Genomic DNA, 72,089 nt, shown 5'->3' with positions numbered 1-72,089 from the left:
GGAGGCTCACAGTCTCCCCCTGCTGGGTGACAAACGATAAGCAGCATCTTCACAGCGGCTGTGGGAGACACAGGAGCAGCCATGCAGGTTAATGGTGGCAGAAGCCATTACATAAGGACACACGTGTGCGGGCACGCCAGCATCACACCCTGCCGAGCACTTGGCATACAGGGAGGATAGATAAAGGAATCATTCTGCAACTGGATAGTGTGGAACTACAACTCCCAGCACGCACGGACAGTAGGTGTGCTGGGAGTTGTCGTTTCACTGCAGCAAGGTGGGAAGAACCGTTACACAACCCATCAGCAGCCCTTGGCACACACAGGACAGGGCACATGTGGGCTCACAGGGGGTCTATACTGTGCCCGCACCATACATGCACGCATACATCAATGTCTCACCTACGGCCCCTTCCCCATTGGGGCTCCAGAGCGCAGCACCGCCGGGGCCACATTCCGCGCCGCTCTCCGTCTCCAGCTCTTTGCCGGGCCAAACCGGTTTCAGCTGAACACAACAACATATCAATCACACTAAGCCACGCCCACTCGGGCGGAGCTACCGGGCTTCTATCGTCCAGTAGGCGGGTGAGTGTGTCAATCATATTAAACCCACGCCCATTTCGTGGAGGATCCGCCCCCTGCTCCCAGCAGCCACCAGGAGTGGGAGGAATTGGCAGAGACTCAGAGAGAAGCAGAGTGAGAGGCGACGTCACCTTTCACCCAATTCTGCTCAGTGACTCCAGAGTCTGCAGCGGAAGGCGGTCATGTCCGTACTCACAGGAGGCAGGAGACCTTAGGGCACCTCCAGGGGCTACATCCTGGCGAGCACACGTGGTTGGTGGCTGTATGGACTGCATGCAGCTGGTGCCCATAGAAGTGCCAGCCACATTGGAAACAGTACCAGCAGTGATGCCCTCCACAGTGGCCTCAATGGCACGATATAGTAGCTGCTTTGCCCCCCACTGGTATTAGTGACAGCAGAAGTGCCCTCCTGCCAGCCATATTGGCACCAGGAAGCGGCGTTGTGCCCACTGGTAAGCTGCAGAGGTACAAATGGCCTCATTGGTAGGAGCAAAACTGGTGTAATGCCAGCGATAAGGAACCTGAAGTGGCTCAGTGCCCGCCACCGTGGTGCCAGTCATAGTAGCACTAGTGCCAGCTGTATGCCCACATGGCAACCCCGCTATCACCTGAAGTGGCTCAGTGTCCGCCACTGTGGTGCCAGTCATAGTAACAGTGTCAGCTGTATGCCCACATGCCAACCTCGTTATCACCTGAAGTGGCTCAGTGTCCACCACTGTGGTGCCAGTCATAGTAACATTAGTGCCAGCTGTATGCCCACATGGCAGCCTCGCTATCACCTGAAGCGGCTCAGCGTCCTCCACCATGATGCCAGTCATAATAGCACTAGTGCCAGCTGTATGCCCACCTGCGAACCATGCTATCATCTGAAGTGGCTCAGTGCCAGGAAGAGCGGCAATGGTACCAATGTCAGTGACAGCTGCACTGGTGCCAGTAAGGCCGAGGTCACATCATGTTTTGTAACTTTGCGACCTAAGTGTATTTATAGTGTGAAAATAAAATTATTTGTTTTAAAGCCGACAAAAATGTTACGTCTGTCTGCATCCCTTTAAGAAAGGAAAAAATGTTTTTTGTGCAAAGCCATATTAGAAAATCATTGTTTTTGGAAATAAAAAAGTAAAATGGCTGAAAAAACGGAAACATACAATATGTTCTCCATAGACTGCGGTGTTATATAGATGGATTTGTTTTTTCAGCAGTCTGTGATTTTTTTGCATCCTGTGAAAATGGATGTATGTGAACTACAGTGGTGTGAAAAAGTGTTTGCCCCTTCCTGATTTCCTTTTCTTTTGCATGTTTGTCACACTTAAGGCTGTGTGCACACGTAGCATATTTTTCACGTTTTTTTCGCGGTTTTTCGCTATAAAAACGCTATAAAACCGCGAAAAAACCACTCACATTAAGCATCCTATTTAATAGAATGCAATCCGCATTTTTTGTGCACATGCTGCATTTTTTTCCTGAGCGGAATCGCATTCCAGAAAAAAACGCAGCATGTTCATTAAATTTGCGGAATCGCGGGGATTCCGCACACCTAGGAATGCATTGATCTGCTTACTTCCCACATGGGGCTATGCCCACCATGCGGGAAGTAAGCAGATCATGTGCGGTTGGTACCCAGGGTGGAGGAGAGGAGACTCTCCTCCACGGACTGGGCACCATATAATTGTTAAAAAAAAAAAAATAATTAAAATAAAAAATTGTGATATACTCACCTTCTGATGGCCCCAGAGTCCTCCCGCCTCTCAGCGGTGCACGTGGCCGCTTCCGTTCCTATAGATGGTGTGTGTGAAGGACCTGCGATGACGTCGCGGTCACATGACCGCGATGACGTGGTCACGTGACCGCAACGTAATCGCAGGTCCTGCACACACACCATCTATAGGAACGGACGCCGCTGAGGAGATCGGCTTTTTGCGGAAGGTGAGTATAACCATTTTTTTTATTTTTTTTAAATTATTTTTAACATTCTATCTTTTACTATTGATGCTGCATAGGCAGCATCAATAGTAAAAAGTTGGTCACACTTGTCAAACACTATGTTTGACAAGTGTGACCAACCTGTCAATCAGTTTTCCAAGCGATGCTACAGATCGCTTGGAAAACGCTAGCATTCTGCAAGCTAATTATGCTTTCAAAACGCTAGTTTTCTGCGGGAATATGCATGCCAATTCTGCATGCGATATACCCGCGGCAGGAGTTGCAGAATTTCCGCGGCAATTCTGCAACATGTGCACTTAGCCTAAATGTTTCAGGTCACCAAACAAATGTAAATACAAAATGCAGTTTATAAATGAAGGTCTTTATTATTAAGGGAAAAAGAAATCCAAACCTACAGGGCCCTGTGTGAAAAAGTGATTGCCCCCTAAACCTAATAACTCCAACACTGTAAAACTGCACATTTTAGGGAGGCCTTTTTTGTGGCACACCTGAACAAAAAGCATTCTGTCTACTGGATGGATTATCTCTGTGGAGGAGAAGGGCTCACTAAAACGGATTTAGGCAAAATTGTGAACAATTTTTTAAACAAAAAGGGCCTTTGTGTACATAGAAAAAGTCTTAGATCTTTTAGTTCAGCACATAAATGGGAGCAAAAACAAAAGTGTTGCATTTATATTTTTGTTCAGTATACTGAAAGCGGTTATCCGACAGTACAAATTTTTTTTTCTTTGACATGGCTTGATTAAAGGGGATATCAGGGACTTTGTGAAAAGCAAAAAATAAAAATGTGCCATGGCACTAACAGGCAGGTAGTTGTTACCTATATGCCTGTTGTGCCCAGCACTGTTCATCGCTGGCACAGACCGCTCCTGCCGGGGATTCAGCTGCCTCTGCTGATGTCATGTTCACAGAGCGGGGGCTTCTTTTCCGCACTGCTCGGGGCGTGGCTTCCAACTTTATTCTGATTGACAGTCGCTCCCCCAGTTAGGCAGCAGGAATCTGGCTGTCAATCAGATGATGTTGAAGTCCCTCCCCGTCAACAGAGTGGAAAAAAAGCTGCAGTTCTGTCGAAAGGACGTCAGCAGAGGCAGCTGAATTCCCGGCAGGAGCGGTCTGTGCTGGCGATGAACGGAGCTGGGCACAACTGGCAGGTAGGCAGATTTTTGTTTTTTCACAAAGTCCTGGATATGCCTTTTAAAGATAAACAGAGACATACTCACCCTGGGGCACCATCATAATTGGTAATTGGAAAAAACACCACAAAAAAACAGGCAAAGGCGCTTACCTGTCCAGGCCTCAAATCAAATGCACTAACATGGTGCAGAGGGCCCAAGTAAAGATGGCGACTGCACAGGTGCGGTAATACCAAATGAAACAGCCAGCCTACAATCAGGGATTGGCCGCTTGGCACACCAGTGCAAATAAATAATCCGCAGCAGTGTTCACACAGAGTATGCACAGCCTATTAGTAACGCCCTGTGGTGGGCTGCCCAGTGCTAACTGTAATGTGTCCCGTGTGAACAGAGGCCACAATTTACAAAGCCATCAGGGCCCAACTGTACCTCAAAAAGTAAAAGTAAAAAAAGTGCACATTATTGGAGAAATATCCACTGGGGCATCAGAAGGGGAACATGTCTCTGGTTATTATTTTTAATCAAACCCATATTTCACTGTTGGACCACCCCCTTAAGAAAAAACTTTTTTTGTCTTTTTAGCGTGTTTTTTTGTGTATGAGGCATTCCTTCTGCGTGATTTCATTCAGTCAAAGTTAAAGCATTTTTTCCAGCAGACTGCACAGAGAATTCACCATTTGCCCTGTAGGTCTTTCCACGTTGAAATCAATAGGAAAACAAAGTGTATTTGAAGCATTTTTTTCATGCGAACTTTGTAGCAGAATTTTGCTACGAAGTCCATGCAAAGAAAACTGCATGTGGACATACCCAAACACATTAAAAAATGCAGAAGAATGAATATAAGCATTTATGAGGCTACGTTCACGTAGCGTTCCCCTCCACGTTCAGTGGTTCCTTCAGGGCTTATGTCCAAACCTCCTGCAAAATGGATTTAGGCATATGTGCCGATCAGGTCATTGACAGTAATGATGCAGACATACATGTCTGTTGGAGGTGGACAGCAAGACGTAGTTCACTAAGGCATATACGGCCAAAAGTTATATTACATTATATATTATATATCTCCTCAATAAACTTCATTTGGTTTAAAAATAAATGGTAAATGGATTGTCAACATTGACATTGTGTGTGTCTTTTTGCTGAGTTTCTCAGGCAGAAACTGAACTGAAACTCAAAGTTTTTCAGGAGCTTTGAGATTTGAAGGTGGGTTTGGAGAGTTTCTGTTGAGTTTCTGCTCCCAAAACTCCTCGAAAATCTGTGTGTGCTGTGAGATAGCACTACACGAGTGGGTTGGGGAATACTCGCTTGGCAACGGGATTAAAGCACTCAGGCACGGTTTCTCACAAAAACAGTTTATCCGGTTTATTAAACATCATAAACCACACCACGATCAGTTCATTATTTACATCAACGGAACATAATAAGCACTGACAGTCTGTTCCAATGGCAGATACTTCTCTGCCCGTAACCCCCTTTATCTGGAGTTACCTTACAGGAGCTCCTGCTCCACACACTGACTCCTCTCAGTCCTGGTTCCCAGATCAGATTGGTAGCAACGAACAATTCAAATATTAGAGGAAAAGACCAAATGCCCAAACATATTTACAACAGTAATAGATAATCATGGGCATAACAGATATGCAGAGTAATTACTAGAATATCAAGTCTAGAAAGAAATCACTAAGTTAGTCAACCCAAATTAAGCATATCTTACCCAGATAAGTATAGAAGGACACCACAGCACCTGCATCCACCTGTATCTGTCAGGGAGATTTATTTTGGGTTCCGGTTGAGCAAGGCCTTGAGTCGAGACCAAGAACCCCATCACCTGCTGAAGCTGCCGCACCACCTGAGTCCGCAACTCGGTAACCTTATCCTTGAGCGTCTGCATCAGGCGAGCTTAGGAGTTAGCCTGAGTCATGGGTTCACCGGAAAAAAGTACAAGTTGGTGATAATGTCACGACCCACAAGGGTTTGACCAGCAGACAGCACAACAAACACCAACAATGGGGATGGAAAAAGGGGGAGGAAGACCCTAACAATAGGGAACAAGGGAGGGAGCACCTCCTAACACAGCCTGTGCCTATCCCTAAACTCCCCTAACACCCTATGCAGGTCCTTTCCCCCGCCAACATCATGGGCCTCGTCCCTAGCTGTCACTTCACTATACCCTGGCTAGTGCACTGGCCGGCAAGGACGCTAGCCTAACCACTGCAGATGGTGCAAACACATGGGGTAGTGACAAGCACGAGACAAAGACAGGTAATAGGGAAACTTAGAATTCAAGCTTCTGCTGCAAGCTCCACACAGCAGAGGATTCGGAACCAGGACCTCAAGCAGCTGATACACGCTGACAACAGAGAGCTCCCAACTCATCGGCTGGTCTCCAGAGAAAAACTCTATCACCAAGAGTCAGCTGATGTGTCAGGTGACTATTTAAGGGATGGTGGGAGTGGTCACCACCCACATCAGCTGACCAGCAACACAGCAGCTGCCAGCAAGGAAACTGACATTAACCTTTGCTGACCTGAAAGGAAAAAAACTACATTTAAATTGTAGCAGAACCAGAGCTGCCACAAATCCAAAAATGAATCGTGACAATTGGCGCATGCAGGAAAAAATGGGCCTCAGTTTGTTGTAAAAAAAATTCCTATCAGCCCATTGAAAAATTAAAAACTTGGACTAAAACAACATTTTAGTGGTAAAAAATTATTCTTTCTTCACTGCTCAATGGTATAAAATTTTGTGAGGTACAAGTGGTGTCAATGTGATCAGTGTACCTCTAGATTAATTCACTGGGGAGTTTAGTTTGTAAAATGAGTTCACATATGGGGGGATTTTTGTTCTGGCACCTCAGGGGCTCCGCCAATGTGACGTGGCACCCTCAAACCATTTCAGCAAAATCTGAACTCAAATATGGCGCTTCTTCCCTTCCGAGCGTTGCCATGCGCCCAAACAGTAGTTTTCTCCCACATTTGAGGTACTGGTGTACTCAGGAAAAATTGCACAACAAATGGTGCAATTTCTCCTGTTACCCTTATGAAAATGCTAAATTTGGGTTTAAAAAACATTTCTGTGGGGAGAATATGAATTTTTTTATTTTCATTGTTCAATGTTATAAACTTCCGTTAAGCACCTGGTAGTTCAAAGTGCTCACCACACATCTAAATACATTCCTTCAGGGGTCTAGTTTCCAAAATGGCGTTCCTTGTGGGGGCTTTCCATTGTTTAGGCACATCATGGGCTCTCCAAATGGTATATGGCGTCCGCTAATGATTCCAGCACATTTCACATTCAAAAAGTCAAATGATGCTCCTTCCTTTCCGAGCAATGTCATGCACTCAATCAGTAGTTTTCTTCCACATATTAGGTATCGGCGTACTTGGGAGAAATAGCACAACAAATTTTACTGTGCAATTTCTCTTGTTATCCTTATTAAATTGCAAAATTTGGGTCTAAAAAACATTTTTGTAGGGAATTTTTTATTTTTTTTTTATTTTCACGGCTCAACATTTTAAACTTCTGTGAAGCACCTGGGGCTTCAATGTGGTCACCATACACCTAGATATGTTCCCTGAGGGGTCTTGTTTCCAAAATGGTGTCACTTGTGTGGAACTTTTACTGTTTAGGCACATCAGGGTCACTCCAAATGCAATATGGTGTCCGCTAATTGTTCCAGCAAATTTTGCTTTCAAAAAGTCAAATGGCGCTCCTTCCCTTCCAATCTCTGCCATGCACACAAACAGTGGTTTTCCCACACATATGGGGTATTGGCCTGCTCAGGAGTAATTGTGCAACAAATTTGGGATTCCATGTTTTCCTAATACACCTGTTAAAATAACAAAATTTGGGTCTAAAGTAATTTTTTTGTGTAAACATTTGTGAAAATTTTTTGTCACACACCAGGGGTCTTGAGACCGGGTACCCAAGTCACCTTGCCCTACCAGTCGAGAGGGCCCTCTCAGTCGGTTTTGAGCATCCTTCATCGCCATACCCTTGTTAGGCCTCCCCTGCCCCCAGCAGTCAGTACGGTGATGTGATTCCATTGTAGCCATATGTCCTGTCTGGACTGATTCTTTGTCCTCACGTCCGCTACCAGGTCTCCTGTCTAAGCTACTCTCTGAGTTAACAGAGGAGTCACCACCTCTAACCCTCTTTGCTTCAGACCACGAACTGCCAGTCTCCAGAGAAGCCCCTCCTCTCTCCATGTCTCGGGCTGGAAGCGGTCGCCATCCTCTTTCCCACTCCTGTAACTGTACCTTAATCTGCATTCTTTCCTGTTTCAGCTGCTCTACCTTTTGTAGGTACATCACCCAATATTCCAGGAGCATTCGTATATTTTTAAGGCTCTCCACTGAGCCCACAATGACGAAAGGAACCATCTCATCTTCACCAGCGACCTGGACCTTGCCATCGGCTGGAATCCTGACTCTCACCACACTGGAACGATTCACTAGTTCCTGCATCACCTTTCCAAGTCTCCCAATGACTCTCCTCATCAGATTTCTGGGCATCCGAACGATGTCTTCCACAAAGCTCAGTCGACTTTGAGCTTTCCTGGCACACTACAAACGTTGAGCAGCTTCCTTATTCCTCACCAGGATCATCTGTTTTGTGCGGAGGCATTGTAGATGCATATCCCTCGGGATAGCCACCAGCTTCACTGTAACTTCCCTAGTCGACAGTATGACCCACTGCTGGGTCTCCAGTGCCCAGTGCACTCTACATGCTTTTACTGCTTTTTTAAAGGCCTCATGCACACCCTCACTGGTACATGCATCTCGCACGTCTTAGGGTAACTCTATCACGCACTTGAAGAGCGAGGTCTCACTCTCTTCATGGTAGGATGGCTCCCGTTTGCCTCCGACATTTCCATCAAGACATCTGCCACGACTGGGTGATTGTCTTGTTCTACTTTTAGCACCAACTCTTCCTCTGCTTTACACTTTTCCAGACCCCTGGCCAAGATGGGCATTGACAGCTTCACCTCGTTACCACTCTGGCACTGCCGCTGTAAGTCTGCGACCACCATCTTCTCCTCTGGGAGAAGACCTCTTAATGGTTCTCTGAGCACTTCCACATCTTCCCTTAAGGCCTTATTCACACTGCCATGTTGACAGGTGACCCCTGAGCTCAGAGACTTCCTTCTCCAGCTCATCCACCCTGTGCTCAGCCGCTTGTCTCAGGGCCTTTTCTTGTTCGACATGGTCTTTTATAGCCCCTTTAAGCATCTTTAAAGCATCACTGTTCTTGTTCCTCGACTCCAAAGCCATGTTTTCCTCAGATTTCTGGTCTCTCAGATGCTTTAACTCGGCCTGTAAATCTGTCACCTTTTGCTTCTCATGAGACAACTCTTTGGCGAGATTCTGGACCTCCTGCGCTTCCTTCTCTCCGAGCTGAGCCTTGACTACCGGGAGCTCAGACTCCAGGTGACGCACCTGATCCAACTGTGTGGAGTTGGCTGCTTCCATACTTGACACCTTCAACCTCTCATTCGCCAGCTGTTGACAGACCTCCTCTAGTTGTCGGGTGACAGCGCTCAAATTCTCCTGCAGGCTCTCTAGTATGTCCTGGAGTGGTTCTTCAACTGCAATTTTAACTGTTGGTACCCTACCACCACTCTGGGACAATTTTATTCTTCCCATGTCCTCGACTACCCCAGTGCTGGGTTTTGTCAGTTGTAGAGCTCTCTCTTTATTAAGGACATCAACCTTGTTGACACCTGTCCCTGTCTCCTCTTTATCAATCTTCTCAGAGGATGCAGTTTGTTCAGCCCCTTTACGCCCTTTCCGTCTCTGGAGACGGGAGGAAGACTTGCCACTTGTACCCGAGTCAGCCTTACTGCACTCTTTTATGCTTTCGTCACCATCTGAATGGGAGTGAGTCACCACCACCCAATCGGTCATCCTGGAACCAGCAGTCCCCATTTCTAATGGTGTTGGACCCCATTCCAGGAGCTTCAACGTCTTCAACGGTCACACCTTTGGTCACCTCTGCCAAGTCCCAGAGTTGGTCAGATCCACAATTCCGTCTGGTCATATGTTCTGGTATGGCACCAGACTTCACCTTATGGAGCACTGTCATTCCACTGTGTCAGTGCTTCTGTCAGCACACTATTGTACTCAGCCCTAGCAGTTGCTACTGGCAATGACACGTCACAGTCACCCCCGGAGTCACACCCCACAGTATGGTGTACCCTCAAGTGTCTATCTTGGTGTCAGCTCAGCTCTTTTTTATTACCACATCATTATCAGTCACATTGTGGTACCCTTCAGGTGACGTCAGGTCAGTAAGTTGCAGTTTGAAGATTATGCAAAAAGTGTTATTCCTTTATTTGTGCGTACAGACATCACCAGGTACTTAATGACGTATATGGAATTGCGGACAATAAGGTTAACGTTTCAACCAGGGATGGCCTTTGTCAAAACCTCACTTGTAGTAAGGGTAAAAGAAAGTAGAGAGGAGGAAAGAATCAGTCCTATATGGGCAGTGCCTGTAGGAACGCAGAAGAGCTATGTCCGTTTCATTGGTGATGCCTGCACCTTCTTCATTTTACAGAGTGCACATCATTCTTTTTTTCAGGTCAGTAAGTTGGGCAGACGCATCCTTTCCTCCGGTCACCCTTACGTCTGACCCGTCAATTTTGGGAGGTATTAGTGCAGCGCCCCAGAGTCCTGGTCGTTGCAGTACTGTGGCTCCGCCACTAAGGGGAGCTATGGTACGTCTGATGGCACTGAAGGAGTTCATCTGACCAGGTATCACAGACACCAATACATTTCACAGCCGGGCCACCAGGGGGAGCTAAGGGTTCTATTCACTAGGCCACTCCCCACCATTGTGGGTAAACTGGGGGTCAGGCAGGAAGTTAGATCAGAAAGCTGACTGGGTTGGAACCAGGCAACACCTTGTGGCAGAGGGTGTTGTGGGAGAAGATTCAGTAGGGTCCCTGTCAGGGGTGGGATCCTGACAGAGGCTTGGCAACTTGAGCGAACGTAACGGGACCGTGCCTGCTCAGTATAGCGGCGGTACCCAAGAAGGGACTGGAAGCGAGATAGATTGTGCTGAGTGAGAAACGAGATCAAAGCAACAAGGAGAATACCAGTAGGAGTCGTGCTGTAAGACCGAGGCAACATCCTACTGAGGCGCACAACCGGCGGCCGGAACGCCGAGGGAGTATTACAATATTCAGCTTCAAGCAATACTCTAAACCACGGCAGGACAGTCAGTCTAAGGCGGGCTGTCTCACCTAAATCACCTATGCAGTCTTGGGGGGCAACTTGTGGAGAGGGGCGACTCTAGGGTCCCAGAAGAGCTCCGAGCCTACCCGTCATACGGGTGCCGTTCCAACCGTAACATCAGGGAGGGACGGAGGATTAGCAGAACATCATCTAATCGAGTTGTGAGGGAACTTAAGAAACGGACACAACAGTTGTGGGGACTTTCCGTAAGCACAGCAGGGAAGGACCACAACACATAGCGCTAGCAGGAAGGCGCAGATTTCCACCTGTTAAGAGAACTCTGGAGGTGCCATTGGACCGGCCGGACTTGCGCAGCCTGGTTATCCGGATTCCGGACTGAGGACCCAGAGATCTTCAGTAAAGAGGTAAAGAGACTGCAACTTGGTGTCCTCGTTATTTACTGCACCGCACCACTACAGCATCACCACCACCATCATCTACCCACATCTATTACTGTACGCCCCTCAGCAGGGTCACGGACCGGGTCTAGCCACCGTGACAACCCCAGAGCAGAGACTCAGAGGCCCGGTACCGGGTACCCCTCGGCCCTGCGGCAGTGGGGGCGCTACAACTTGGCGTCACGAACAGGATCTACTTAAGCCTGAAGAATCAGGTCATGTGTGCCTTGGAACTGTGATTTATTGTGCTTAGAACTGTACTTTATTGCAAAGACTGTGCTGTGCCACTTGCCGCCAAAATCCGCCGCCATTACAGCGCTGAGGAGAGCGCAGGAGAAGAAGAGGGGCGTGAAGTTGGCGTGAACGAGCTGAAGAGCGCGAAAGACAATGGCCGCCCAGTCTAAATATTTCTGCACTGTGAGGACGTGTCCGTCAGCAGCGGAGATCTGCCTCCTGATCCTCAATGGAGGGCGGAGATTGAGAAAACGACACCGCCCACGAAGGAGAGAGCGGGAAAAAGACCAGGAAGTGACCCACGTGGAGGACGCCATGGCCAGCAGCTCCGAACCCGACAGTGGGGTTGAAGTGGAAGTCTCCCCCAACTACCCGGATGAGCACAGCAGCCCGTTCTCCGTGGACAGCACCGAACTCCTGCGGGTCGAGATGGAGAGCTTGCTCGACCAGCTCCTTCAGCTGAACATGAAGGCCCAGGCTCCGCACCAGGCAGCGCCGGAAGAAGGTCCTCAGGCGCCGGATCCTGCACCGTTACTGGAGCGACCGCTGAGATCCTCGCTGACACCGCCGGAGGAACCCGCCGCGGAGGAGGAACCTGCATCGGCTGGTGAGTCCGCCGACCCCGTCCCGCTGGCCGAGGGTTTGCTAGTGGGTCCAGTAGCAGCACCACCTCTCCCGGGAACCCATAAACTCCAACGCCTGCTACCATGGGAGGAAGCCACGGGCATGGAACACCGTATGCGAGCCCCAATCGCCCCCACTCCCCTGCTGTGTGAGGTCCACGCGGAGCGCACAGTGTGCCGCTGGGTGAACCCCGGATCCAATCTTATGGGGTTCCCCGGGGTGGAGACCCAGGAGGGAGAGATGGTGCAGGCCCTAAGCTGGGAAGAATATCAGGTCCAGCTAGAGCAGCAGTGGAAGGAGAAGGAAAAAGAGTACCAGGCCAGGCTGGAGGCCTACCATCGGAAAGACTTGGCGGTCAAGGACCGGGCCCACAAAGACCCCACTGCTCACCAGGCCCTGCGCAGGCAGGGCATCATCACCACCTTCAATCTCGGTGGAGGCTGGGGCTTCATCAAAGAGCCGGGTCTGTATGCGGAGGTGTTTGTGAACCGGAGGGATGTTGAGTCGCACCTCAGGGAGAGCCACCCAAGCCGGGATCTCTATCCGGGGGATGAAGTCTCATACACCAGGCACTTTGGGGAAAAAGGGTGGTTTGCCCTGAATGTCCGCAAGGAGCCAAACCCTGCGATGCCTCCGATTAGGGTGCCAGTGAAGCTAACCCCTGTAGCAAAGGTGTCCCCTTGCGGTCAGCCCGTGGTCGTTGCCAGGACCACCGAAGACACCCCCACGTGCACTATGGTCAAGACCACGACATGCAGCATTGTCACCTCCACCACCCTCGTGGCCAAGGAGGCACCTCTCTCGGTGGGTGGTGCCCGTGCTGCTGCAGAGCTGAAGACTGTGGGTACACAGACCCCCAGATGGGACGACAGACCCCCTTATGCAGTACCGGGCGGCTCGCAATACCCAAAGGGATTGCCTCCGCCGGTGCTGCCTCCTGATTGGTTTGAATAAATGTCTCAGTATTCTGCACATCTAAATAGTTCCTTAACTGTTTGTTTGATTCCTGATTTTGCTAAACCCGTCCAGGGTTAACTCTACTGGTTTTACTTAACGAGAGACTCTTTGCGAAGATACCGCACCGGAGCCTTTGCTGAGTACGGACTGGTAGCTTGAGAAGATATGCTACCTCATGGAGACTTGGTCACCTTTTAAAGGGGACGTTCACCTGTTGCACTTAAAGGGTGATATTGCTTTAAGACAGCTAGTAATAATGTCTTGACAAAAGAAAATGATGAAGATGCTTATATGAAGAAGTTATGTGTATTTAACAAGTTAATTGTGAGAAATGTTTAATAATGTTGATAGAAACCTGGGGACAGACAGTGAACCCGTACGGGGTTAGTTAGTGAGTCCTCTTAGGAGCCATATAGAGATGGCTCATGGATCTAAAACTGAAAGTAATGTTATGTTCTATACTGTGTATAGTAGTTGAAAAGGCAGTAGGCCCGGGCTGAACGGGGCGGTCCTGTAACAGAAAGGAGAGGCAGAAGGTCTGGTGCCGTTAGGACAGGCGGTCCTGCAGATTTAAAGAAGGAGAATGAAAAGTTAAAATTGCCATATAATTTGATTATAAGAAGGTCTTTAGTGGATTCAGAGTGTACGTCCTTAAAGGCAAAGTTAAATTATTGTTCGAGCATTTGTACTAAGTAGAATACCCGGTTGGGTAAGAAAAGTTACTTATAGCATGTTGCTATGATATCTAATCATGTTTGTAACGTTCAAGTGTCCTCACCTCCCATAAAGGGAAGCTCTGTTCAAGTATACTTATTGTTATTGCACTCAACAAAAATTGTATGTCTTTTTGCTAACCTGTATTGTTGTTTTCTTCCCAGTCCAGGAGTACTGGATTTAACCGGGGGGGAGTGCAGCGCCCCAGAGTCCTGGTCGTTGCAGTACTGTGGCTCCGCCACTAAGGGCAGCTATGGTACGTCTGATGGCACTGAAGGAGTTCATCTGACCAGGTATCACAGACACCAATACATTTCACAGCCGGGCCACCAGGGGGAGCTAAGGGTTCTATTCACTAGGCCACTCCCCACCATTGTGGGTAAACTGGGGGTCAGGCAGGAAGTTAGATCAGAAAGCTGACTGGGTTGGAACCAGGCAACACCTTGTGGCAGAGGGTGTTGTGGGAGAAGATTCAGTAGGGTCCCTGTCAGGGGTGGGATCCTGACAGAGGCTTGGCAACTTGAGCGAACGTAACGGGACCGTGCCTGCTCAGTATAGCGGCGGTACCCAAGAAGGGACTGGAAGCGAGATAGATTGTGCTGAGTGAGAAACGAGATCAAAGCAATAAAGGAGAATACCAGTAGGAGTCGTGCTGTAAGACCGAGGCAACATCCTACTGAGGCGCACAACCGGCGGCCGGAACGCCGAGGGAGTATTACAATATTCAGCTTCAAGCAATACTCTAAACCACGGCAGGACAGTCAGTCTAAGGCGGGCTGTCTCACCTAAATCACCTATGCAGTCTTGGGGGGCAACTTGTGGAGAGGGGCGACTCTAGGGTCCCGGAAGAGCTCCGAGCCTACCCGTCATACGGGTGCCGTTCCAACCGTAACATCAGGGAGGGACGGAGGATTAGCAGAACATCATCTAATCGAGTTGTGAGGGAACTTAAGAAACGGACACAACAGTTGTGGGGACTTTCCGTAAGCACAGCAGGGAAGGACCACAACACATAGCGCTAGCAGGAAGGCGCAGATTTCCACCTGTTAAGAGAACTCTGGAGGTGCCATTGGACCGGCCGGACTTGCGCAGCCTGGTTATCCGGATTCCGGTCTGAGGACCCAGAGATCTTCAGTAAAGAGGTAAAGAGACTGCAACTTGGTGTCCTCGTTATTTACTGCACCGCACCACTACAGCATCACCACCACCATCATCTACCCACATCTATTACTGTACGCCCCTCAGCAGGGTCACGGACCGGGTCTAGCCACCGTGACAACCCCAGAGCAGAGACTCAGAGGCCCGGTACCGGGTACCCCTCGGCCCTGCGGCAGTGGGGGCGCTACATTAGCACCTTAAGGCACGCATCCCCATTAGCTGAGAGCCTTCCATTATCCTGCTGTAGAGGAGCTCCCCTCTCCCCCAAGTCTGAGAACAACCCAGAGTCCCGGGCTATTATCACCCGACAGTTTAAGTGTGAGCCTATGGCAACATCATGGATTACACTGTCCCTGGCCGTCTCGAGGACCACCCTGGCCACTGGCTAGTCCTTAGTGCGCCTATGGATGCAGGTGACCCTGACCTTCCTATTGGGTATTTCAAATCCCTCGGGTGCAACCCTCACTAGAGTCACCGGGTTCCCAGAATCGACCAGTCCGCACATTTCTTTCTCGTGCGTCCGCAGGGCACACCTCTGTAAACTCTTTCCAGGTGGATAGTTCATATAGCAGACTGGACACACATAGTGCACTTGCCCCTGGCAATAGTTCGTCTGCGGCACCCCTTTGGGATGCTCCGCCCCTTTTGGGAAACTACCATTCCCCGGGACTCCACCCCCTTTTGGGCAACTATCCCTGTTCGGGTTACCGCCCCTTTTGGGACTCCACCCCTTTTTGGGCAACTATCCCTGTTCGGGTTACCGCCCACTTTTAGGGACATCACCCCTTTTAAGGACACCACCCCCTGGTACTCTCAGGCACCAATTCGCACAGTCCACCAATATGTCACTGGCCCTTTAAGAGTCTGCACGATCTGGACCAATGTCCTCTCACGATACCTTAGCAGCTCCTGCTGGCACTACCACAGCTCCTGCAGCAGCCACAAACCGCCGGCACCTACGGATACGGATCACAAGCCGCTTCTGCTGCAACTGCAGCTCCTGTTGCTGCAGGACCTCTTACTGCACCTGCAGCTACTCCAAGGCTCCGCACCGCAGACTTCGTGGACCCGCCAATCCACAGCAAACTTCGTAACCCCGCCGAGTTACAGCAATCAACTCCACACGTGCTTCCTGGACCATTGCCCGCGATCACTAGCGGGTTCCACTTGGAACCGTCCAACACACAGGCCACCAGGTCCAAAGCCTCACCATGTGTGCTTCAGGAAGTTAGCACCTCCAACACATAGGCCTTCCAGGACCTTACACACGGACCAATCAAGTCCATACACTCTCTCACATGTGACCAGTACTCAGTCACATTATATATCTGTAACCACTCCCACCGGTGGGAGGTGTGTGTGGTTAGTCAGTCCCACCCAGCTCTCTGACTAACCCTGTAAGCCTCCCTTTAAGTAAACAAACACTTGTGGAACTACTGGTCCCAGAACAACCTTACTTCAGGCTTACAGCGCAGAGTATCTTCTCTGCGACACATACCGGCCATTTGCAATAATGCCGGACGTTGTCTCATCATCAGAGGTATGCCTGCGACTGCCATGCATCCCCATGGCCTCAATACGCCTTTTGTGCGTACTCTGAGGAGACCATGCAGCGCCCCCTACCTGTAACAGGGGTCACTGCCTCACTATATATATATATATATATATATATATCTACTATATAATTGTCTAAGGGTCACTTCCGTCTGTCCGTCTGTCTGTCACGGATATTCATTGGTCGCGGCCTCTGTCTGTCATTGAAATCCAAGTCGCTGATTGGTCGCGGCAAAACGGCCACGACCAATCAGCGTCGGGCACAGTCCGGCGGCAAATGGCCACTCCTTCTTCCCCGCAGTCAGTGCTCGCACCATAATCCCCTCCATTCAGCCCTCACACAGGGTTAATGGCAGCGGTAACGGCCCGCATTATGCTGCGGGTAACCCACTCCGTTACCGCTGCTATTAACCCTGTGTGACCAACTTTTGACTATTGATGCTGCCTATGCGGCATCCATAGTTAAAAGATCTAATGTTAAAAATAATTTAAAAAATAAAAAATCGTTATATACTCACCGTCCGTCGGCCCCTCGGATCCAGAACCAGCCTTTCCCGCTCCTCGCGACGCTCCGGTGACCGCTCCATGCATTGCGGTCTCGCGAGATGATGACGTAGCGGTCTCGCGAGACCGCTACGTCATCATCTCGCGAGACCGCAATGCACTCTTGGGACCGGAGCGCGGGAGGAGCTTCGGTAAACGCCTCGCTTGGATCCGGGGCCAACGGAATGTGAGTATATAACTATTTTTTATTTTAATTCTTTTTTTTAACGGATATGATGCCCACATTGCTATATACTGCGTGGGCTGTGCAATATACTACATGGGCTGTGCAATATAATACGTGGGCTGTGCAATATACTACGTGGGCTGTGCAATATACTATGTGGGCTGTGCAATATAATACGTGGGCTGTGCAATATACTACGTGGGCTGTGCAATATAATACGTGGGCTGTGCAATGTACTACATGGGCTGTACAATATAATACGTGGGCTGTGCAATATAATACGTGGGCTGTGCAATATATTACGTGGGCTGTGCAATATAATACGTGGGCTGTGCAATATACTATGTGGGCTGTGCAAAATAATATGTGGGCTGTGCAATGTACTACATGGGCTGTGCATTATAATACGTGGGCTGTGCAATATAATATGTGGGCTGTTCAATATACTACATGGGCTGTGCAATATCATATGTGGGCTGTGCAATATAATACGTGGGCTGTGCAATATACTATGTGGGCTGTGCAATGTACTATGTGGGCTGTGCAGTGGGCTGTGCAATATACTACGTGGGCTGTGCAATGTACTACATGGGCTGTGCAATGTACTGCGTGGGCTGTGCAATGTACTGCGTGGGCTATGCAATATACTACGTGGGCTGTGCAATATACTACGTGGGCTGTGCAATATACTATGTGGGCTGTGCAATATACTACGTGGGCTGTGCAATATACTACGTGGGCTATGCTATATACTACGTGGGCTGTGCAATGTACTACGTTGGCTGTGCAATGTACTACGTGGGCTGTGCAATGTACTACGTGGGCTGTGCAATATACTGCGTGGGCAGTGCCATATACTATGAGGGCTGTGCAATATACTACTTGGGCTGTGCAATATACTGCGTGGGCTGTGCTATATACTACGTGGGCTGTGCAATATACTACGTGGGCTGTGCAATATACTGCGTGGGCTGTGCAATATACTACGTGGGCTGTGCAATGTACTACATGGGCTGTGCAATGTACTGCGTGGGCTGTGCAATGTACTGCGTGGGCTATGCAATATACTACGTGGGCTGTGCAATATACTACGTGGGCTGTGCAATATACTATGTGGGCTGTGCAATATACTACGTGGGCTGTGCAATATACCACGTGGGCTATGCTATATACTACGTGGGCTGTGAAATATACTGCGTGGGCTGTGCTATATACTACGTGGGCTGTGCAATGTACTACATGGGCTGTGCAATATACTGCATGGGCTGTGCTATATGCTACATGGGCTGTGCAATATACTACGTGGGCTGTGTTATACACTACGTGGCCTGTGTTATACACTACGTGGGCTGTGTTATACACTACGTGGGCTGTGTTATATACTGCGTGCGTGGGCTGTTATATACTATGTGAGCTGTGTTATATGCTACGTAGGCTGTTATAAACTACGTGGCTGTGTTATATGCTATGTGGGCTGTTATCCACTCCGTGGGCTGTGCTATGTACTACGTAGCTGTGCTATATACTCTGTGGGCTGTGTTATATACTACGTGGCTGCGCTATATACTCCGTGGGCTGTGCTATATACTCCGTGGGCTGTGCTATATAGTACGTAGCTGTGCTATATACTATGTGGCTGTGCTATATACTACGTGGCTGTGCAATATACAACGTGGCTGCGCAATATACTACGTGGCTGTGCTATTTACTACGTGGGCTGTTATATACTACATGGCCGGCCGCGAACAATCAGTGACAGGCGCTGTCCGGCCGCGAATTGGCGCGGGATTTGAACCACGCTTCGCTAATTGGTCACGGCTGGCCGAATCCTGTGTATTCAATGTATTATTCTAAAGTCTTCATAAATAAACTACATGCATATTCTAGAATACCCGATGCTTTAGAATCGGGCTACCATCTAGTATATATATATACGGAAAGTATTTACATTTTTCTCTCTTTGTTTCATTGCAGCCATTTGGTAAATTAAAAAAGTTTTTTTTTCACATTAATGTACACTCTGCACCCCGTCTTGACTGAAAAAAAAGAAATGTAGAAATATTTTCAAATTTATTAAAAAAGAAAAGCTGAAATATCACATGGTCATAAGTATTCAGACGCTTTGCTCACACACTCATATTTAAGTCACATGCTGTCCTTTTCCTTGTGATCCTCCTTGAGATGGTTCTACTCCTTCATTGGAGTCCAGCTGTGTTTAATTAAATTGATAGTACTTGATTTGGAAAGGCACACACCTGTCTATATATGACCTCACAGCTCACAGTGCATGTCAGACCAAATGAGAATCATGAGGTCAAAGGAACTGGCCAAGGAGCTCAGAGACAGAATTGTGGCAAGGCACAGATCTGGCCAAGGTTACAAAAGAATTTCTGCAGTACTCAAGGTTCCTAAGAGCACAGTGGCCTCCATAATCCTTAAATGGAAGAAGTTTGTGACCACCAGAAGTCTTCTTAGACCTGGCCGTCCAGTCAAACTGAGCAATCGTGGGAGAAGAGCTTTGGGGAGAGATGTAAAGAAGAACCCCAAGATCACTGTGGCTGAGCTCCAGAGATGCAGTAGGGAGATGGGAGAAAGTTCCACAAAGTCAACTATCACTGCAGCCCTCCACCAGTCGGCCTTTATGGAAGAGATGCCCGACGGAAGCCTCTCCTCAGTGCAAGACATATGAAAGCCTGCATAGAGTTTGCTAAAAAAACACATGAAGGACTCCCAATCTATGAGAAATAAGATTCTCTAGTTTGATGAGATGAAGATAGACCTTTTTGGCAATAATTCTAAGTGGTATGTGTGGAGACAACCAGGCACTGCTCATCACCTGCCCAATATAATCCCAACAGTGAAACATGGTGGTGGCAGCATCATGCTATGGGGTGTTTTTCAGCTGCAGGGACAGGACGACTGTTTGTCATTGAAAAAAAGATGAATGAGGCCAAGTACAGAGATATCCTGGATGAAAACCTCTTCCAGAGTGCTCTGGACCTCAGACTCGGCAGAAGGTTCACCTTCCAACAAGACAATGACCGGAGTGGCTTCAGAACAACTCTGTGACCATTCTTGACTGGCCCAGCAAGAGCCCTGACCTAAACCCAATTGGGCATCTCTGGATAGAACTGAAAATGTATATAAAATAAAATATTATTTGTAATGGAAATAATGAAGAGAAAAAATTAAAACTGATATTTTTCCGTCAAAGCTCTCCCAAGAATGCAATAAGAAATGAATAAAATGTCTTATGTACCCCAAAATGGTATCAATGACAGCTACAGCGCACAAATCATGCCCTCACACATCAATTTTTTCAGGCTGCTAAAATAATCTGACCTAGGGAATGAAATTGCCAAGTTTTTATAATTGTATACTGAAATGGAAAAATAGAAAGGGCCTGGCTCTTGAAAGAAGGGAAGTAAAAAATGAAAGCAGAAAAACAAACATTTTCTTTGTCCTTAAGGGATGAATGACGGATAGCACACCTAGAAGAAAAGTGGAAGTGCGAATTCAGCCGAATAAAGACCCATGGGACTCAACATGTACATGACACTGCCGGATGTGAGACCCCTATGGCCTCCATGTAAGGGCAGTAAACATGCCTCTCAATTTGGGGGTTAATCTTGGTTGCTGGGGGAAAACTGCAGCTTCTGCTTATGATTGTCCTCACATGGATTGTTATACCAACCCGTAAATGAAGCATGTGCTGCGTCTTACCTGTGCATGAAGACTGTCTCGCAGTCACCCCCTGCTGGATGAGAAATAATAAGCAGCCTCCTTACAAGAGGTTCATTAATGCGTGCTGCATTATTATTATTATTTATTTATAGCGCACCATTGATTCCAATGTGCTGTACATGAGGAGGGGTTACATACCAAACACAAATATAAATTACGGTGAATATACTAACGGTGACAGACTGGTACAGAGGGGAGAGGACTCTGCCCTGGTGGGCTTACACTCTACAGGATAATGGGGAAGGAGACAGGAGGTTCGGGGGTTGCGGCAGCTCCGGTGGTGAGGTGGTATCAGGTTTACTGCAGGCTGTAACCTTTCTTGAAGAGATGGGTTTTTAAGTTCCGTCTGAAAGTTCTGAATGCGGTGGACAATCGGACATGTTGGGGCTCAGAATTCCAGAGGATGGGGGATACGCAGGAGAAGTCTTGGAGGTGATTGGGTGAGGAATGTATGATTGTGGAGAAGAGGAGGAGGTCTTGGGAGGACTGGAGACTACATGTTGGAAGATATTGAGAGATTATTCCAGAGATATATGGCAGAGACAGATTATGGATGGCTTTGTAGGTCAATTTTAGTAGTCTGAACTGGATACCTTGTGGTATTGGGAGCTAATGACGGGATTTGTAGAGGGAAAAAGAGAGGGAGTGAAATAATTGGGCAATAGAGTTATGGATGGACTAGAGTGGTGCGAGAGTGTTAGGAGAGAGGCCACAGAGGAGGATATTGCAGTAGTCTAGCCGGGAGATGATGAGAGCATGTACTAACTAAAAGATGGCTACTAGAATTTTTTTTGTGTTGGAGGCATCAGGAGGTGGTGACATACATACCTGTACAAGTCAGCTGCATCGGTTCCGGACATGATGACTCCTCAAAAACATGCAAATCATTACATATGTCTTGAAATAAATATACAGTATGACTGGTTTTAGTGGGAGATTCAGCAAGTTCTGGACAATATGGGATTATTTAAATATCGTTCAAAAAGTTTACATTTTTGTGACTTTAGTAACTTGTTGTAAAGACATGTGACATGGCCCCTTTTTCAGAGGAAAATGCTTCTGCCTGATTATCATGTTGGTCTGCTACATTCCCTGCAGCCTATGCAGAGCAAATCCACAGCAGAAGGCTTGAGTCAGCCTCAAATTTTGGCCTCAGACTTTAATGCCGTGTGAACAGAGCTGAAGGGTTTGTAATGTAATGTAGAAATATATGCACAGCTTGGTGGCTCAGTGGTTAAGACTGTAGCTTTGAAGTCGGCCAACTTCTGCAAGGAGTTTGTATGTTCTCCCCGTGTTTGTGTGGGTTTCCTCCAAAGACATACTGATAGGGAATATAGGTTGTGAGCCCTAATGGGGACAGTGATGATAATGTCTGTAAAGTGCTGTTGGAATATGTTGGTGCTGTAAAAACAAACATAAGTGTTTCACAGTTATGGAACAGTATTTGAGACACCGACATTTCGGCAATGTGAATCTACAATTATCATGCAAGCAGTTTAGACAGAAATTTCGGTAAAACTCTTCGTAGAATTTCATGGCACCCATGGAAATCAAGTTGAACCAGAAAGACATCCCGTGATCAGTAACAGCAGATAGAAGGCTGGGGCTAACACAGCAACTATGACTATGGCACGGCCAAAGATCGCACTGAGCCAATGATGCTTGCTTTTGAATAGGGTCACATCATGACCAGCAAGTTACCGTGAAAACAAGTCGAAAAAAGTTGGAACCAACAGGAAGTTTTGTGACTGCTTGTCTTGGTCACGATGTGCTGAAATGTAACAGAGGCTTAGAGCCATCTTGATTCGCAAAACCTTTGTTGTCGCCAAAGTAGCCATGATGTAGCCCCAACATAAAGAGGTTTGTGAGCTCCACCGTTGAGTTGGGGTGGTGGTACTATTTGCTTTTTAGCATCAAAGGGCATTTTGTTGTCAGTGAGGGCTGCACTTTCCAGTGCTTTGATTTTTTTTATATTAGAAGAGATCTTAAGATATTCTATGATGTCCAGTAAGAAAAAAATAATAATAATAAATAACAATAATAATAAAAAAAATATATATATATAGATACCCTGCTGACATAGTATGCCAGCCAAAAAAAGAGACTAAGTCTAACACCCAAAGATTGTATAGGATGGATAATGGTGGTCATAGAGACCACCCACCAATCCCCTTATGCGGTTCAAATCCAACATACCGTATATACTTGAGTATAAGTCGAGATTTTCAGCCCACTTTTTTGGGCTGAAAGTGCCCCTCTCGGCTTATACTCGAGTCGTCCCAGGGTGTCGGCGGGGGAGGGTGAGCGGCGGCTGTCACATACTCACTTGCTCCTGGCGCGGTCCCTGCATGTCCGATGGTCTCCGGGCAGTTCTTCCTGTGTTCAGCGGTCACGTGGTACTGCTCATTAAAGTAATGAATATGGACGCATATTCATTACTTTAATGAGCGGTACGTGATCGCTGAACATAGGAAGATGCCGCCGGCGCCCGGAGACCATCGGGCAGTGAGACGCTGCCAGGAACCGCGGGAGCAGGTGATTATGACGAGGGAGGTGAGCATTGCGCGATATTCACCTCTCCCGTTCCACCGCTGCATGCCGCTCTGTCCTCCGTCCTCTGGCTGTGACTGTTCAGGTCAGAGGGCGCGATGACGTAGCTAGTGTGCGCGACGCCCTCTGCCTGAACAGTCACTGTGGAGGATGGAAGACAGAGCGGCACGCAGCAGTGGAACGGGGAAGGTGAATATCGCAAGTGCTGGGGGCCTGAGTGACGAGAGGTGAGTATGTGATTTTTTTATTTTAATCACAGCAACAGCATATGGAGCATAATGTATGAAGCATCTTATGGGGCATAATGTGTGGAGCATCTTATGGGGCATAATGTGTGGAGCAACTTATGGGGCATAATGTGTGGAGCATCTTATGGGGCATAATGTGTGGAGCATCTTATGGGGCATAATCTGTTACCGATACCCTGGACGGGGGGCTATGAATCACCAGTAAACCGGTAAAGAGACTGCAACCTTGTGTCATTTGATTATTGATGGCACCACACTATCTCTGCCCAATACACCAGGAGCCCTGGGGACCCAGCTTCACCTGTGGGAAGCCATACCATCTTTGCTGCAGTGCCATCACCCCCAGAGGAACCCTTTAAGCAGCGTCGGTCACCCCTGACCGAATACCACAGGTGGCGTCATGAACCATCTTATTCCTGAAAACCCCTTTAAAGACTTTCCTCTTTAATTTGGACTCCCAGGGCCACGGACTGGGTCGCTGCCGCTGTGGCTGTCATTTGTTTTATGCTGTGTACTTGATAAAGACCATTATCGGTTGAAATGTTGCATGATGGTGGAATAAAGTTTTTTTTCTATTGTTTCACCTGGATTGGATGCTGTTCCTCACCTTTTTTATTTGGAGTTATTAATGTCCAATTGGGTGTATGGACTTGGAGCGTGCATCCTGATGTTTATCTGATGTGCTGTCGGCTGCCTTTTACTTTGGATAAGCAGGTGTTGGCTAACCAACCAGACAGTGTGATAGTAGACAAGGATCAGAAGACAGCAATGATAACAGATGTGGCAGTGCCAAGTGACATCACAAAGAAGCTGGAGAAATACCAGGGCCTCAAAGGAGAACTGGAGAAGATGTGGAAGGTGAAGGCAACAGTGATTCCAGTGGTGATAGGAGCACTTGGAGCAGTGACCCCTAAGTTGGGAAAATGGCAACAACAGATCCCAGTAGCAACACCTGAGCACTTTGTCCAGAAAAGCGCAATGCTGGGAACAACTAAGGCTACTTTCACACTAGCGTTGTGCACTGCACGTCGCTATGCGTCGTTTTGTAGAAAAAACGCATCCTGCAAAAGTGCTTGCAGGATGCCTTTTTTTCTCCATAGACTAGCATTAGCGACGCATTGCCACACGTCGCAACCGTCGTGCGACGGTTGCGTCGGACCGTCGCCACCAAAAAACGTTGCATGTAACGTTTTTTGGTGCGTCGTGTGAAAGTAGCCTAAGGCTACTTTCACACTAGCGTCGTTTGCAATGCGTCGCAATGCGTCGTTTAGGAGAAAAAACGCATCCCGCAAAGTTGCCCGCAGGATGAGTTTTTTCCCCATAGACTTATATTAGTGACGCATTGCGACGTATGGCCACACGTCGCAACCGTCGTGCGACGGTTGTGTCATGTTTTGGCAGACCGTCGTCACAAAAAAAGTTACATGTAACGTTTTTTTGCGCGTTGTGTCCGCCATTTTCGACGGCGCATGCGCGGCCGAAACTCCGCCCCCTCCTCCCCGGACCTTACAATGGGGCAGCGGAAGCGTCGTAAGACTGAATCCGCTGCCCACGTCGGACATTACTTTCACAACGCGCGTCGGCACGTCGGGCCGACGCTAGTGTGAAAGAAGCCTAAGATCCTGCGCAGAGCCAGTCCTCTGGTAGAGGACTTGAGAATGAGAAAGGACAAGAAAGACCACCCCATTGGGGGGTGAGAAGGAAGGTTTTTTTGTTTTACTGTATATATATTTAGGACATAAGACTGAATCCACCACACATCCCTGACATGTCAACTCGCCCCATTACTGGAAATCACCGGCTTTTTAGCTCCTCTTTACCTTAACTCTTAACCGGCCCCCAGACCCTTGGATAAACCTTTTTTTCTTCTCCTTGGAGAAATGGTGCCAGCGGTTCCTCAACTTGTAAAGGTTTGAGACCGAAATGTTGTGTTACAGGATTTAGCGTTGGCGTTGCTTTCATCCCCCCCTGTCTCCGTCAGATTGTAGCGGACAAGATCGAGCTCATCAGGGGCCCTCAGGTGCTGGGGAGGGGGCCACAGCTCTGCCTACCTCAGAGTTTAGGGATTTTGGTGCTGCGCTCTCTTGGGCCAGAATTCTTCAAAGTAGCAATTGCAAAACTTTTGGAATATGGTCTGGGTTCTGAAAAATATTGATTTGGAGTCGCTGTACCCGTTCCGACCTGGAGAGTCACATCGCTCGCTCATGTTCACTGCACAATGAAAGTCGTTAAAAAGAAACCCAAAAAACAATGGCAGAATTGAGTTCTCCCACCAATCTTGGACTTTTGGAATAACATATAGTAAGGGTGTAGTCAGACGGCCGTACTACTTGTCTGATCACAATCCTCGGACTGGCCGTCTGCTCTCCTGACCTGAGCGTGACAGCTGCATAGAAATACATACGGTCACGCTCAGGAGAGCTGACGGTCAGTCCGTGCATTGCAATGACATACTCGAGCTAGTAAAACTGCCATCTGACTGGGCCCTAAAATTAATAATGTCATTCAAGAAAACAGAAACAACTCGTCATGCAAAAACAAGCCTCATGGCAACAGAATAAGAAAAAGGCTAATACTCTTGGAAGAAGCGCAGGAAAAAAACAAAATTCACAAAGTCTGTGAAGAAAATTGTGTCACCACTAGGTGGCGCTCACTGCAGACAGTAGAGCCCATTAAACACAACAATCCAGTCAGCGCTTGAGCGGCCTCCAGTGGTAGCAGTCTGACTTGTATCATTTATAGTTGGATCCTCAAAAACCATAAATAGATACTAATTTACATATGATTTTTCGTTAAAAACAAGCAAAAAATACAAACTCTGCTTCATAAAAGCTGGCCCCTATTCAGTTTTTTTTTATTGCTGCGGTCCCTTTAAGGCACAGTTTTCACACAAAGGGTTACCAGAGCCCGTCTGTCAAAAATAAAGCCCCACCCCCTTTTTGCGCATGCGTCCAACACGTCATCAATGACAAAGGTGCCTATACGTCCCTACATCCATTGTGTTATTCGCGTTTCTGCGCATGCTCAGGTACAATTTAAAAAAAATACCCCACAATGCACAATGGCCGTTACGTCCTCCTTGCAGCCATTTTATTGAAGACCATAAATCCTAAGGCGAAACAGAGTTGTGCCAACACAAAATGGATCCTGCAGAAGGGACAGGCTGTCTACACGTCTTTTATTCCCATTCATACTTGATACGCCAGCCAATCTTCGGGCACGCCGCATCAGACGTTCACGCATGCGCTTTTCCGCTTTATCGCGGGTAGCTCGTTATTACGCATGTGCTTCATTATAGGCGCGTTCACGTTCATCGCATGCGCACTAGGTAATAAGTGTCACAGGCTGGGTTTTACGTATAGGACATGCGCACCATACAACGCCCCCCTCCTGGCGCGCATGCGTAGAGCTCTGTCCTGGTTGTGAGCCAAGGTAGGCGCGCCCCCGACACGGAGCGGGCAGCGGCCACGTAGCTACGCGACGCCGGGAGCGCGCACGGAGGGGGGGCGCTCGGTGTTGTGACGTGAACGGCGAAGGAGGAGGAGGACAGGAAGGAAGCTTCCCGGGAGCCATGGACCGAGATACCCCGGGAGGGAGGGTGAGTGAGGGAGAGAGAGCCGGGCGGGAAATGACGGCCGGGTGCATTCTGTGAGGGAGAAAGCTCAGGCCCGGGCCTAGACAGGGGCTGCCAGTGACTGGAAAGTGAGTGCACATAGCAGGCCTGAGGTGCTAGGCCGCAGTGGGGGCTGTAGTGGGAGTATGTGCAGGCCATGGGGGCCTCTGGGACTGTGCACTGCTCCTGCATGGGGCTGCTGTATGGGGTAGTGAACTGCTCCTGCATGGGGCTGCTGTATGGGGTAGTGAACTGCTCCTGCATGGAGCTGCTGTATGGGGTAGTGCACTGCTTTTGCATGGGGCTGCTGCATGGGGTAGTGAACTGCTGCTGTATGGGTAGATAACTGCTCCTGCAAAGGGCTGCACACTGCTCCTGCGCGGCGCTGCTGCAAGGGGCTGCGCGGCGCTGCTGCAAGGGGCTGCGCGGCGCTGCTGCAAGGGGCTGCGCGGCGCTGCTGCAAGGGGCTGCGCGGCGCTGCTGCAAGGGGCTGCGCGGCGCTGCTGCAAGGGGCTGCGCGGCGCTGCTGCAAGGGGCTGCGCGGCGCTGCTGCAAGGGGCTGCGCGGCGCTGCTGCAAGGGGCTGCGCGGCGCTGCTGCAAGGGGCTGCGCGGCGCTGCTGCAAGGGGCTGCGCGGCGCTGCTGCAAGGGGCTGCGCACCGCTCCTGCGCGGCGCTGCTGCAAGGGGCTGCGCACCGCTCCTGCGCGGCGCTGCTGCAAGGGGCTGCGCACCGCTCCTGCGCGACGCTGCTGCAAGGGGCTGCGCACCGCTCCTGCGCGACGCTGCTGTATGGGGCTGCGCACCGCACCGGCCCGGAGCTGCTGTATGGGGCTGCGCACCTCACCGGCCCGGAGCTGCTGTATGGGGCTGCGCACCTCTCCGGCCCGGGGCTGCGCACCTCTCCGGCCCGGTGCTGCTGTATGGGGCTGCGCACCTCTCCGGCCCGGAGCTGCTGTATGGGGCTGCGCACCTCTCCGGCCCGGAGCTGCTGTATGGGGCTGCGCACCTCTCCGGCCCGGAGCTGCTGTATGGGGCTGCGCACCTCTCCGGCCCGGAGCTGCTGTATGGGGCTGCGCACCTCTCCGGCCCGGGGCTGCGCACCTCTCCGGCCCGGAGCTGCTGTATGGGGCTGCGCAGGGCCTGGGGAGTGGCAGTAATCTGCTGCAGCCACAGAGGGGAGCACTTCTCTGCCCATAGACATAGTGACCAAAATGGTGCCCACATCTGGTCCCGCCTGTGTTGTCTTTGGCAGCCATGGCTATTGCAGCGCGCTCAACACTTAGCATCTGCGTCCCGCTAGTCAGAAGAGCCACACATTCAGGGATGTCATTGAAAGGCGGCGCTTATTTTCAGAGTAACCATTACATAAATCAATCGTACATGTGAAAGAAAAGAACCTTTGTAATATACCAGAGAAATCAGCTTCTTCCTCCTGCACTGATCATTCATTCTGAGTTCTGGGGTAAAATCTGTATTCATTGAAGACATCTAGAGTCCAGGAGGAGGAGGAATAAGCTGATTTTTTTTTTTAAATAACATTTATACAAAGTGTCTTGGTTTCATATGTACTGTTTGTGTATGGGAATAATATATACCAACGGATGCTCTTTAAAGAAGCAAACCCAGCGAGTATACCGGGCCAGCTCCTGCATGGTACCCAGCCCTCATACTCTTATTGCCTTGTGTAGTTCTCAGGTCTCTGCCTCCCCAGGTGCCAGTGCCGCCTGTGTGACAGGTCGCTGTATTTGTAGTTCAACTGTATTTCTATTTCTTTGCATCATACAGGAATACTTGATTTATTCTCAGCACTCTGCAACTGTGGGACTACAACCCTCAGCCTTCCCTGATGGACTTCCACTGTAGTCCTGAGACTGTTGTACAGTAAATGACAGACCAGACACTTTCACACGGGACGTGAATTCAGTGGAAGAAATTCATAATGAGTTGCCTGACCAATTTGTCATGGATTTTGCTGCTGTTTTGTCACATAGGATGAATATCTGCTGTGCAAATTGACAAGCTGCTGCTGGCGATTTTTCTGTGCAGTTATTTTTTGCACAATCTCATTCACTCTTCTGCTTTTCTAGTAGATGAGACCTATCGGACTCCTATCCACCCTGTGTGATAATAGCCCAAGGGAAGATATTTTCGGCCTGAATGCGGATCTCATGTCCTGAGCTACCAGAGAGTATTGTATATATCCATTATAAGACCCGCAGTCAGTCCAAGAAATACGACACTAGTACAGGCGATAAATTCTGGCCACAGAAAGGTCGTATAATGTAGACCTAATAATTGCTCTTAATATGCTGATTATATCTCATTACCTTTTCTCCACTACATACGAGCCATATAATTATACTCTGAATACTAATTGCTGAATATGAGATATACCATTGTCATCTTCCCTGTTCAGAGGAGATTAGACAGGTTATAAATTATAGTGTCTCGTTAACATATTATTCCTTGGTCATGTGACCAAACAAATGTAAGCAACGCCATGAAGATAGTTGTCGGTTCTTGTAACTGACTTGCCTTAAAGGGGTTTTCTGCTTGGAACAAGTTATCACCCTTCTATGCCATAGATGATAACTTTCAGATTGATATACGTCCGGCCCCTCAGAAAACCCACTAATCGCCAGAATGGGGCATTATTTCACTGAACATACCTGACCAGCACTCTATTCATTCTCTATTGGACGGCTGAACTCTTCTTTCTGGCAGTCCCATAATCAGTGGTCAGGCTTGCGCTCTGCCGCTGCATTCTGAGGGGTATAAAAGCTCCCCTTACTGTAACCTTTCAGGAAAGTAGGTGATCCTAGCGGTCAGACCCCCACCCTTGTAGAACTCATCACTTATCCTGTGGAAAGATGGTAACGTCTATGTATAGGAAAACCCCTTAAATGGTATATTGTAATATAACTGTAAGCGTAAGATTTTTTTTTTTTCTTGTGCTGTGGCTGCAACAAAAATAAATTTTTTTGTGCGCAGCAGTCAGGAAAGGACACAAAAAATGTGCTGTCGAACATCTGTGGTGGGATTTGCCTCCTGTGAAGTGAAGTCTGACAGAGGGGCAGACTTACTTATTCTGGTCACTATTTTGTCAGTCACATTGTAGACTAAGCAGTCTGACATTGCACCTGTCTGTGCCTCATGCTGGATGATACATTTGGCGCATCTTTAGACTCTTTTGTCCGGTGTTACATCACTGCTTTGTTGGCTTATTTTGCTCCACTCCTCTTGTTCCTTTTTTATGCTATGCCCCTTGTTAAAGGGAACCTGTCGCCCCCAAAATCGAAGGTGAGCTAAGCCCACTGGCATCAGGGGCTTATCTACAGCATTCTGTAATGCTCTAGATAAGCCCTCGATGTATCCTGAAAGATGAGAAAAAGAGGTTAGATTATACTCACCCAGGGGTGGTCCCGCTGCGGTGGGCGTCGCGGTCCGGTCCGGGGCCTCCCATTTTTCATAGGATGACGTCCTCTTCTGGTCTTCACGCTGTGGCTCCGGTGTACTTTGTCTGCCCTGTTGAGGGCAGAGCAAAGTACTGCAGTGCGCAAGCGCTGGGCCTCTCTGACCTTTCCTGGCGCCTGCGCACTGCAGTACTTTGCTCTGCCCTCAACAGGGCAGACACAGTACGCCTGCGCCGGAGCCGCATAGTGAAGACAAGAAGAGGACGTCCTCATAAGAAAATGGGAGGCCCCGGACCGGACCGCAACGCCCATCTGACCGGACCGCAGCAGGACCGCCCCTGGGTGAGTATAATCTAACCTCTTTTTCTCATCTTTCAGGATACATCGGGGGCTTATCTACAGCATTACAGAATGCTGTAGATAAGCCCCTGATGCCCGTGGGCTTAGCTCATCTTCGATTTTAGGGGTGACAGGTTCCTTTTAAACAAAGTGCCTAAACAAAGTAAATAGGTTTAAAACTTCATATGATTTTAAGTGCCAATTTTTTGTTCTATATTTCACCCTCTTTTAGGTTCTATTAACTCTGCCCCATTATATAAATCTGGCCATATACAAGCAGTAGCTGCCGGCAAATGAGCGCTCAGTAAAGGGCTCTCTCTCCCGTCTCTGCTATACACAAGATCACTCAGTTGAGCTGATTCATAGCTTTTCAATAGGCAGAATAGCGAAAGCCACTGCCAGACTCTTCAGGCGTCTGCTTATTCCCGGAGAACATCAGGACATTCAGAATGTGCGACCCTTATCTGTTGGGAGGCCCCCACACACATTAGATGATCGGACGATTTTTAATTTAATATGAGTGGGGTCTTTTACTCTTAGGGTCAGACCTGAGCGGGAGGTGTAGGACTGAGGTACTAAAGGAACACCAGAGAGGGAATCCCTGTGTCATTCTCCTCCCCCTCTCAGACCCTGTCCTAGACGTAACACAGTGCATATGTTTTGTCCAGAGTGCTCCTTTGGTATGTCATGTAGTACTGGGCATGTATTCAGGGCCTGTGTACTGTCAGTTAATCCCCCAGCACAATTCGGGCTCGGCCACTGCCATTTCCATATGTTTGCATTGCAGTCAGTGCAGAAATAACAGGTGAGGTGCAGTGTATGTGCTCGCACTTGTGTCCTCCACCAGTTTGTGAGGCTGCTTGGAATCACATTGTTGATTCTGTCCCTCCTCTACTTTGTCTCATGCTTATAATACAGGTATTAGGTGTGACGATATAGGGATATGCAGTCTTCAGGATCTATGAGAAGAATATAGGATCGGAAACAACTACTAGATGTTCTGTCTTCAGAACATGTCACCTAGTGCTGCTCTATTGTAGGCAGCTAATATCACACAGTCGATAATGGAAATGTATCTGATGGTATGGAAGATGAGAATCATGGGGCAGCGATTTTATATTGACTTTCTTAGGGTGCATTTACATTACACAGTTATCTGGAATGAGTGAGCATAGGGTGAAAAGACTCAAAGGGGTTGTCCAATACATTTATATGGAGGGTCTATCCTTAGAATAGGTCATATCATATTGGTGGGGGTGGGACACCCAGTACCTGCAGAAATCAGATGTTCACGGTGTCGGCCGAATGTGGTCAGTTGTGGACTCGCATAATACAGTTCTATCACCTGTATAGTGGCTGTGACTAGGTACTGCACGTCTGGCTTTATTCATTCATATGTATAGTGGTAACACTGCAGTACCCCACTGTGGCCTCTATACAGCTGATCAGTGGGGATGCCCGGTATCACATCTCTGGCTAATCTAATATTGAGGACCTATCCTAAGAATAGGCCTTCAATATCAGTACTGGACAACCCCTTTAAAGTGAACCTGACAGCTGTGCCCAAAGCTTGGGCAGCATGTATCGGGGGATGGCCGTATGATCTCAGCCAGTTATGATTGACTCTGAAGTGCTAGTCGGCACATGACCTTTTGTATGCAGATTGCATACTTGTCGTCACACAACAGCCTGCTCCCGACACCGGAGAATCATGACAAGCGTGCACTGCGAGGATTCATAGAGTGACTGCAGACTTGAACCCGAGCCTGGAGCAACCCCTTTAAGCCCCCTAAACATATTATACTATGGTCTATTCGGCTGACTGTCTAAAGGCTCATTCAGAGGCCGGTCTTGCACGTATGTGCTCATGGATAAAACATCTATTATAGTCTATGGGACTGTGCAGATGCTTGTGTTTTTTCCAGTATCGCAGAGGAAGAGTGCCAATATAAGTCTACGGGTCCATGAAAAGGATAGGAGAACCTTTGTCATTTAAATCCCCACGTGAGAATCCCTGATGGTAAAAAATGGACACACAGACCAAACACTGATAACACTTGGATCCAATACACTGAAGACACGTACCATTTTTTCATGAACATGTTTAAACACGGGCATCTGAGGCCTAACATGTAATGGTGCCTCTGACTGATAATTGTCAGTGAGCTAAGGATCCGGCATGCCTGAATTCAGACTGCCGATCATTTGTCCTGCCTGAGATCAGCCGCCAAAGTGATGTCTGGCAGCGGTTCTTCCATAGAGGACACAGGAGCGTTTGGCTGAGCGAGCCCTCTTGTGTATGGAAAACACAGCTGAGATAGTTTGATGGGCAGCGATCTGCCAAACAATCGCCCAGCCGACAGCCATCTAATGTGGATGGGGTCTATAGTCATTTTGATTAGAAATAGCCTTTTTCCTATCCTGAAATGGCTGATAACAGTGAGCAGTAGATGGTACTAAGCACATGACGGGGGATGAGATAATCTTTAGAGCTTGTTCACACAGGTGGTGTCTATAGTAGAAAATTTACAGTGGATTTCATTGTGAATTGCTTTCCCCCTTCACTTTGCAGCATAAAATGATGGATTGAGTTATCTGTTCACACTGAAGGTTGTGCTGAAATTTCATAAAATCCACAATGCTGCTGCTGTAATGAGCAGAGATTTTTCCGTGTGTTGTGCACTACATGTCCCAGCACGACCCATGCTGCACGGTGCTATAGTATTGAGTTCAGCAGTCAGCCACTTGCAGTATTGCTCCAGCAGCTTGTAGTCACCAGTCTACCAGGAGCGCTCATGTTTATCTCCAGCCCCAGAGAAGCATCGCTACCTCCCTCTCCTCCATCAGGTAGTTCTGCATTTGTCTTCTGGGTCTTATTACACAAGATGCTGGAGAGAAAAAAAGACAATACATTTCTGCACTGTTGGATTTCTCATCATACAATGAAGATCAAAACCTCTGGAAATGAAACGTACTGCTGCAAGGGGCTGAGTCTTCTCTAGGGGTCAGCTACACATTAGTGGATGCTCCACAGCCTTGTTTCTTGTGGGTATGTGTAAGTTGTTTTTTTTTCTTAAAAGAAACAGCGCCACTTTTGTTCCTGGTAGTGACTGGTATTGCAGCTCAGGTGATGAGGCATAAACTGTAATATCAAACACAAGCTCTTGAGTAGAGCGGCAGCACAACCTCCTCCCTGATCTTCCAATCCTTTCAGTATTAGGTTTGGATGATGTATGTGACGTGGATTTTCACTAACCTAGAAATCTGATAAATGTAAATATAATTTGGCCTGCACTCTAAATTTAGATCGGGGTGCTGGTGAGACAGACCGTAAGGTCTAGTATCAGTATTATTGAAATCCACCGCACTCCCTGTGTGGAATATCTTAGAAACAAAAGGATTTTTTGAAATTTGCTAATTTATTCAAGTGAAAAACAGAAAATCAAATGTGACAGATCAAATAGTAGGCAGTATAAGCGACTGAGTGATTTGACGTTTCGACCCTCCCGGGTCTTACTCTAAAGTCGCACTTAATCCAGGATTTATGAGTGGCTCTTATGGTAGTGAGGATGTTATCCCTGTAGTGTCAAGGGGCAGGTACAGTCTTTTTGATACCAAGTATGGCCTGATAGTTGATTTCTCTCTGAGTATGACCTTGCTGAGGAATAGCAGCGGTGCATCAGCGTCTTGCTGCTGTTTGCATACGCGATTCAAATAGAAAGTTGGTATGTCACTGGAGACAACCTTTCTTGCAGGTGCCAATGTATCAGCCTTAAATTGCTGGTAAGTTGTATGTCCTTCCCACAGGACGCAGGAGCGCTATCCCCCATCCACTAAGGGTACTAAGCCTACATGTCCACCAGCAAGACGCAGTTGCGCCGCTGTTACCCCACTACAAGACTCTATCCAGAACTGGCAAATCCATTAAACCACATACAACTTACCAGCAATTTAAGGCTGATACATTGGCACCTGCAAGAAAGGTTGTCTCCAGTGACATACCAACTTTCTATTTGAATCGCGTATGCAAACAGCAGCAAGACGCTGATGCACCGCTGCTATTCCTCAGCAAGGTCATACTCAGAGAGAAATCAACTATCAGGCCATACTTGGTATCAAAAAGACTGTACCTGCCCCTTGACACTACAGGGATAACATCCTCACTACCATAAGAGCCACTCATAAATCCTGGATTAAGTGCGACTTTAGAGTAAGACCCGGGAGGGTCGAAACGTCAAATCACTCAGTCGCTTATACTGCCTACTATTTGATCTGTCACATTTGATTTTCTGTTTTTCACTTGAATAAATTAGCAAATTTCAAAAAATCCTTTTGTTTCTAAGATATTCCACACAGGGAGTGCGGTGGATTTCAATAATATAGAAATCTGATAGGCCTGGTGTGTACGAGGGCTTATTATTGGTCACTGAACAGATTGGCTTTTGGAGTGTTTTGTCCATTTGTGAACTAAAGGTAATGGCTGAAATGTTCTGTTTTTGTTCCTCCTTTTGCTAATTACAATGGGCATGAGTTTTTTGATGACATTACAATCGCCTTGCATGAACTTGCATGTGGAGTCCGTATTATTAGCAGTGCAGGCGGGACTGCAGCCACCAAATAATCCGGCCTTGTTCATACAGCTGCATTTATTAATCTGAATCTCGCCAGGCGGAGAGACACCGTCCCTGCCTACTATTGGCTGCTGTCCCCCATCTGACTTGTTTTCATAGACTGATATTGAGTTTATGAGAAGAATGGCTGCTTCTTTTGTGATTATATTTCTCTTAATAATTGGCTTTTTCCCAGACTGCTCCCTCCGCCCCCTCCTCAGCGACGACTGCTAGTTCAATTTCACAGCAGCATATGTCAGTAAATGCACAGGGTGATGAATGATCCCGTCATAAGCTCCAGAGACGCCGCGTGCATGCATATAATGAGGTTCTTCACAGCGCAGAGACTGGCACTGTGTATAGATATGTCTATAAGGTGATCGTAGTTATAAAGCACATTCCTGCGTCCTTGCGGTTTTCCCATGATGGATATGTATCCCCTATCCTCTGGATGGTTGATGTACATGTGATTTCTGGGGGGGGGGCTTCCAAGCACAGAGCGGATGGTGAGTTGCATCTTGTAGCTGTGGTTTTCTTTATCAATTTCCATGAAACTTAAATAGTGAACCAAACTTGACTGTTTCTAATGCTCCATTATATCTCCCGTCCCACCTAGCTGCGTTATGGTGGGAGTGTCGCTGGCATCGATATGTTGGAGCTAGATAGTCTGATGTGTTACGGTATGTTCCCACGGTCAGGAAACGCTGCGGGTTTGACGCTGCGTTAATCCATGTTCCCACAGTCAGGAAACGCTGCGGGTTTGACGCTGCGTTAATCCGCAGCGTCAAGATGTTGCAGTATAGTGGAAGGGATCTGAAGAAATCCCATGTCCACTATGGGTGCAGGGACGCCTCCGGCTTCCCTGCGGAGACAGACATGCGGCACGTCATTATACACTGCAGCACGTCAATTTATCTTGCGGAGACGCAAAATAAATTTCCCATCCAATGTATAGGGCGCAGTGTTTCCGCACGGTTCAATGAACACATGCGGAATCACCTGTGTTCAAAAGTCGGCAGCACTTTGGACGCAGTGGACATGTGCTGCGTCCAAAGCGCTGCCAGTTCCTGACCGTGGCAACACAACCCTTATGGCACACACTTCCAGATTATAGAGGGCACAAAAGAGAAATACTGCAGATGTTATGATGACCAGAGACTTATTGTATGCCAGTGTCGGTGACCTTGCTCCTCTGATAATACTGTGCTTATGTGTATATGTTTAAGAGATATACTGTACAGAACCCGTATATGTCTCCGAAGGGTCTCACCTAGTCACATTAGGAGGGCAAGCAGTTTGGGCCGGCCGGCAGTCTTTAGGAGCGCACTGCTCCTTTGCCTTCCAGCTTCCTAGTTTCTGAAGACAGCTGGCCCGAACTGCACACTCTCCTATGCGACTAGGAGACAAACGTGAGACAACCACTTTAAAGGGGTGTTCTGGGACTTTGTGGTTTTTTTTTTTCCATGTGGGGCTAAGATCTTACTGGCAAATAGCTGATAATTACCTTGCTGTTCTGCCAGATGACAATCTTCCCTGACTCAGTCGGAAATTCTCCAGTTTCCTTTGACCTCACGCCAACATAGCAGTTCTCTCTGTTCTGCCATGCTCTGTTGACGGGCGTCGCTGCTGACATCATGCTGATTGACGGCTCTCCTTAGTTAAGTAGTGGGCAATCAGCTTTGCAACTAGCTTAACACTGGCAGTGATGCCACATTGACAGAGCTCAGTGGCAATGAAGAAACTGCTCTGTTGATGTGAGGTCAAAAGAATCTGAAGAATTGCCTGCAGGAGTAGTGGTCCTTGAGTGCTCTGAGCTGGAATAGCTCATCGCAGGGTACAACAAGGTAGTTTGTTGGCAACAATGTACCAATAAATTCTTAGCCCTATAGTAAAAAACCCTCAAAAAGTGCTGGATAACCTGTTACTGTTCTCGAGAGGCTTTCAGTATTGGATTGATTAAAAGTTTCATTCTTAACATTTTAACACCTCCACCTATCAGCTACTCGTAGAGACTGAGGTACTTTTTTGAGTGCCCCACAGTCTTCATGTTTAGAATGCTCATAAAATACTCTTCTTTTTTTTTTAATAGTTCAGCATTAGAGAGCCATTCTGACATGGATTTTCAAAGTGAGTACACCAGCCTCATCAGGCCCAAATCTTTTGTAGCTTAAATTGGAATTATTATATCCAGGCTTCAATCACAAGAGGTGGAGCTTCAAAAAAGAGCAAAGAGTGGTTGAATTTTGGTGTTTCTGTAAGGCTGCATTCACACATCCCTGTATCCGGGTCTAAGTACAGACTCCAATACCCGGAGTGGCCCCGGGACTCCAGTTCGTGGCTTGAGTCTGACAGCCTCATGTAGTCAGATTCAGGAGATTCCCAGGGGGTCCATGCATCATTTTGTCCTGTGGGGTAAAAAATGACTTTGTGTACATTATAATATGACTTATCAAAGGGAATGAAGAGTGTGGTATTGCCTTGAATGGTTCTGGGTTGGAAGTAGTGAGTGAGTAGCCTATTACTAAATAAAAATATTAAACCATTGCCTTTTTTTTTTTTCTTTGCAGGCCAGCCTTTCGATAGATCCCATGATGTAGTGTGGCCCTGTATTCCTGGAACATAAAATATCTCCTCAGTGTCTTATGAACATCTTTTCATGAACTTTACAATAATTGAATATTCAGACATGTTACGTCCTTCAAACTTACAGCCTGACCCAATGGGTCAAGCTGCCAACTCCTGCCAAAAATTGCTAGACGGTCGCCCTCCTGATGTTTCTGGGTTGGGACTTGATGACCCTTTGCGAGTTAGTGTTCCACCTCCATTTTACCATACTACAACTCAAGAACTTGATCTGTCAAATAAGCAATTCAAACGAGAGACTGGCGGACCGTATCCTGTCATGATGGACACTAAAGTAGGTAAACCACATCTTCTTGAACCTGAGCAGCAACCTTTTTTTCGGGACAGTAAACCAGTCAACGAGGTTCGACCCGTCAAAGGAGAAAGACAAAATTCTGGAGAATCTGAGGATGATGATGACGACGACGACGACGATGATGATGACGATGATGATGAGGAAGAAGATGAGGATGATGTGAACTACAAAAGAGAGCAGATAATTGTGGAGGTGAACCTTAATAACCAAACCTTAAATGTCTCCAAAGGAGAAAAGGGGGTGGGAAAAGACCCTTCACACATGAAGACCAGTAGTGACGAGGATGGAGGTGACTCTGTAGACGACGACCAGGACAGCAACGAGGATGATGAAAACGAACCTCATCCTACTGGAGATCAGACCAATATGGAACATATAAACCAGGACCAAAAAACTGAGATCTCCAACATGGTGGCTGGAGATGGCACCATGCTGGCCAACAATCTCAATAATGAACAAGTTACAAGTGGTGAAGCCCCCAAACGGAAAAAGAAATCTCCCAAAGAACCTAAGTCTCCCACTGAGAAGGGAAAGGGTGAGGAAAAGGAGACCCTTTCTTGTGACAAATGTCCACGTGTATTCAACACGCGATGGTATCTGGAAAAGCACATGAATGTTACGCACCGGAGGATGCAGATTTGTGATAAGTGTGGCAAAAAGTTTGTTTTAGAGAGTGAGTTGTCCCTTCATCTCCAAACGGACTGTGAGAAGAACATTCAGGTATGTCCACACCTAACATGACCTGATGACATGACTGACACTTGGGCCAAATCACAGACCTGTACACCATTGGTACTTGCCACAATCTCCTATGTGGGCAGTTGAATTAGTCATTTGGTTATCTGGGCCATTATTCCAGCTAAAAAAAAACGCTTGGGTAATGAAATGAAAAATTCTTTTCACCTGTCCTGCTTTCCCTCAGTGTCCTCTTTTCAGCACATGCAGCCTCCAGTCACTATAGACCCCTTGACTATTGCGGCCTGGGCTAGGGACTGCCATCGGCAGTGCTTTATTTCAGTTGAATGTGCATCCCTAGACACACATTCAATTGAAAGACAAGCTCTCAGCACAGCAAAGCCAGTCGCCAGCCAAATGGAGGCCAGCAGCTAACATTTGTGTGCCGGCGTATGACCTTACCTCCCTGCGCCAGCACGCTGCTGACGGTGGCTGTCATGGGCATTTCTGTGCAGAGAGCTTGCAAAGGGGTCTACGATTGCCTGTGAAGCAGCCTCAGGCTGTAAACCTTACAATACTGTCCAGTTGATCTTTATATCAGGCTTGAAAATTTGTAAAAAAAAATCCATGTCAGAATGGCTGAATAATCCTTTTGTTTTTTAAAAGTAAGCACACGTAGTCTAACAGATTTATTTCATAATGTATTTAGAGTTTATATTGTGAAACCGATTGACAGATCTGCTTTACTGTGGATGTCCAGTAGTTAACGCATAATGTGCACTATTGCTCCAGAGCTGCAGTCCACAGTTCTGCAGGGTTCAGTGGCCAAATCTTTCAGTCTTTATTTCTGGCCACGTGTCTGCACGGAAAACATAAACTTTACGCCAATCAGTGTTCAGTCACATGAGATCAGACCATATGTATTGTAAGGACCAGCTTTTTTACTGTTTCCAGTGACCGCAGAACTGTGAATGCAGCTCTGGAGTATAATGCAGCATGCTACTCATGACTAGTGTAAGCTAATTACTTTACTATTTGGCATTAAAGGGGTTGTTTAGCCTTTAAAAACTGATGACTTGCCCTTACAATAATTCATCGATATTAGGCTGCCGTCACAGTATTTGGTCAGTATTTTACATCAGTATTTGTAAGCCAAAACCAGGAGTGGAACAATCAGAGGAAAAGTATAATAAAAACATATGCACCACTTCTGCATTTATCACCCACTCCTGGTTTTGGCTTACAAATACTGATGTAAAATACTGACCAAATACTGCTAGTGTGACGGCAGCCTTAGATTGGTGGGGGTTCAACTATTAGCACCCTGTTAGATCAACTATTTGTGGAGCGCCACAGCCTCTTCAGCATTTACAGTGGCTGCTGTCCACTGTACTACATTTTTTTAGCAGTAGTTTACCTACTTGCGAACCACCCGAAGATGAAAAATTTCCATGTTGTCTGGTTGTACTCTACAGCAATGTCCTAAATAGTCCCTGCATACTAGAGCAGCTGCATGCGATTGTGCAGACACAGCCATCTCCCCTTAGAGAAGGCAGAAATGGTTTAATACTGTCTGTCCCTTTCCAATTGCTATATACACAGTGCTAATCAAGAGCCGCGTATACAGTATTAGGAATCGCTAGCGACTTTCTTCTCTGGACTCAGAGGTCGTATGATTGCTGGGGTAGTGAGGAAGAAGAAACTGCTGAGTTGCAGGAGACCCAGTCAACCCTTATATACAGCGTGAAGGCTGAATTTCCCCTGTAACTGGGGCTAATAGTCTTGCCCCAGTTACAGGTGAAATCACATTAAAAAAGTATTTAAATGTTGAAATTGTACCAAAGACCTTTATAAGGGGGAACAATATGTGATATAGTGAAAAATAAATGCACAAATAAAAAGCATGTCAAAATAATCAATAATAATAAAAAAAAAGCCTCTGCCAATTCAAATCGTCGTTACCTGTCTTGTCCCTGCTGAATTAAAAGTGTCCGATATATAAAATTAAAATCTGTTGTGGAAAGGGAAGCAACTTTTAAAATGTATTTTAGTGGTCTAAAAAGTAGTAGTGAATAGTGAAAGCCACAAATATTTCCTTTTTTATTTTCCCACAGTATTGGCAACAAAAATGGGAGAGTATGAAAGTAATGCAAATATTACGCCCCATTTATCACAAAAAATTGAAAAATTGTTTGATTATCCAAAAGAGAAAAATGTTTACAGCTCTTTAAAGGGAATCTGTCACCAGATTTTTGATAAGTAATCTGAGAGCAGTGTGATATAGGGACAGAGACCCTGATTCTAGTGATGTGCCACTTGTTGGTCTGCTTGCAGGGCTCTAAATGCTAAGCCCTGTATACCCCCGCCCACACCACTGATTGGCAGCTTTCTGTGGACAATGTATATTGACAGAAATCTGCTACTCAGTGGAGTGGGCGAGATTACACAGAGCTGACTAGGAGGCACGAGCCTTCTAGTCCTGTAGTGATAATCTCCTGCTGATAAAACACTGATTTTATTGAAAATGCAATACACAGCCTAGTCTGTCTAATCAGACTGTCAGCTCCTGCTTCATAGTTATGTAGTTTTTAAGGCTAAAGGTAGAAATAAGTCCATGGATTTCAAGCTATAGGCTGCTCTCGGATTACATAACAAAAACCTGCAGACAGATTATCTTTACACCACATGTAAAAAAAAAAAGCAATATGTGCCTGGCCATAAATGGGGAAAAATGTCCCAGTCTTGAACTGGTTAATATATTGCAGCGTTCTTCCACCAAAGTGAGTTGAACAAGGCTGCAATATTTTGAACTACAGTTTAAAAAATAAAAAAATATATACCGTATTTAGTAGAGTATGAACCAGACTGCAGCTGCTGTACACGCACCTTTCACAAAGTCTATCATAGAGGGTGCTAATAGTTTAATCTCCACAGCTCTAAGGATATGCTATCAATTTTTAAGGGGATCCTGTCAGTCAATTCATGCTGTCCAAACCACAGACAGCTTAAATTGGAGCCGGGCTGCAAGATTGCAGCCAGATATGTTTTATTCTGAAACGCTGCAGCGTTTTAGAAAGGATAAAGTTCAAGAACCGGCCGACCATAGGAAAAAATGAGGAGTCTGGTGAGGCTTCTCCCTGCTATGCCCCGGCCCTCTCCCCTCCCGCCCTGCTCCCGGCCCTCTCCCGGCCCTCTCCCCTCCCGCCTTGCTCCTGGCCCTCTCCCCTCCCGCCCTGCTCCTTCCCTCTCTCCCCCCCGCCCTCTCCCCTCCCTGCTCCTGCCTTCCCGCCCTGCCCCGGCCCTCTCCCGCCCTGCTCCGGCCCTCTCCCGCCCTGCTCCTGCCTTCCCGCCCTGCCCCGGCCCTCTCCCGCCCTGCTCCTGCCCTCCCGCCCTGCCCCGGCCCTCTCCCCTTCCGCCCTGTCCCGGCCCTCTCCCCTCCCGCCCTGCTCCTGCCCTCTCCCCTCCCGCCCTGCTCCTGCCCTCCCGCCCTGCCCCGGCCCTCTCCCCTTCCGCCCTGTCCCGGCTCTCTCCCCTCCCGCCCTGCTCCTGCGCTCCCGCCCTGCCCCGGCCCTCTCCCCTTCCGTCCTGTCCCGGCCCTCTCCCCTTCCGCCCTGCCCTGCTCCAACCCTCTCCCCCCACCCTGCTCCTGCCCTCTCCCCCCGCCCTGCTCCTGTCCTCCCCCCTGCCCTGCTCCCGCCCTCTCTCCTCCCGCCCTGCTCCTGCCCTAAAAACTGCCCTTCCCTGACCCTCTCCCTGCCCTGCTCCTGCCCTCTCCCCTCCCACCTTGCTCCTGCCCTGCTCCGGCCCACGGTGTGGAGAATTCAGACAGGGACCGCATCGGATTCACCTAGTCTCTTCCTTTGGTCTTTGGCCATACCTGCCCACATGCTGCAATACCACACAATCTAGAAATCAGTGAGGTGCTGTGTCTGTAGAAAGTGGCCATGTTTGTCTAATTGTGTACTGCCCCTTTTAAATGGATAAATTAGACCAAGACCATTGTGTGGATGTGCTTCATCTCCTCTCCGGAGTGATGCTCTGAGTTACTATTTATCTACCCCAGTGGCTCCATCCTGTGGGTCTCCTGCTTGGTCAGAACTTAGGTTATCCACAACTGGTTTCTATTGAGGGGTGTTGTGAGCAAGTTGTTTCTAGCATCGTGGTCACATACGTGATCGTGTATACGTGGCAGACTCACCTGCTGCAAAGACGTTTGTTTTGTCTTCCAACGGACGCATATGTAAAACTTCTTTCCTTCAAACAGGGTTGCTGTAATATGGCTACAAAGACGGTGAGTAATGGCGCCTGGAGGCGGCCATGAGCGGCCACCGGGCTAATCCTTTGTATTTCCACTTGTTAAAGCACCTAGTCATTTTATGATCTTATGTGCCCAGTATTAGATGCACTTCCTGTACATTGAGATGCAATATTAATGATCTGATTTGTAGGGGTTGTCTAGAATTATTACACACGACCAAAAAGCTGAGTTTGTAATAAAATACCTTGTACTCGCCTGGTAAATCCCCATCTGCTCCGACGTCCTGTTAATCTTCTTTAGTTTTGCTGCAGTGATCACGTTACGACTTCCCGCTCTAAGGCTGCATTTAGACTAGCCAACCTGTGACCTTTAAATAGTCACTGAATGGCTGCGTACAAGCCAATCATTAATACCCGCTAACTATCTGCACAAAGAGATTGTTAAAATAATTATTCTGGGCACATAGCATGCCATTGTTCTCAACAGCATATCACCTGTTTACACAGGATGATGTGCTGCCAAGAATAAAGCAAGCTTAAAAATAATTTCACAAGCATTTTTCTTGTGCTTCAGGTGATTGGCAGCCTGTTTAGACATGCCGATTATCAGGAACAAGCAGTGGAAAAACAGCCAATTACTCTCCTCAATAGTCGCATGCCGACTGCGCTACCATCACTGCCGAGGCCATTGATTGCCTGAAGAGCACACGTGGTTGGATCGCTGTCACTGTAGGAAACCTACCATACAACAGCGAGACCACCAGTGAGATGGGGGACTTACCAGGGGGTATACACTATACTGACAATTATCACATTCTATGCTTTGTGGCCATTTAAAAAAACAAATCCTGAATTGTGCCTTTTATTCTTTCTACTCTTTATGTGTAGCTCCATTTTATCACTCCATGGTAGTAGCATGGCATCTTTTTCACCACCGTAATAAGGTTCAGGTTCACATTTTATATTCCTTTTCAGGAAAATATAATTATTATACTTTCCCTTTCATTGTGTAAGGCCTTATTCAGATATTTATTTTTTTTTGCTTACAAGGAACAAGTCTACTCATCAGCATGCTGATCGATTTTCATCCATTTTTGGCCTGAGGGTCTGTTTTCACCATCAGTTTAGCTTCAGTTTTTGTCTTCTGCATGGAAAAGACCCTCCAAGCTTCTCCTGTCCATTACACAGTAGAAAATTAACAACGAGTTTGTGCCGTTCTTCTTCACAGTCCCATTGATTTCAATGGGAGATTTGATTCATGACTCAAATCAGTCATGTATCCTTTTTTTTTTTTTTTTTTGCAGACACTTGGGGCCTGCTTCATTAAGGTGTTTTGCCATACAACATTTTGAAATGTCACCAAATTTAAGTGAAACTTGAAGTTGCACAATAATTTGGCAATTTTTGCCATTGTTACACCAGTTGCAACCATCTTTGCCAGAGTGGCTCGAACGTGGAGGATGCGTGGCAACACCCACTCAGTCAATCTATGAAAATTGACAGCACTTTAGTGGCATAAATTACAGGAATAACATTGCTGGTGGAGGCGCACAGTACTTGTAAAATGTGCCTAATTCATTAAAGGGAAAGATGGAAGATTGGCCTGTTTCCTTAAGACTACAACACGCGAGCCCTTATCTGGCCCCTCCGCCAGAGCAGAGCATGGACATAAGAGCAGCCCTATAGTGAGTACATGTTCGGTCGGTGGCGAACACAGGACACATGCATGGAAAGCAGACGTCCGAACGTGGTCAAGGGGCGATCACAGGCGGACTGTGCAATTCTCAGACTTGTCATGTTCGCAGCTCCCGGAAGGGTGCAGGACGATTCTGACAAAACTACCAGCTCCTTGTCCGTAGAATGGATTTTGACTAATGCATGCTGCCGTTTATACATTTTTTTCAACCGTGTGATAAGGGCAAGTTTGGTCATTTCTATATTAGGTAGTCGGCCAATCTTGCCAAAATGTTGCGCTTTGTCCAACATGCATGTAATGTGTACAGGCGCCTTGGAGAGATACTGATGGTGGTTCATCATCATCAGCAGCAGTGGGCCTCCTGACAATTCACTCCATCTCGCTGTCTGCCCAGAAGATATTAATGGAACGCCATAGTCCCAGAGAAAGTGCTCATACATGGCACAGACCATTAGGTTATTCCTGCGGGATCCCGCTAATTGGATGCTTCTTGGCAAGTTTGTTCTGATCAACTTTTGATTTTTCTAAGGGGTCTCAGGAGTCCAACAATTAAATGGGAAGCCATTATCCAAAAACGACCTATCAGGTTCTTGTTTTAGATGTTTTTATTTATTTAATTTTTAATTTGGCATTATTTTTTTTCATTTCATATCACAGAATTAGTAATCTTGCAGTTTTCACACTAGCCTCTGGGGGCAGTTTTGTCCTTTCAGGCAGACTGTTCTACTTGGTGATCTGGATCACTTGGCTTCACTCACTAAAAAGAGCCGTCTCTTTTTTTTCCCAAATGGGTCCCGATCAAATATGCATTCATCGTAGGTGAACACATATCAAAGATACAATCACTATAGCTGTAGCGCTGCTCAATACCATCATTTTAACTCAACGGTCAGTGGCTCTCGTTTGGGTACCTGCTCCCATCATTTACAGAAGAGAGGCGGCTTTTTGTAGTGGATAATTCGCTAATGACCTATCACTAGTTTTCAGTAGGCACCTTGTAATCACTGTCAGGATTACAACGACCGGTAACCCTTTTCTATTCATCTAATAACACAGGACCCACCAGTCAAAATAGGTGATTTCACAGCTCATAGTCACTTTTGCACACGCTCATTAGATGCATCACTATAAAATAGTTTGTTCATTGTGGCTAAGTTAGAATCTAAAAGAAGCGTAAAGTGTAAAAATTAAAAGTTCCTCTGAATCTGTCATCAGAAATCATTTATGGTTCATTTACTCGTTAGTTGATTATTGTCACGTCTCAGTATGCAGTATAGGGTGCTTTTATGATTGTACCTAATTTTTGTCATGTAGTACTACAGAATATCCTGCAGATGGCGCCCTGTGATCTCACATAGATCTACTAAGCTTTGAAACCTGAAGCTCGAGTCTAAGGGGTAACTTTTCTCCTCATGGAGAGTGACATGCCAAGCCTGGTATGCCAGAGAGAGGAGGCAGCAGAAACACGGGTGGTCTACAACCCACCTCTTGGGCTTATTCTTATTTTATCTTTTTGGGTTTTTTTTTTGCATCCAAAGCAAAAAATCCCCAACGTACAGCTACTAGGACATGCTGAAATGTCCGAAAAGCCGTTGTGTCACAGGTTAAGGAACACTTATCTAAGGCCTAGATCTAATGCAGGATCACTCGGGTCTTATCTCAGCAACAAGGATACCTAGAAGACTTGTTTGATTTGTAAAGAAACAAACAAAAAAAATCCCCAGAAATCTCATTTCTTCGCCTTTCCCCTGAACCCTTTCCCATGTTGGCTAACTTTTATTATTGTGCTTTGGTTTTATTCCTCTTTTTCCAGGTCATATATTTTGCCCTTGACATACGAGTACTTGCTTATTGTGGTGCAAGTTGTTGTTTTGAATTTTTACCATGGAAACTACATACATTTTACAGGTGGAAGAATCTGTCCCAATCAGAGCTTTATAAAGTGGAGCTTCACATTGGAGATATTGACCCTTTGGCTTCCCTTGCTCCTCTAAGGGTGAAAGCTGATGAATACAAATATCTAGATCCTGAGGACATCAGGCTGTAAATGGCTTATAAACTTGTCAGGATTGATCTGCTTATAATTGTTGTTTCTTTATTATGCTTTACCAAATATAAAAATTCTGTCCTAGAACTCTGGCCGTTCATCTATCCCCCTTTCTTCACAGTGCATCACATGTAACAAGACATTTAAGAAGCTCTGGTCCCTCCACGAGCACATCAAGATCGTCCATGGTTACGCCGAGAAGAAATTCTCCTGCGAGATCTGCGAGAAGAAGTTCTACACAATGGCACATGTCCGCAAGCATCTTGTTGGTAGGTTTTGCAGACATAAACAGTCTGATCGCCTTGATTTTTAGCCTGCAGTTTACACTTTGACCACTAGATGATGCTCATGACTGCTGCAGATAAAGATGCAGGTGATAAGGATGCTGCATGCTCCAGACATGCAGAGCAGACGCCAACATATGCCATGCTGCACGGATTGAGTCTTTGACTGTTTTCACTGGAAGGAAGCTATATGTGACTATTATCTGTGTACACAGAAATTACTTTGATGGCTGTACTACCAGCTTATTACTGATAATGATGGCTGCCTCCTAAAACCACTTTATCCAAAATCGCCAGTGCCATAAAATGAATGTACATGGTGGTCACGATGAATCAAAGCTTTTAGGCACCTGGCATACAAAGCTATGAAAAGATACATATTTATGCACAACACGAAGTTGCACAAAAGTTTTTGACTTTTGGCGCTATCGCTCAGCTCCACCAAAATGAGCTTCACTGGCATGATACCACAGCTCGTCTAATTCATGAGTCTGTGACTGGAGTGCACCTCTTAACCTGAGAGCAGCATGATGTAGGGCTAGAGATCCTGATTCCAGCAATGTGCTGGTCTACATACTGTCATTTTGATGCAATCTCCATATTCTCTGCTGCAAATCTAGCAGTGCTCTGAATGCTCTGCCCTGTATAACCCTGCCCACACAACTGATGGGCAGCTTTCTGTGTATACTGTACACTGACCGAAAGCTGCTAATCAGTGCTGGGGGCAGGGTTACACAGAGCAGTTGACTAGGAGGCACAAGACAAATAGTCCTGTAGTGATAATCTCTTGCTTATAAAACACTGATTTTATTGAAACAGTTTAGTAAGTGAGACATCCCTGGAATCAGGCTCTCAGCCCCTACAGACAGTGTGCTGCTCATAGATTACATAGCAAAAACCTGCAGGAAGATTTCCTGTAATTGATCCGGTGCTTCCGAGTCCACCATGCCCCCTCAGCAACACTGGTGTGAAAATCACCAGTTTTGATGAATAGGGGCCATACTGTAAAAGAAAAAGTTGACTGCAGTGCATATTGCCACGGTAAGACGTGCCGTTACTGTCCTGGCACGATTCGCAGAATACAGGAGCTGGGTATGACGATCTGTCCTGTGAGGTGACACTATTGGTGTTATATTTTCTTGGCGAGCAGCTTTACCCTGTATAAATACTAGAACTATGGGGATTATTTCCTTTGTTCACGTTTCTGCTTTACATGCAGCTCACACGAAGGATATGCCGTTCACCTGTGAAACGTGTGGCAAGTCGTTCAAGAGAAGCATGTCTCTGAAGGTCCACTCTCTGCAACACTCTGGGGAGAAGCCGTTCAGATGTGAGGTGAGATCCAGGCCGGTGTTACATGTGGAGTGACCTCTATCCAGTGAGTCTGATCCATGCCATCCTGCCACACGTGCAGTGCTAGCAACACTTTCTGTATAGTGGCTACATGAAAACATGCCATGGTTTGGAAATAAACCGTCCTCCTCTTAGTATAAGCTGTGTACATTGCATATAGTCCTCGCACTGACCCTGTGTCTTCTGCCCCTAGAACTGTGATGAGCGCTTCCAGTACAAGTACCAGTTGCGTTCCCACATGAGCATCCATATTGGACACAAGCAGTTCATGTGCCAGTGGTGCGGTAAAGACTTCAACATGAAGCAGTATTTCGATGAGCACATGAAGACGCACACTGGTATGTAACCCCTGCACTCTTGTATCCCGTTTGTGTGCTGTTCCCCACTGTGTCCTACTAATTGAGTTTTCAGGTATGAAAGTGACAGTCGCTGTTCTAATTGCTTACAGTAGAGGGAGCCCTCTCTGTCACCCAAGGAAAAAACTCCAGCATGTCTATAATGTTCACTACTATTCCAGTAGGAAAAAAAAGATATCACCTATCCACATGTAGGTGATATCTTCTAGATCCGTGGAGGGCCAACCACTGGGACCCTCACCCATTACCAGAACGGGGCATCTTTATCCCTTTTAGGCCAGGTTCGCATGAGCATACAAAAATCTTTGATTTTCACCCATGTAAAAACACCGATTTTTATCCACGCGCTCCGTATCCAAGCGTGATACGTGGATGCCATTGTCTGTCTTCAGGGCGCACGTCTCATGGTGGACAGTCCCCGGCAGACCACCACACAAGAGTAGATGAGTTAGAAGGAGGAGGCAGCGCTCCAAGTTTGAGGCAAAAAAATGTCTATTACATGAGGAGCAATATTCATCAGCCTGTAAGATGCATCATGTAATAGAGGAGAAGAGGGTGGAATGGCCTCTAGTCACAGAGTCTGTAGAGAAGGCTGAAAACCTCAGCACCTAGGAAACTTTAAAATGATTCTCCTCACATCTTTCCAGGTCCAAAGTGCATTGTTGATTAATTTCTTAATATAACTTTATATATTGGTCTCAGCTCCATTCCTACAAAACTCAAAGAATCCATGATCGATGTAAATTTAAAGGGAAGCTGTCAGTGGGTATTTGTACATGACACTCATGTCTTCTATATTAGGTGCAGGATAAATCCATACCTTTTGGTTTAGTAATCCGTGTTGCTGTTGCTCCATTTTCCAGTTTTTATGCTAATGTACTGCAAGTAAAGGGGGCTTAATCCTGCACTTACAGCTCTTCTGCCCCTCTCCCTCTTGATCTTCCCATCACTGACTGACAGGTCACTCGTCTGTCACCTGCTCCCGGACCTCACACATGTGCAGATCGATAGTCCGGCACTCGCAGCATCCTCAGGAACTTTCTTATATGCATCACTCCGAGGATGAGGACGCTTGCACAAGGTTTCAGGCAGATCACTGAGAGAAGAGTGACCGGTCAGTAAGTGATGGGAGGTGGGCAGAGAGGCTTTAAGGGTAAGGCCAAGCCCCCTACACTTGTGGCTCATTATCATAAAAACTGGACAAGTGCTTTCTCTGATGGAAACACAGATTTCTTAAATGAATGTATAGCTGTATTCAGCATTTCCACAACTTAATAGGTGACTTTAATCTAAGGTACAAAAACCTGCTGACAGGTTCCCTTTAGAGTAACTTTCTGACTGTGCAGGAACCCCTATAGGGAGCGTAAAGGGGTATTCCAGTATAATCCATTAGATAGGTGACGGCTGCTGGATCGGTGTGACCCTACTGTCAGACTCCCACAGATTTGTTCTCCAATGGCCATAAGATCGCTTTCAGAAGAATTGAATGGCACTAAAGGCTGCACATGTGCCCTGTTGCATTACTCATGTCTATACACTGGCGGATGTAGCAGAGCTCGCCTGTCCTTGTATCTCCAGTGCTATAGCGGCAGAGCTCCTGCATGGTCTGCTGGGAGAAGACATCGGTGGGGTCACTGCAGTGGGACAACACCCATTTAATAGTTATCTATTCTGTGGATAGCTGATAACTTGGTTGGATCATAATACACCTTTAATGTGATTTGTAGGGTTCGAAAATGTTCCTCAATTGAAATAAACATGATGACATTTCACATAACAGGCCAACTTTTTTTTTTTTTTCTTTCCAGGAGAAAAACCTTTTATCTGTGAAATCTGTGGCAAAAGCTTCACCAGCCGCCCAAACATGAAACGCCACCGCAGGACCCACACGGGGGAAAAGCCTTACCCATGCGACGTGTGCGGTATGCGCTTTCGTTTCTCCAACATGCTTAAGGCTCACAAAGAGAAGTGCTTCAGGGTCACCAGTCCAGTGGGTGTCCCGCCAGCCTTGCAGATTGCTCTTAATAATCCCTCCCAAGGTATCACTAACCTCCCAGCAATCCACGTGCCACCCAGCAGTCCCACGCCACCTCTTAACCTTAATACCTTGGCTTCCCTGCCGCCTCGACCCATCCCACATCCGTTTTCTCACCTCCATCTGCATCCGCACTCCCATCCACATCACCTGGCAGTACCGCCCGTTCCACACCTTCCTCCACCCCCGGCTCTCTTTAAAAGTGAGGCATTGAACCACCGTGGACAGCCCGATGACAGTTTCCTACGGCACCTGGCAGAGAAGACCAGCGCTGCTCAACACCATTAATGCCAGTGGTAGGCTCCAAGTAGCAGTGCCAGCCGGATCAGGGGATGATGCCCCACCGTAGATCTGAGTGAACAGAACTTCGCTAGGCTTCCGCTACGTGCGTGGCGCTTGTTAACCGCTGGAGTGCAGTCACGAGAAACAAACGTGGAGCGCTGCCCTTTTTTGGGAAAGGACTATAGCGTAGAGCAGTGTTGTCCCAGCGGGGGTGGCCAACTCCTTGATCACAGCTCAAGCATTATTTTATAATATACATTGTCATTACCGCATCTACAGTCTGACCCTACAGGTGGCACCACAGAGCAGGATGGCCTTTCGGGTTCTCGACATGCCAGGCTAAAACGAGTTAATGCTGGCCACCAGGAACGGCCGAGGTGGATGGGATCCAAACTACTCTGGGAAGGAGGAGATGGAACTTTAGGGTATTTTCTTTCCCTATTGAATACTAATGTCTGAAACTGACAATTTCCTCAAAGCATTAAAAAGTAATTTTTTTTTTTTTGCTCCCTTCACTCTTCATGTTATAACCACGAGATGGTATGCCGTCACGGCAGAGAAAGGTTGGACGGCACTCCCATATGTATTATTTTACTACCAAGATTATTTTAGAGGATTTTTTTTGTATAGGCTGAACCTAGTCTGATGTATTTCAACAAAAAATGTGTAATTTTTATTTGTGTAGTTCTGCCCATACTCCCAAGCTTTTTATTTTTTTTTAATCTCCCTAAAAGAGAAGTTTCATAAACCTTCTTTTTTTTTTTCCTGGCCTTTGGTAATATTGTACCAACATGTAAAAGTGGTGTGCATCTAGGTTTTTTTATTATTATTTTTAAATTAACCTTTAAAGGTGCAGTTTTAGTTTGTTGGATTCCTATAGGACATTTTCTTTTCTACGTATCAATTTTTATTTTTCCCGGTTTTGCTTTTTTTTTCCCCTCTAAATTATATATTATTTTTTTTCTCTTCGTTCTGGGTGGAACATTGGTTTCTTGCCAATAATACAATAAGCGTTTGTTGACTGTGCACAGGCAAAGGGGAGCTGCACCTTTAAAGTTTATTCCCTTTTAGTAAATGTAAAAGAAAAAAAATCATTTTTCTAATAAAATCCTACCTTTCCACTTGTCTTCAATGACCACTGAGAAAATGTGTTCCAAGTTAATAAAACACTAACATACCAAGCACTTTAATAGGAGGATACGATGTCTCCTGGCTGTTCTATCAGCAGATGGGTCCCCCATGATATGAAGTTACAAGACTTATCAGGCCGATTTTTTTTTTTCGTTCTGTCCTGTCAAAACATGGGCATCATTTATCGAAACTGACAGAAAACTGGTCCTGAGCTCTGGTTGATTGCTATGGGAAGTGAGGACGGATTTCCTGTGAGGGGGTGATTAAAATAAAAATTATATATACAGTTTAAAAATATAATTTGGGGCCATACAAGACCCTGGAGGTCCAAGTTGTGTTATTTCTCAGAGGTGGTGTGACCTGGATTGTGTGAATTTCTATTCTAATATATTAGCTATCAGATAATATTGCAGCATTGATAATAAAGGGCTTATTAGTGGAGCTGGAGCGTAATTCACTCATTCGCCCGTTCACAAATATAATTTAAACCATGTAATATCTTTTAGAGTCACACATCACCGTGCGATAATGATGTTACTTCTCCTTATGTGGTCATCCAACAGATGACAGCAATGTACATAAATGAGTTATCCATGACTATCATGTTTTCACTTTATTTTTTGAATTATATACTATGGGACTGAGAACGGACAGGCAGGTTGTCGCTAAATACCTGCCTGTTGTCCCCGGCACCGAATCTATGCAGTCACAGACCGCTTCTGTGTGTAATTCAGCTGCTTCACGTCAACAGAGCTGCTCTTTCTCTTCCAGGCTGCTCTGTTGATGTGGTGTGACTGCCATCCTGCTGATTGACCAACAGTTAGGCAGCGCAAAGACAGGTTTCAATCAGCATGACATCAGCAATGATGCCCTGTCAACAAAGCAGAAGGGAAGAGAAGCAGCTGCTCTGTCAGTGTGACATCAGCAGATGCCGCAGAATTGCCGTCAGGAGTGGTCTGTGCAGAACAGTCAGGTAGTTAGCAACATCCTGCCTGTTAGCTCTTAGACCAATAGTGAAAAAAAATAAACTAGTCCTGGATAACCCCTTTTTAAAGGGGTTTTAATCCCGAAATACATTAATCAGCCGTCAGGATATGTCATAAATTTATTGTCACTATGAGTCTGACCCAGACAATTGAGCTGTGGTTCTTCTGCATTGACAGCGCTTACTTTATCTTTATGGACTGACAGAATGGCAATGCACTGCAGAGATCTTTGAGAACCTTTTATTCTCGTGATCCATCTCTCAGACCCCCAGCGATCATCAATTTATCACTTGTCAATGGATATGTGAAGAATATGTATTTGGAACGCCATTTAAAGGGAATCTAGGTTTTAGTTCTGCAGGTTTTGGCTATGTATTCTGAAAGCAACATGATTCCAGTGATGTGTCACTTGCTGGTCTGCTTGCTGTCATTTTTATGCAGTCACTGTTTCTCTGCTGCAGATCTAGAAGAGCATGAAAGCTGGGACCTGTATAACCCTGCCCACACCACTGATTGGCAGCTTCCTGTATTCACTGTGTATAGGCAGAAAGCTACCAATTAGCGGTGGTGGCGGGGTTACATAGAGCAGTTGACTAGAAGGCACAAAACGCCTAATGCTGTAGTGATAATCTCCTGCTGATAAAACACTGATTTTTATTGAAACAGCATCACACAACCTAATAAACGACAAATCTCTGGAATCAGGCTCTCTGTCACCACACATCGTGGTGCTCTCAGATTACATAGCAAAAGAACTGCTGACGGATTCCCTTTAGACATTAGGACCACATTTATAAGTGGCTCGAAGAAGTTGTAAAGCCCTTTTACCATTCGGGCAAACACGCATTCTGACATTGATTTTCAATGTAAGTACAGTACAGCCCAAAAGTTTGGACACACCTTCTCATTTAAAGATTTTTCTGTATTTTCATGACTATGAAAATTGTACATTCACACTGAAGGCATCAAAACTATGAATTAACACATGTGGAATTATATACTTAACAAAAAAGTGTGAAACAACTGAAATTATGTCTTATATTCTAGGTTCTTCAAAGTAACCACCTTTTGCTTTGATGACTGCTTTGCACACTCTTGGCATTCTCTTGATGAGCTTCAAGACGTAGTCGCCAGGAATGGTTTTCACTTCACAGGTGTGCCCTGTCAGGTTTAATAAGTGGGATATATTGCCTTATAAATGGGGTTGGGACCATCAGTTGTGTTGTGCAGAAGTCTGGTGGATACACAGCTGATAGTCCTACTGAATAGACTGTTAGAATTTGTATTATGGCAAGAAAAAAAGCAGCTATGTAAAGAAAAACGAGTGGCCATCATTACTTTAAGAAATGAAGGTCAGTCATTCCGAAAAATTGGGAAAACTTTGAAAGTGTCCCCAAGTGCAGTTGCAAAAACCATCAAGCGCTACAAAGAAACTGGCTCACATGAGGACCGCCCCAGGAAAGGAAGACCAAGAGTCACCTCTGCTTCTGAGGATAAGTTTATCCGAGTCACCAGCCTCAGAAATCGCAGGTTAACAGCAGCTCAGATTAGAGACCAGGTCAATGCCACACAGAGTTCTAACAGCAGACATATCTCTACAACAACTGTTAAGAGGAGATTTTGTGCAGCAGGCCTTCATGGTAAAATAGCTGCTAGGAAACCACTGCTAAGGACAGGCAACAAGCAGAAGAGACTTGTTTGGGCTAAAGAACACAAGGAATGGACATTAGACCAGTGGAAATCTGTGCTTTGGTCTGATGAGTCCAAATTTGAGATCTTTGGTTCCAACCACCGTGTCTTTGTGCGACGCAGAAAAGGTGCACAGATGGACTCTACATGCCTGGTTCCCACCGTGAAGCATGGAGGAGGAGGTGTGATGGTGTGGGGGTGCTTTGCTGGTGACTTATTCAAAATGGAAGGCATACTGAACCAGCATGGCTATCACAGCATCTTGCAGCGGCATGCTATTCCATCCGGTTTGCGTTTAGTTGGACCACCATTTATTTTTCAACAGGACAATGACCCCCACACACACCTCCAGGCTGTGTAAGGGCTGTTTGACCAAGAAGGAGAGTGATGGGGTGCTACGCCAGACCTGAACCCAATCGAGATGGTTTGGGGTGAGCTAGACCTCAGAGTGAAGGCAAAAGAGCCAACAAGTGCTAAGCATCTCTGGGAACTCCTTCAAAATTGTTGGAAGACCATTCCCGGTGACTACCTCTTGAAGCTTATCAAGAGAATGCCAAGGGTGTGCAAAGCAGTAATCAAAGCAAAAGGTGGCTACTTTGAAGAACCTAGAATATAAGACACAATTTCAGTTGTTTCACACTTTTTTGTTAAGTATATAATTCCACATGTGTTAATTCATAGTTTTGATGCCTTCAGTGTGAATGTACAATTTTCATAGTCATGAAAATACAGAAAAATCTTTAAATGAGAAGGTGTGTCCAAACTTTTGGTCTGTACTGTACTTACATTGAAAATCAATGTCAGAATGCGTGTTTGCCCGAATGGTAAAAGGGCCTCCCATGCACACCCGAATGGGGCGTTACACACTTCTCATCAGTCCTGCCTGGTCTTAGACATTAACCAGTCATTTGTATCATGTTCCTCGCTGTAAATTATGTGAGATTTTACTGTCTGTAGCAGAAATTGAGCAGAATTGCTGATTTTAGGATACATGTTAATATAGGTTGTGGATTTACAGAAAATCCTCATTTAATGAATGTAGAATAAACCCATTAATGGCCTAGATTTATGGCACTTCCACCATCAATGTAATCCTATGAAAGCAGGAAGCCCATGCCAGATAAGTATACGAGCTTTATTGAAAACATACCGTATTTTCCGGCGTATAAGACGACTGGGCGTATAAGACGACCCCCCAACTTTTCCAGTTAAAATGTAAAATCTTCTTAAAAGTCGGGGGTCTTCTTATAAACCGTGTCGTCTTATAGGGCCGGTGACTTTTGTGCCTTTTGGGGGGGGGGGGGGAGTGGGCCTGATGACGACGAGGGGGCGTCTCACAGGAAAGTGAGTATCCCCCATTACCTCATTGTATCGCTGCAGCGTGGGGTCTCTGCTGGGAGCGGCGGCTGCTGCTCCTCATTGTGCCGCGTGGGTGCTGTGGGGCGGCGGCTCCTCTTCTTCAGTGTGGGGCCTCTGTGCTGCTGGGCGGCGGCTTATCTTCAGGCAGTCGGGGCTCCTCCGGTATCTCCTTAAAGCCCGGAGGCCCTGCCGGCAACTCCATCGGTGCAATGCAGTGGCCTCCGGGAACATGGCCGCTGCTCAGATTCAGATCTCGGGAGACGAGATCTAAATCTGAGCAGCGGCCATTTTCCCGGAGACAGCTCCATTGCTGCTATGCGGTGACCTCCGGGAAAATGGCCGCTGGGGGCGGCGCATGCTCAGATTCAGATCTGAATCTGAGCAGCGGCCATGTTCCCGGAGGCCACTGCATTGCACCGATGGAGTTGCCGGCAGGGCCTCCGGGCTTTAAGGAGATACCGGAGGAGCCCCGACTGCCTGAAGATAAGCCGCCGCCCAGCAGCACAGAGGCCCCACACTGAAGAAGAGGAGCCGCCGCCCCACAGCACAGCCGCCGCCGCTCCCAGCAGAGACCCCACGCTGCAGTGATACAATGAGGTAATGGGGGATACTCACTTTCCTGTGAGACGCCCCCTCGTCGTCATCAGGCCCACTCCCCCCCCACCCACCATATACAGTTAGGTCCATATGTATTTGGACAGAGACAACATTTTTCTAATTTTGGTTACAGACATTACCACAATGAATTTTAAACAAAACAATTCAGATGCAGTTGAAGTTCAGACTTTCAGCTTTCATTTGAGGGTATCCACATTAAAATTGGATGAAGGGTTTAGGAGTTTCAGCTCCTTAACATGTGCCACCCTGTTTTTAAAGGGACCAAAAGTAATTGGACAGATTCAATAATTTTAAATAAAATGTTCATTTTTAGTACTTGGTTGAAAACCCTTTGTTGGCAATGACTTCCTGAAGTCTTGAACTCATGGACATCAACAGACGCTGTGCTTCATCCTTTTTGATGCTCTGCCAGGCCTTCACTGTGGTGGTTTTCAGTTGCTGTTTGTTTGTGGGCCATTCTGTCTGAAGTTTAGCCTTTAACAAGTGAAATGCATGCTCAATTGGGCTGAGATCAGGTGACTGACTTGGCCATTCAAGAATATTCCACTTCTTTGCTTTAATAAACTCCTGGGTTGCTTTGGCTTTATGTTTTGGGTCATTGTCCATCTGTAGTATGAAACGACGACCAATCAGTTTGGCTGGATCTGAGCACACAGTATGGCTCTGAATACCTCAGAATTCATTCGGCTGCTTCTGTCCTGTGTCATATCATCAATAAACACTAGTGACCCAGTGCCACTGGCAGCCATGCATGCCCAAGCCATCACACTGCCTCCGCCATGTTTTACAGATGATGTGGTATGCTTTGGTTCATGAGCTGTACCACGCCTTCGCCATACTTTTCTCTTTCCATCATTCTGGTAGAGGTTGATCTTGGTTTCATCTGTCCAAAGAATGTTCTTCCAGAACTGTGCTGGCTTTTTTAGATGTTTTTTAGCAAAGTCCAGTCTAGCCTTTTTATTCTTGATGCTTATGATTGGCTTGCACCGTGCAGTGAACCCTCTGTATTTACTTTCATGCAGTCTTCTCTTTCTGGTAGATTTGGATATTGATATGCCTACCTCCTGGAGAGTGTTGTTCACTTGGTTGGCTGTTATGAAGGAGTTTCTCTTCACCATGGAGATTATTCTGCGATCATCTACCACTGTTGTCTTCCGTGGGCGCCCAGGTCTTTTTGCATTGATGAGTTCACCAGTGCTTTCTTTCTTTCTCAGGATTTACCAAACTGTAGATTTTGCCACTCCTAATATTGTAGCAATTTCTCAGATGGGTTTTTTCTGTTTTCGCAGCTTAAGGATGGCTTGTTTCACCTACATGGAGAGCTCCTTTGACCGCATGTTTACTTCACAGCAAAACCTTCCAAATGCAAGCACAACACCTCACATCAACTCCAGGCCTTTTATCTGCTTAATTGAGAATGACATAACGAAGGGATTGCCAACACCTATCCATGAAATAGCCTTGGAGTCAATTGTCCAATAACTTTTGGTCCCTTTAAAAACAGGGTGGCACATGTTAAGGAGCTGAAACTCCTAAACCCTTCATCCAATTTTAATGTGGATACCCTCAAATGAAAGCTGAAAGTCTAAACTTCAACTGCATCTGAATTGTTTTGTTTAAAATTCATTGTGGTAATGTCTATAACTAAAATTAGAAAAATGTTGTCTCTGTCCAAATATATATGGACCTAACTGTACACCCGGCAAGGCGATACCCGGCGTATAAGACGACCCCCGACTTTTAAGAAGATTTTCAGGGGTTAAAAAGTCGTCTTATACGCCGGAAAATACGGTACATAACAAATATATACATAGAACATTTGGAGGGGGGGATACAAATGCTAATATTACTGCATACACAGGGTGTATATGTTTTCTAATCAGACTAATGTGAAGGTAAAGAGTCTTAGATCTATGTATTTAGATGTAATTTACAATTTTCTGTACATAATTTTATTCTACCTTGCAGCTGTATGGTGTAGGCCCAGTATGTCAGCAAGGAATGGGTTTCCAGACATTGAAAAATGCAAAAGCTAAAAGCTAGTTGGACTCAGAAACTGCTGAGTCTTTCAAAGTGGGTGATATGACAGAATGGGTGCAAGGAGAAAAGGCCAGGAGGCTCCTACAGATTATGACAATGTATGGAAATTCCACCCACAAGATTTTGCAGATTTTGTTTTGGGTTTGTGATCATTGGCAAATTCCACCGCAGAAAAATGGTTTGTTCACATTGCGGTATTTGCTGCAGATTGGCGATGTGCACTGCAAATTACTATACCATTCAAGTGAATGGGATTTTTTTTAAAAACATCTTCACATGTAACAGAAAAAAAAAAAAATCTGCAAACCAAAAACTTGCATCCTGTGAATTTCCAAATCTTTAAGAATGTTTATTCTGCAGAAAAGCAGCAAATTTCACCTTTGCAGTGCTGTATAATGCTCTCTCCATACTGCGCTCTTATAACAACATCTAATAATAGTTATTTATACTATTGCTTAAATACAATTTCTTGGTTCCCACATTGCGCCACTATCGTATATTCTGACTGATTTGTATTCAGATGCTATAGAATTTAGTTCTATGATTAGAAATACTTCAAAATCTCTCTTGAATTTTTTTTTTTTTAGAGAAATTCATTGTATGTTCTCATTTTGTGGAGTTTAGACCAAAATAAAAACAGGATGGGGAAATGTTACAGGTTTTTGGGAGATTGTACTCTCCCTCTTGGCTGCTATTTTTACAATTATGTGGATAATATACATCAGTTTAAAGTTTATCTGCTTCAAGTGATTAAGCTATCCTGTGTGTACATCAGAAATCACACTGTAATGTCCCTACAGCCCAACACACAACATGATGGCCCCAGACAGTAGGAGGGACAACACACACAGTATGATGGCCCCACAGGCAGTATGAGGGCCCCACAGGCAGTATGAGGGACCACACTCACCACATAATGGCCCCACACCGTATGAGGGACCACACACAGTATGATAGTCCCCACAGGCAGTATGAGAGCCTTTTTAACCCTCCTTTCCCACACAAAGTATAGTGTCCCTTACAGCTCCTCACACAATATGATGTCCCCCACAACCCTAACATGCAGTATGAGCACACACTCGCTCTGATCAGTGTACTGTGCAAACAGGTTCTGTCTGCTCAAATGGCGCGATTTAATAACATAATCGAGCCTGCAGAACTGAGTCACTGTGAGACGCACAGTGTGAATGGTGCAGAAGGGAGCGTACTTCTTCCTGCTGCACCATTCTTCTCAACACTATCTGCATCATATGGCTGCAGATACCGATGAAATTGCGACAATAGGCAAGGGGAGTTAGGGGAGGACCCATCACCTCACTCGCCCCATAGCAGTGGTCTGCCGCTATATACTGTATGCCCCTTGAAACCATTCGAAAACGGAGTAATTACAAGCCACAATATGGATATAAAAAGATACAAAAAGTTTCTTTATTTAGACACGTACATATATAAAAACAATTTTGACAAAATCCATATAACTACAGTAGTCTGTAACGAGGAGGACAAAAAATGGTAAAGGTGGGGTGAGTAGATGGTCAAAAATAAAAGGACTAGGGTAAGAGAGCCACCATTAGTATTATTGCAGCCAGACCGTGACCGCTACTGAAGTCAGTAATCAAAAGGACCAAGTCCATATATTCTGGCCGCCTCAAAAATAAAGTGTTCGTTTATCAGCCAACTTACCCATAGTTAGTCCAGACCAAATCTGCGCCCCCAAAAGGCATACGCTAAATTTAGGCCAAATACCTAATGTGAACAGGATTTGGAAACTACCGAAGAACTTCTCCACACAGTAATGCTCGATTGTTGGGTATTTCTTCATCTTCGTGTCTCTGGTACCTCCACCCATTCTACTGTGATCTCAAAACAACTGATATTTTAGGCCTTTGGTGATGACCTTTATTAAAAGATACCCATGAAACAAAATGAGTTGGGTCTGTCACCTTTTCTTTTGGAGTCCTTTTATGATATGAAGTCTTGCACCTGCTGCTACAAGTTATGAGATGGCTGCTACAAGTTATGAGATGGCTCCTTCATGGTTTGTGCACGCTTAGATTAAGATGTTGAGATTTTGGAGGACAAGGCAACACCTGGACCTTTTTTGTCGTGGTCCTCAAAGTATTCCTGACTAAATGGGACCAACTTTGCGCTAAGTGAGCCTTGAGCAGCCATCACCCTGTTTACTGGTTGTGATCTTTGAAGCACTTTTGGTAGGTACAAACAGCTGCAGACCAGGAATATATCACAAGATCACCCCTTTTTGAGGAGCTTTTACTGTGTCATCTAGTCCTCACTCTTTGGTCCTCAACAGATTTACTCAGATCTTTGTTTTTACTCATTTTTTGTGCTTCCAGTGCACAAGTTTTACTGTTCACTTGATGCCTAAGGGCCCCTTCACACTGTGCAATCAAAGTCTGAACGAGCGTTCGATTTGTGACGTTTATCCGTCCTCGTTCCGAGGTTGCAAAGTGTGACATGGCGTTACGATTTGCGACGCAGCCCAGCATCGTACGATGTGAAAGAAAGAGCAGAACTTTCTTTCGTCGTAAATGTCTCGCTGTGGCGGTCGAAATCGTAGTATGTGACGGCGGTCATACGAGCTCGTAATGCGACTACGTGGGTTGGGCTTCCGCATACCTGTCTCCTGATTGGGCGTGACGTTTTAGCACGCCCATGCTGGTAATACGTCACGCTCGGAGTCGTAGGACTATGGCGGTGTGAAGGGTAGCGTACGATTGCGACGCGTGACGTTCACATCGCAACTACGTCAGAAAAAGCGTTAACATCGTAGAGTGTGACCGCTGGCTACGAGCTCGTACTGCGATTTTTATCCCAGGACTTTTTCTTGGACACCTTATGAAGGAAAACTTAAGTCATTTTTATTTTAAGACTTTGCTGAAGATAAATATATATTAGTTGACTTACCGACCCTACAATTCTTAAATTGCTGGAGCAAGAAATAGACGATCAGGAAGCCCCTGTTCAGCATTTTTCTAGCTGCTGTCGCACTGAATGTCTTGATATTTTATTAATAGATTATTTTTTGATTAGGGGTGAGAAAACCTAAATTAATTACATTAACTGAAATGCATTGATTTAATAATAATTGACCTTAGATGGTCATTTAGGAGAAGACATGGATGGAAAGAGACTGAGCTATCGGAAGATCCAGCCTGACTGCATTGACTGCAGTTTGCTATGGCTGAAATAATTTAATAGGATCCAATTGCAAAAATGATTTTTAGCCAACAATACATTAATTTCAGTCTAAAATAAGCCCCAAAGGAGACCATACCCTTTAAAGATGATCTTTCCCCAGGTCAATAGTGTCCAGATTTTGCTGTTATTTCATTCTAGCTGCTCCTGCTCCCATGGTATACTGTTTTAGTGCCTTTCAAATGCTCTATATGACTTTAGAGATACGGGCCTTTTAATTTAGTTCTACTTTTATCGTCTTTACCAAGGGGGCTGTCTCTCTCAGGGTGAAAAGACTATAAAAAATGCCCACCAAATAAAAAGGGCCACATCTCTGGGACGTATGGAGGATAAACCTAAAAGGAGTATTCAAGGGAGCAGTGGGAATAAAATAAGAGCAAAGACTCGCCAGAAGAAAGCGAGATTCCAGTAAAAGGACCCTTTTAAAATAGCTATTTTATTTTTACATTAAAATCCTTGTAGAAAAAAAATCCTTCCACCAACATAATAATAATAATAATAAAAAAAAAAAGCACAGCCCTTAGTTATTGCCTTTATATGGTGTAAGGTATTGCTTTGTTAGCCTGCCTGTGCTGATAAGGAGTCTGCTGAAAACTCTTCCCTAAAAGACAGGAAGTGCGAGTCTAAAAGCGATTGTCAAAATGGTTTAAAAATGCATGTAACTAATGCATGAGTTAATCCGTCAGTCAATTTCCGATACTGGCTTCCCCTTAAGGTCTGCATGGCGTTGCATTTAGATACTGTTTGTGACAGTAAAGACCACCATACACATTAAAATGGTCAAACCTATGTTTAGGGGTCTCCTGCTTCTTCCCCATGGATATCGGGAGACAAAAGAGTCAGGAAGTTGAAGTTTCTTTATGTAATCTGCAGGACGCTGTGCAGCTGTGACACACGGTATTCCCACCAGGGGATGGCAGATATGATGGGCAGGGGTCGTCCCTCTGCCACTGACACCTGTTATTAGATTGTCAGTCACAGAGGTAATTAGCTCCTTGGCTCCCAATTACTGGGGGGATAGTTGATGAAATATAAGGGGATCCATTATGATCACATGGGCCCAAATTCACAGAACCCCCAGCTGCCTGCTCCATGGATTCACACAACTTTAGGTCTGTGCTGACATTTTAAAGCATTCCTGTTTAGGATTTTTTTCCCATTGTATCTTCAGCAGAGATTACATACACTAACAACTGCCCATTGTGCGCAGACAATGGCGTCTTGTCATGGTCTTCAGGCGTGTAAAGAGCTGTTCCAGGAGGCTCTATGGACTGCAGCCATAAACACAGCATTGCTTTCACATTTTAGTCCCCTTTTTATACTGTAGCAGATTCACATATTCATCAGACTGGGTGGTGATGTTCATCTTGATCTTTCTGGTTCATGACTAATGAAAGATGCAGTGAAGACAGACAGCAAGGTAAATTAGAAGTGAATAGGATCAATTATTTACATGCTCTGTAGACAACCAGCAAAAAAAAAACTCAATTAATGGAGCTTTTCCTTTTCGCCCTTTTATGATCTGTCCATAAAATGTGCAAGATATCTGAAAGATTTGGGAATTGGTGCTATGTAATACCAAAGTATTGGCAGAATGGGGGTAAACCTGTGCACCCTTTATTAATCGTCGTCAAATGAAACCACAATCTCAATGGAGAGGTAAAAAAAAAAGGAGGACTTCTGCAAACAGCACCACACCTGTCCTAAGGCTGCGTGTGGTATTGCAGCTTGCGGAGTTAATTTTTCAGATGTGGCCTATTGATGGGTGCGGTGCTCTTTGTAGAAGCAAGCAGCCAAGTTTTTCTTTCCATCGTGCGGCCCCTCCAGCTGTGTGCTGGACATTTTACACTTTTTTTTAGGTCTACAAATAAGCAGCGCACCCTCCATGTGGCACAGGCTTGTATGATAATTAAAGGAAAGCTAATGGTTACCAGGCCAGAGATGGAGCTAAAATAACTCCTGTGGATGTGGAGCGGCGCGGTGGGTGCGCCACAGGGCTGCCTGTAATTACCCAGTCAGTGGCGCTGTGTACAAAGCCGTCTACACGGCACCTTGTGATCTCTGGCTTGGCGTGCTGCTCAACGCTATAATTTACCCCATTCCGTACTAGCACAAATAGCAACAGCCCCGCACATAAGCCAGTGCCTATAAAAAGTCTTCTCAGACTGGTCCTTTCAGAGCTTGCAAAGAAGGAGGAGGAATAAATGGCACCTTCTGTATATACAGAGCTGATGACGGGTGGGATGGGATAAATACGTGTTATAGATTGAGTACATCTGGATCCTCATAATAAAGAACGTCAGCACAATGTTCTTTTACTTCATATATCCCCCATACACATTCGACTAAAGTCAGCCAAACCCACCGCCATCGACTCGCCTAATGTGTAGCAAATAAAACATAATATCAAACAAATAGCAGTGTGCATTGTCATTTACTAACTCAAATATCTACAGTATAACCTGACATTTGTTTCCAGACTTCACTTTTCCGATAATCACTGAATGTTTCGTTCTTTAACCTTTATTTCGGATAACTGCTTTACATCTGTGTGGCATGGAGTCCACTAACATCTGACACCGGCGAACAGATATTCCAGCCCAAGCTGACTGGGCTACAGTCCACAGTTCTTCTGCATTCTTAGGTTTTGTATCAGAAACAGCATTTTTGATGTCACGCCACATTCTGAATCGGATTGAGGTCTCGGGATTGGGCTGGCCACTGCAGAACATCAATCCTGTTGGTCTGGAACCAGGTTGTTGGCCTCTTGTTGATGTGTTTTTGGTCATTGTCCTGCTGAAACATCCACTTCAAGGACATTTCTTCAGCATAAGGCAACGTGACCTCTTCCAGTATTTTGATATATTCAAACTGGTCCATGTTGCCTGGTATGCAACAATTGGGCCCAACTCAATGGGATGAGAAACATCCCCAAAACATTATGCAAATGTAAGATGCCCAAGCGAGGTAGTTGTGGGCGACCTTCAGTCCCCACTCGCTTTGACATCCTACAGACAATTCGTGACCCAGTCCCGGTGTGCTGCTGTGTGTGAGATGCATCCCACTTACTTCAGGGCCGCAGGCCTCCTCTGACTCCAGGAATCCCTCTTCTGGAACCAGGGCAACAATCAATCCAGGAGACACAAGGTTCATAAAAACAACCAAATTTTTACTTGGTGAATAGCAGTATTTACAGGCAGGTACAGATTATAAGGCCCAACGGGTTGTCATCTTTCCCACAGGTACCGGATACAACTTCAGCCCTGGTTCTCAGTATAGGTAGGACATCCCTCTTACTATCACTTCTAGTTCTAGGGGATATTCTCATTTTCTAGTATTATATCTGGATTATATCTCACTCCGTCTCTAAAGGACTAGTCAAATTTCTCCTGAAGCTTTGCAGAAGGAGTGTGCCCCTGGGCCCTGACGTCTATCTCGAGGTTCATAGGCCAGCAAAGGGGACTAGTGTGGAGGGGAACACTGGCAATCCATTGCCCCAAGGTTCTGGGCTCATGCTGTCCCTAGCAGCCCTGTCCTGATCCTGTCACTAGTCACTGCTCAGCACTCACTGATTCTGTTACTTCCTGTCCTTGACACCTACTCTCCATTCCCCCTCACAAACTGGGTCGGTCATTACAGTTAACCCTGTCTAAGCTAACTGCAGTCTCAGTGAGTTATCCCTTTATAACATACATAAACATCAAATACATTTAACCCTTTAGAGTGTCAGGGAGCAGGTGCCAGCGAGTCACTGGGACTTCCGCTCCAGTAACCTCTGGTGTGCGCGAAGATAAGGTGTTCTCCCGACTTCCTCCGTGCATAAGTCTTCGCTTTGTACACATGGTTCCTAGCAATGACTATGCAAGAAAGAAATGGGGAGAGCACCTTATCACGCCGCGCACGCTAGAGGTCACAGTGACTCGCCTGCGCAGAAGATCCCTGAATACTTTGCCCATAGAAGGGAGGAAAAGGTATGGGTTGTGGAGGAATAGCAGGGCGCAGGCGCGGGATTCCGGTGCCACAACTGCATGTCACAGCGCCCTGTGACGTTGATGGGAGGGGGGTGATATAATGAAGACTGGAGGCAGGGATTTCTTCCCGGTTGATGATTTCTCAATAACAAGACCACTAATATGAGGCATACAGGTAGGACTAGTGTAACATTTCTATTACCTGTATGCCCATATTAATAGGTCATATACATCCCAGGGGTGACAGATTCCCTTTAAATGAGTCAATTACACCCAATTAGCAGCGTGCATATCATGACTGTTGATTGCCCATTACTCGCCTACACCTAGACTTTTTTGCCATGCTGTATCTTTTCTGCCAAAAACAGTAATTAAACACATTAGTGACGTTAGATTGCTATTCCTTTGCACATAACTGTATGACCATGTCTTATATCCTATCCGTATTACCGCTGTATACTATGGCATTTGTAGAATGTTGTACAGAGAGGTCACCCCAGTCACTGTACCGCTATAATACGACTTCTGCACACACTCCAGGGCTAATTCCTTAGAAAGCTAATTAGGCGGCGTATGTATTTAGAGCGTAGAAGAAAGAAAATATTGACACAGATCTTGACAGATATTAAGTAAACGAGCGAGTCCGGAGGCGACAAATATTCAGACCTGATATTCAGGAAATGTTTGTTTTGTGGTAGATTAGTTAGGAGGGTTCACAAGGCCGTAGGAGATCACTAATACCTGCACCCACCGGGACTCTACTGATCTGAATCCTGATCATCACAGAACCAAAAGCTGGATTTCACTGGCCGCTTATCGGGAAGTTGTTCCTAAGAAAACTGGTTTCTTGATAATATTGCAGTGTAAACAGGCCGACGATCACCTGCTTAAAAATCATAGTTCATAGTCTAAACAAGACGTGCTGCCGAGAACAATGACAGCCGATGCGCACTGAGCGATCTATTACTGATTGTTCTGTGCACATAGGAAATGCGGGAAATAAGCCATTAGGTGACCAACAATCAGCCAACAAGTGGCTGATCGGCGGTAGTAGACTGTGTAGGCGTATACTCCTGAAAATGATGCACAGTAGAGCGCACGTTCACTCTGCTGCCACCATTATAGTCTATGGCCCCATCTGCGCATATGCCCGAATCCCGTTTTGCCAGAGTGAGGTGATTCAAACACAAGCCAAATATTAAATCTGTTATTTCACCCAGACCATAATAAAAGCATGGTTTTTCTGACATCATTCCTCACAACTACATATAACAGCCCAAAATGTCCAGAAACTGTCCTGATGATCCTCCTGTTCTGTAACTTGCCATCCACTCTTTTTGAGTGAGCATTTCCGCTATATCAGCATTCTGTGAGTACTATAGGAGCTGGAACTTCTCCATCACTTTCCAGCATACACTGCTCCCATCATTATCTAATGGCTCGCCACTGCTGAGCTAAAAACTCCCTAAAACATACAAAAGGGCAGGAGTAGAGGGATGAAGCCCAGTTGTTCTCTAATCCGTCTCCGTTCTGCAGCTAAAGATGGATGACACTTGACAATAGGCGGTGAGCAGCCAATTAGATAGAAGAAAGACACTAAAGGCCCTCATAGACATTAGATAAAAGTCAGCCAAAATCCAACCTTCGCATGTGTATGGGGTTTATCAACTCTTCCCCAGACAGATGACGTCGGGGGAGAGAAGATGAGAAGGATCCGTCCTGTTGAATTTCAGCTGGAGAGGAGTCTCTGGCAGAGGACTGAGCGCTCATGTGTATGCAGGAGATGGGAGAGTAGCTGACAGCTAAACGATCTGTTGGCTAACTACTATCTAATGTGTATTGTCAGCTAAGGTATCTGAGTTTGGAGTTATTTTGTGGGCCAAAAACTTAATTTTGGATAAATGAAAGGGGTTATCTGGCCTTGGGGTCCAAGTCTGCAGTCACTCTATGTGACTTAAGACACTGAATCCTCACAGTGTGCCCAATGCGCGTTGTGAGGAATCCCCAGTGCTGGTGCTGGGAGAGTGTGATCATGTGACCACAGCTATGTGATCTGTACACTTCTGGCCGCATTCCGACTAGACTTGTCCGACCTCGTTCACCACGTCTAGTCGGCACGTGACTGCATTTATGAAAATCACATACTTGCGGACACGTACTCTCTGCTCCCGGCACCGGACAACTCTCACAGCGCACAGTGTGCATTCTGGAAGGAGTCACATAGAGAAATTGTAGACTTGTACCCTAAGGCCGGCCCTTATATGAGCGAGCAGATGGCTTTGCATACATCTGCTGGCAGTGATGGCTACTTTTGTGCCTCACTTATTTTTGCATCGTACAATGGCTCAGGGCGCAGTCACCGATGTGCTATGTGAGCGGAGGGGCGACCTAGCATTCTGTGTTTGCCTCTCAGCCTACAGATACCTGCTGTCTCCTTGGGTACTGACTCAAGGAAAAGCAGAATTAGCGGTGTGACCGGTGCCACAATGACTGAGCACATTCTACACAGGTGCAGGGAAGAAGCTGTCACCATAGGCATCATCATCGAGGTGGGGGAGGGGAGATGGGCTGCTGACAAACAGATCCAGGCAGAGAAAACCTGATCAGTCCCCATACACCTCTGTCCACTGGACATTGAAAGTATTAGGCTGCCGTCACACTAGCAGTATTTGGTCAGTATTTTACATCAGTATTTGTAAGCCAAAACCAGGAGTGGGTGATAATACAGAAGTGGTGCATATGTTTCTATTATACTTTTCCTCTAATTGTTCCACTCCTGGTTTTGGCTTACAAATACTGATGTAAAATACTGATCAAATACTGCTAGTGTGATGGCAGCCTTAGGTGGTAATTGCTGGATTATTACACTGGGGATGTGGTGGTTGTGGGTGAGGGGCTGCTAAACGGCCGGCAATTCCTGGGCAGGCCATAAAAATTGGGCGCATCTTCCCACTGTCCCACAACAATCCTGGACTCATGAAATGGTTTTGTTGTGGAGCTGGAGAAGCTTGTGCCGGTTATTAGGATAACTGTCATCATTGTACAGTTCCCAGCGCAGACGTCCTCGTGTCGGAATTATGGGCTGTAGCCGCATGGCGCAGAGTCGGTGTCTCCGCAGAGTATGTCGTCTGTCCGCAATTTCTGGATAAATGTCCAGAAAAAAGTCAAATTGGAACCTCTGGGCAGGTGACAGGCGGATATGGGGGCAACACTAGCGGAGGCCGAGCACAGATGTCTCCATGTCGCCCACAGCTCCCTGGTGAAGGGTGTCATAGCATGCTGGGAGTTGTAGTCTGCTGCAGACAACTGCTCTGCACTACATTCTGTTGCTTGTCCTTGATGACCGACATATCAGAAATTACATCCTCAGCGGCCCAGAATGGCGACAGCCCCTGTACTGCGCTGCGGAATAGGTTTGCTTCTCTATTAACTCCATTCAGGTTTCCAGGACTCGAGTCTCACCTGTCGGGTCATGTGCTGGGCATCACCAGCTGCAGTCATCCAGACCAAGGTGTAGAGGTGAATTATATATATATACCTATAGGAAACTATGTATTATATGAATGGGGCATGCACGCTAACATATACACACATCTATATGTGTACACACACATGTATATACAGATACACACAGACATGAACACATACCTTTTCTACATATATACACACACGCACAAATATATATACATATACTCACACACACAGACATACATATACACACACACACCTTTTCTACGTATATATACACACACAAATATATATGCATGCATATACACACAGACATATGTATATATGTACACACACTTTTTCTACATATACATACAGACACACACACACACATATAAATATATATACCTACACATATATACTATACATAAACACACATATCTATCCAGGCTCGGACTGGCCCATAGGGTAACAGGGGAATCCCCCGGTGGGCCCCTGTGCAGATCTGGGCCCCCAACCCCACTGTATGGGCAGTACTTGGCATAATTGACTTGATTCACTCTGTACAGAAAAAAGCAGCGTCTCATCATTCATTAACCAAACTACCCAGTTTATTATTATATAGAGATATAGGTAAATTTGTGAACGAAGGTAGTATAATATTTGTATGCAGGTGAAAAGTGGGCCCCCAAAGTCAATGTTACTGGTGGGCCCTTGGCTCCCCAGTCCGACACTGTATCTATCTATACACACACACACACACACACACATATATACATATACACACTTCTATCTATATATATACACATACACACACTATATATACATATACACACACATATATACATATACACATATCTAGCTATATATATATATACACATACACACTATATATACATATACATATGCAGCGCCCCAGAGTCCTGGTCGTTGCAGTACTGTGGCTCCGCCGCTAAGGGGAGCTATGGTACGCCCGATGGCACTGAAGGAGTTCATCTGACCAGGTATCACAGACACCAATATATTTCACAGCCGGGCCTCCAGGGGGAGCTAAGGGTTCTATTCATTAGGCCACTCCTCACATACTGGTAAAACTGGGGGTCAGGCAGGAAGTTAGGAAGAATGCTGACTGGGTTGGAACCAGGCAACACCTTGTGGCAGAGGGTGTTGTGGGGGAAGATTCGGTAGGGCCCCTGTCGGGGGTGGGATCCTGACAGAGGCCTGGCAATTGAAGAGAACGTAACGGGACCGTGCCTGCTCAGCATAGCGGTGGTGCCCAAGGAAGGATTAGAAGCGAGATAGATTGTGGTGAGTGAGAAACGAGATCAAAGCAACAAGGAGAATACCAGTAGGAGTCGTGCTGTGAGACCGAGGCAACATTCTACTGAGGCGCACAACCGGCGGCCGGAACGCCGAGGAAGTATTTATTAATCTAGCTTCAAGCAATACTTCAAACCAACGGCAGGACAGTCAGTCATAGGCGGGCTGTCTCACCTAAATCACCTACGAAGACATAGGGGGCAACTTGTGGAGAGGGGCGACTCTAGGGTCCCGGAAGAGCTCCGAGCCTACCCGTCATACGGGTGCCGTCCTAACCGTAACATCAGGGAGGGACGGAAGATTAGCAGAACATCATCTAATCGAGTTGTGAGGGAACTTAAGAAACAGACACAACAGTTGAGGGGACTTTCCGTAAGCACAGCAGGGAAGGACCGCAACACATAGCGCTAGCAGGAAGGCACAGATTTCCACCTGCAAAGAGAACTCTGGAGGTGCCATCGGACCGGCCGGACTTGCGCAGCCTGGTTAACCGTATTCTGGATTGAGGACACAGAGATCTTCAGTAAAGAGGTAAAGAGACTGCAACCTGGTGTCCTCGTTATTTACTGCACCGCACCACCACCACCATCTTTATCTATCACTCATAGTA

At 46.3% G+C, this 72,089-nt stretch overlaps 2 protein-coding genes across 7 annotated transcripts in view; one reads left to right on the top strand and one right to left on the bottom strand.

Moving 5' to 3' along the window:
• Window positions 1-539, bottom strand: part of SLC25A39 (solute carrier family 25 member 39) — a 14,768-nt gene extending 14,229 nt beyond the window's left edge. The window contains exons 1-2 of the mRNA XM_077252502.1: window positions 402-539; window positions 1-58 (exon numbers count right to left, since the gene is read on the bottom strand). The exon at window positions 1-58 is cut by the window's left edge and continues 13 nt beyond it. The gene's annotated coding sequence lies outside the window, so the exon portion shown is untranslated. The remainder of the gene's footprint in view (window positions 59-401) is intronic.
• A 26,621-nt stretch (window positions 540-27,160) lies between these two features.
• ZNF652 (zinc finger protein 652) lies at window positions 27,161-53,274 on the top strand. Of its 6 annotated transcripts, none has more exons than XM_077252498.1 (7): window positions 27,161-27,236; window positions 38,347-39,437; window positions 43,657-43,683; window positions 47,514-47,661; window positions 48,896-49,011; window positions 49,223-49,367; window positions 51,194-52,828. In XM_077252498.1, exons 2-7 carry the CDS (start codon window positions 38,436-38,438, stop codon window positions 51,706-51,708), a joined length of 1,953 nt encoding a protein of 650 aa, XP_077108613.1. In that variant the 5' UTR covers window positions 27,161-27,236; window positions 38,347-38,435; the 3' UTR covers window positions 51,709-52,828. The 6 variants fall into 6 exon arrangements, with proteins under 6 accessions (XP_077108613.1, XP_077108610.1, XP_077108614.1 ...); XM_077252495.1 differs by having other exon boundaries at window positions 27,227-27,402; window positions 51,194-53,274; XM_077252496.1 differs by lacking the exon at window positions 27,161-27,236 and adding an exon at window positions 27,417-27,506.
• The last annotated feature ends 18,815 nt before the right edge of the window (window positions 53,275-72,089 follow it).

This window comes from Ranitomeya variabilis, chromosome 4, assembly GCF_051348905.1.
Source record: "Ranitomeya variabilis isolate aRanVar5 chromosome 4, aRanVar5.hap1, whole genome shotgun sequence".
In the NCBI taxonomy this organism is placed as follows: domain Eukaryota; kingdom Metazoa; phylum Chordata; class Amphibia; order Anura; family Dendrobatidae; genus Ranitomeya; species Ranitomeya variabilis.
This window is presented reverse-complemented; position numbering and strand designations above follow the sequence as displayed.

Coding starts and splice junctions, on each gene's coding strand:
- ZNF652 (XM_077252495.1), top strand. CDS start 38,436: ATGAACTTTACAATAATTGAATATTCAGACATGTTACGTCCTTCAAAC. Junction 47,662..48,895: donor TGTCCGCAAGCATCTTGTTG/GTAGGTTTTGCA, acceptor CTTTACATGCAG/CTCACACGAAGGATATGCCG. Junction 49,012..49,222: donor AGAAGCCGTTCAGATGTGAG/GTGAGATCCAGG, acceptor TTCTGCCCCTAG/AACTGTGATGAGCGCTTCCA.